The 72,089-nt window shown below is 39.4% G+C and overlaps 1 protein-coding gene and 2 long non-coding RNA genes across 3 annotated transcripts; 1 reads left to right on the forward strand and 2 right to left on the reverse strand.

Moving 5' to 3' along the window:
- Positions 1-18,586: 18,586 nt before the first annotated feature.
- Positions 18,587-20,055, reverse strand: LOC145112962 (uncharacterized). Its single transcript, XR_013710700.1, has 4 exons — positions 19,441-20,055; positions 19,285-19,360; positions 19,071-19,133; positions 18,587-18,869 (listed from the first exon to the last, which is right to left on the reverse strand). It is a non-coding gene; the product is annotated as an uncharacterized LOC145112962 (long non-coding RNA).
- A 4,595-nt stretch (positions 20,056-24,650) lies between these two features.
- LOC145110865 (uncharacterized) lies at positions 24,651-26,506 on the reverse strand. Its single transcript, XM_079047182.1, has 2 exons — positions 26,399-26,506; positions 24,651-26,314 (listed from the first exon to the last, which is right to left on the reverse strand). Exon 2 carries the CDS (start codon positions 26,275-26,277, stop codon positions 25,006-25,008), a length of 1,272 nt encoding a protein of 423 aa, XP_078903308.1. The 5' UTR covers positions 26,278-26,314; positions 26,399-26,506; the 3' UTR covers positions 24,651-25,005.
- A 2,680-nt stretch (positions 26,507-29,186) lies between these two features.
- Positions 29,187-30,382, forward strand: LOC145110866 (uncharacterized). Its single transcript, XR_013710077.1, has 3 exons — positions 29,187-29,239; positions 29,884-29,934; positions 30,328-30,382. It is a non-coding gene; the product is annotated as an uncharacterized LOC145110866 (long non-coding RNA).
- The last annotated feature ends 41,707 nt before the right edge of the window (positions 30,383-72,089 follow it).

Genomic DNA, 72,089 nt, shown 5'->3' on the forward strand with positions numbered 1-72,089 from the left:
TGGATTAGGTGTCTAAGCCCATAACTATAATTGGTATATACTTGAGTTGATAATAACACAGTCCTTTTGGGTTTCCTTCAAAGCTAGCAATTGGACAGGATGACCTTTTGAGAGATAGATTAATTTACTATGTGATTAATAAATTAATATAAGAATTTTATTAATGTATTATGAAAATAATATATTAATTAGAAATAGTATTATTCAATAACTAATCAGAAATTTATTGGAATTAATTTCAGGATTAAAAGACTTAATTAAAACTGTAGTGTCTAAAGTACAATTGTTCAATAGTTCAACAAAAGGCTCCAGAACCTTCCACATGGAGGGTGGACGGTTTCTTAAAGGATATTCTAGGGTTTCTAGAATATCCCATGTAGATAAATAAGAAGTTGGATAATTACTAATTTGAAATATTATTATTATATTCCAATTAGGGTTACCCAAGGCTTCCTTGCACCACTATATAAAGGACCATCGGGTCTCCAAATTCCGGCCACTCCATTCCTAGATATATATCCGAAATTTCAAGCCTCCCCTCTCCTCTCTCCTAAGTCATTCTCATACTAGTTTGGGTGTGATTGCATTAAAGGAACGACAATTATGGCACTTGCTTCCAAGAGATCTTCAAGAATGAATCATTGTTATTTACTACAATAAAAATTAAGGTATGCAATCCTAAACCGTAATTTATGATTTTCGAAAATTACCTAGGCTTCTTAGGGTTTCCTATTGGATGTTCATGGTTATAGGTTCAATAGTGAAAACATAGATCCTTTTAGGTTGCATGTGAACTTAAGGGTTTTAAGTTTATTTGTTTTACCTAAATGCCATCATAAGGATCTATGTCTTTAACACTTTAAAGGCAACATACTTTGAATAAAAAACAAATATGAACCCTAGCAAATTTGAAAACAAGGAATTAGAGTTACATAACTTACATTTGTTGTAGCAAACAAATCATTTCAATCCTTTGTAAAGCTTGAGAAGGTAGCACAAAAAGCTTTGTGCCTCCAATGGTTTGTACCAAATCCTAGGAACTAGAAGACATGAGGAGAGAGAATGAGAGTAGCAAAATTTCGGCTATTCCTTTGTGAGAGATGGTGGACGAAAATAAGCACCCAAGGGGCTTATTTATAGATGATAGGAAACCCTAGAAACCCTTTATAGCTGATAGGAAACCCTAGAAACCCTAATCTTGAATAAAATAATAATATTTCATATTCAAGTGGTTATCCAAAATTCTTATTTTCAAGAGTTTTCAAGAAACCTTAATTGGATTCCTCAAAACCATCCCCATCAAGGAAGGTTCTGGAATCCTTCCTTGTTCAACTCTTAAACAATTACAGCTTAAGTCCTTACACCTTTAATTAATTCTAATTAACTCATAATTAAATTTAAATTAATTATGATTAATTCTTAATTAATTATTACTATTTTCAGTTGATATATTAATCATATAATATATTAATAAATCATTTCCAATTAATTCATTATTCATATAATAAACTAACAATTTATTTTCTCTCTCCAAATGTAATTCTATTTGTGTAACACCCATAAAATTTGAGCAAATTTAAAACTTTTTAAATCATATAAAACCATTCAGTTACTACAGTTTGTTTTCAAAATAGTTTAAACATTAGAGTTCCCAGAAATCATAATCAGAAATCGAGGAAGTGTACGGTCACGACTTCGCCTTCCCGTGGTCGTCTGCTGAACCTGAAACAATAAACTGAAACTGTAAGCCCGAAAGCTTAGTGAGTTACCCCAAAAATACCAACCTCATACAACCATAACATATCATATAACAAACACAGAACAACCATGCATCTCGAGTCTACAGTGTGACTGGTCTGCCCGCACCGGGCCTTCAGTCCACCTGGTCCACTCTCTGAGTCTACAGTCTGACTGGACCGCCCGCACCGGGCCTTCAGTCTATCTGGTCCACTCTCCGAGCCTCGACACGTCTGGTCCGTCCTCTCGGGGACTTCAGCTTATCCGGACCGCTCACCGGGCATTCGGCCTGACTGTGTGCCCTCCTGGGCCTGCAGTCTATCCGGTCCGCCCTGGGTATGTTGGCCTACAGCACGAAGCAGGACCCGCCTCAACCCAATCCCCTTACCAATCAAACAATCATGTTCACATAATTATCATACGCTAGCATGTATATAACAGATAATCATACCGATCTAACAGATCACTAACACAGTAACCATCCTATATCCAGGATACCGACCTAACCGGTCACTAACATAACCTCATCCTAACTACCAGGATGCAGATCTAACAGATCAATAAACATATCAAGCAAATACCCGGATACAAATCCGATAAAGGGCTGGCCTTGGTGCCTTAGACCCTGTTGATATAGTGAGGATAACTCACCTCGCAACTGTCGATTCGAAAGATAAGCTCAACCTCTTGGATCACCGACATGAACTCCACCACCTATAGTTACCATAAAACCATTTTTCATAAATTTCCAAATTACCAAAATACCCCCAGAGGTTAACTGCTCAACCCTTGGTCAATGATAAAGCCAACAGTCAAGGTCAACAGTCCATGTTGACCCGACTCGTCGAGTGCAGTTTACCGACTCGTCGAGTCCTTCCTGAACTCGAGATGTCGTGAAATCCTTGGTTGACTCGTCGAGTTTCCTCGCAACTCGCCGAGTTCACACGTATCAAAGGTTTGGGGAAAAACCCTAGCCAACACGCCGAGTCATACGACTAACTCGCCGAGCCCAAGGCAATCTTCATCGGACTCGCCGAGTTGTTCATCCAACGCGTCGAGTACATGACTATCTTCATATGACTCGTCGAGTCAACCTTGTGACTCGCCGAGTCCCTTCAATCCTTCAACCATACAGATACTTTTTAAGTCATGCAAAGGCTCCATATTGCAGATCTAAGCTCCTAAGGCATGATTATCACGTGAAGTTGCGACCTTTACGTGCATGCAAGGCTCTATATGCTTAGAATGTCAATTCCAAGCTTACAATGGGGTTTATCTCAACACGGAGGGTTCATGCTTGTTACAGCTGGAGACTTTATGGCTCTAGAGTCCAAGATGAGCTCAGATCTGAAGTTGCGACTTCAGATCCTAGCCCATACCCGAAAATGGTTATCACCCATGTTATAAGATCCCTAATCTTCAACATGAAGAGATCTAGAAAGAACAAGGTCAAGGTAACAACTTGTTACCTTCAAATGATTCTAGATTGAGGTAGGCTTCAGATCCCCAAATGTTCTTTCCTCCAACTTCTTGATCTTCAAGCTTCTAGCAACAAAATAATCTTTCCAAGCTTGAAATTCACACTAATATGGAGCACACACACGGATTAGGGTTTCTGGACTCTCAAGAGGCAGTAAAGGGAGGCTAACGGGAAAATGATCCTTTAAATAGGGTGCAAAACCCCGGAAATTAGGATTTCATCCTCCAGCTCCTACTCGTCGAGTCCCTTCTTGGACTCGGCGAATAGGTCACTTAAGTGCGCGGCCTAACCAGCTGCTACTTGACGAGTCAGGCAACCAACTCGTCGAGTAGACCTTGAATCCATGAGAATTTATCATCATAAATTGATACTCGGAAATCGGGGCGTTTCAATTCTCCCCCACTTAAACTAGACTTCGTCCTCAAAGTCTACTGTGGTGAGCAACCTTGGATAGTGCTCCCGCATCCCTGCCTCCGTCTCCCACGTCCATTCAAATTCCCCTCCGATGCTCTCACTGTACCTTCACCATAGGTATCTCCTCGTTCCGTAGAATCTTCACCTTCCTATCCAGAATGGCCACGGCCTCTCAGAATAATTCAGGCGCTCATCGAACTGAATGTCATCCAACACAACCTTACTCTATCTAACTCGCAATCTGAAACCTGGATCCGGTCTGGCTCCCTGACAGACCACTCATACTAACCATCGCTAATTCTCTTCCCAGCACCACTAACGGACTATTCAACCTCGGAATTCTAAGATTCGTACTCGAAAGTAGAATCATGGATCACATTCTGCTGAACCCCTGTGCCTACGACCTACCGTCAACCCGTACCGGGTACCTTGGCCTACTACATAGAGCAAGACCACCTCAGCCCGATCGAGTGTAACATGCCTATAGCCCATCTGGATAAAATGTCCACACAGTACCGACGATCATCTAACATGTCGCTCCTTGTCGTCCACCCCGTCCATAGAATACAGCCCCGCAAGCAATTACCACCAACAACATACCTACCACTACCGACCCACCAGCAGGGAACTCATATCTATCCCATACCACGCTTCGGGTGGGAATACCAATATGCCAAGTCCAAATGATCATAGGGTCCGGTCATCCTCGGGATGGAATACCCTAGATTGAACTACCAACATGTCGAACCAATTCAACCCTCGAGTTGAAACTCCCAGGGTTTGTTAGCCTACCGCCTCAACCCTGCCGCTCCTCTTGAGCCTCCATGCTTACGAATTTCAGTCGGTCCGCACTGGGTATCTTGGCTTACTGCATAGAGCAGGACCGCCACAACCTTCCCCATATAATATGTCGCCATAGACGATCAGGAGAAAAATCTAGCCCGAATGCGCTCCTATAAAAGACATAATCAAGACAATCTCTATGCCCACATCCTATGACTGGAATACCATTACATGGTCCTTAGCATAGGTCTGTATTGCTTCTGAGCCCACAACATGAGTCTGGTATGCCCTCTCCGGCCCTCAGCTCATGACTGGAATGCTCCCGATAACCCATCGACATCGCCGTCGACACTTCAGATGTCCAGCACTCTGTCCTGGAGGTACTCATCTCCTCCATTACCCAAGAGAACGTAATCAATGTCCTTTACAACTCCAACAAGCGTCATAGTGCTGAAACCTCATCCTATACTATCCACTTGCAGAGCAAGTTGCTACCTCGTAAGACACATATAAACTCAAAACCTAATCATGAAACTAAAAAAACCCATGCAAAGTCTTCAGCATACTCCATCAGCATGTTCAATACTTGGGGACAGACCTACTGATTGCTATAACATAGCAGCATACTCAATACCTGCACATAGATCTACAAACACACACGTACAGAGTCTTCAGCATGACTGAACTGCCTCACCAGGCCTTCAGTCTACCTGGACCACTCTCAGAACCTTCAGCATGTCTGGACCGCCTCTCTGGGCCTTCAGCCTGTCTGGACCGTTCCCCGAGCCTTCGGCCTGACTGGTATGCCCCACCGGCCTTCAGTCTATTCGAACCGCTCTAATCTATTGAGCATCTCCCTAGACCACCCATCCTGGTGATCTCTCTCATGCTGACTGTTCTCACCCACTCGGGGTTCCGAACTCCTGCCCATTCTGTGGATTCTAACCCCGGCCTAACCCTAAGCCTCATGTTGATCGCCAACCTTCTCAGAAAACCGTGGTCTGTTCTCTAACCCGTGTATCTACCACATGCGCTAAATAGCCTGCACACTCGTGTTGAATGCACTATCGAACCCTGACCACTAACAGAATTCTCAACGGCTGATGCTACATTCGATAATTTCCAATTCTCCCCCACTTGAGACACTAGATACTACATACTGACAGCGAAATCAAAACACAACTCAACCGTCTCTACTAGGCATTATCACCCTTAACTACGGAACGATTAACCTTGGAGTGGACAGCCTCTGTAGTACAACCCTCCCGACATGGATCCATCGGACTTCAAAAGAAATTGAACCCTAGATGAACACTTTTGCATCTTCGATTCATAGCTACTGGTCCTGGAAGGGCGATTCTATACCCTAACTTCCATTCTCCAACATCCCTGGATACTAACCGACTACGACCCCTTGATACTAAACTCCCTTGACCCTTCTATATTCTAATGACTCATGCAGTAAGAGGTGGAAAAATTCACAATTTAATCATAAACAGCAAGATTAGAGATGGAATGTACCCGCTCCTGCATCTGGCGCTGTCCTGACCTCCTCTGCCGTAAGCTGGAAAGCATGTCCCTGAGCCCTCGTAGGCTCTGCTCTGCCCTGACCCGCGACAGTAGTCCTCAATGTAACAAGTTGTGGACAGTTGGCCTTCACGTGACCAACCTGATGGCAGTGATAACAAATCCTCAAGTCCTGAACCGGGGCCAACTGGCAACAATCCCTCGCACAATGCCCCTCCCTTCTGCACTTGCGACATGCACCACCAGACTTACAAACTCCGGTATGACCCTTCCCGCACTTCTCACAAGTGCGACCGCTCTGACCTCCAACCCTAGAATCAGCGGTCTTGGACCGCTTTGGCGCTGGCTGTGACTGCACCGGGGCCTGCCTTTGCTCTCGCAATTATAAGTCAATCTCCAGCTCACGCCGCCTAGCGGCCTCCTGTAAATCCAGCAACGTACCACATCGTTGTGTAGCAACGAACTGCCTAATGTCAGTCTTGAGCATGCTCAGATATCGTGTCATCTGAGCCTGCTCAGAAGCAAACTCCAGGCAAAACATCTCCCTCTCAGTAAACAAACGGGTGATTTTTGTCACCGACTCCGAATCCTGCTTCAACTCCAAGAACTCCAGAGCTAGCCACTCACGCTCGACCCGTGGTATGTAGCAGGAGCAGAACATCTCCCTAAACTGATCCCAAGAAACTGTACCTCTCTGCTCATCCGAATAAGACCCTGTCATCAACCTGTTGGTTTTTTAGCATTCTAACACTCCTATGGTGTACATGCAACCCTATAAACCTTGGATCTATGTTTTCTCTATTATACATGCAAATATTAACTATTCCAAGGTTTCATACTAACTAGCATATTATGAAGCACCTATACTACAAAGTTCTAGTTAGATGACATACCCTTTGATGTAGCTTGATATCTTCAAGCTTTAAGAGCTTAGCCCTAATAGTGTGGAAGCCTCAAATGGAATCACAAATCACCAAAACACCTTGGAAGAACTTGAGAGAATATGTATGCACACTAAAATCGGCCCACTCTTATTTTCACACACTTGTGCCAATTTTGTGAGCCAAGGACCCCTTTATATATTACGGAGGATTAGGGTTACATCCATGTAAACCCTAATACCCATGACCTTTCATTTACATAGGATCCATGGGTTAAAAGCTCCATGGACCATCCATGAAAGTTTAGCCCAACCTAAATGAACTTGGCTCATTCCATATATATAAGAGTCCATATTTAATTAGTTCTTTTTGATCACTTAATTAATTCTAAATTAATTCTTGATCAATACTAATTAAATAATATGATTCCATATTAATATATTAGAATTTATAATATATTAATATAAATCATAAATATACTATTCTCAAAAGACTATCCATATAAATTGTGCCGGTGAAGTGCAACCCAAATGGACCATGCCGGGTCGGGTCACGTACATACCAAATATAGTTATGGACTTAGACATTAATCCAACAGTCTCCCACTTGGATAAGTCTAAAACTATTATTGAGTATGACTTCAAAACCTAACTGGCAATCGTAGCTCTTAAAGCCGCTGTCAAACTCTGACCTTGTCAATGACTTGTCCATTAGATAAGGGATCATATATTCCTCCATTCTAGATATCATATGGACTGAGACATGGATTATCAATCATTCTCTCTGTCCATTTGTTGTTTCCCGATTTCCGATTTATGATGACTGACTGATTGAACAAATCAAATCAGTCCTGGCTTGGCCAAGCACTCACATGTGTCATCGCTAAATCATCGAGGGGCCCACAGATATCGCTTTTATCCCGAAGGTAAAAGGAATGGATAAACTTCGACTCATATGGCTTGTTCTACTACTTGTTGAATCATACACAAAGGCACGTTTTATAACATCGAGTTACCAAATGCGTTTTCGTGCAATCAATGTATAACCAACTCATAGTAACAACTCATATCTCTAGGTTTGAAGAATATAAGATATTATCGTCTCATGATCACTCGTGATAAATCCATGAAGTGATTCAAATGAGCGCGGGTTGAATCCAATACTCAGAACTTATGAGCACTCATGAGTGTTGTAGCACCACTTTGTCCACCAACTTGGACCTCTACAAACCAACCCATGACAGTCTTGATTCATATCTACTTCCAACATATGACCGACTGTGGATGGTTTGAATAACTTAATCATTCAGGAAGAGCGACTTAGTTATTCTGGAAGTCAAAACATGCAAAGTGAAACACAAGAATAAATGAATCAAATATGGTATCAAACCCTATGAATATAAATAAACACTTTTATTTATCACCATACTGATTACTCATTATTCATTGTTTCAGTTTTATCAACTTTATACTTGAATTAAAAACACTAGTTGTCCCATGCTCCAAGCATGTACACTATGTTTTTCTTAAACAATAGCTTTGCCATACACCAAGTATGTACTCTATGTTTGTCTATGATCCTTACTTTGTGAAATAAACCAATTGAACATAATTTCAATGATTCTAATTTCACACTCCCAAATCCTTATCGAATGTGAGAATTTCAAATTCCTATCATTTATCGAAATTTGTTTAGATTTTAAACTTATATGCACTGACCCTCTTATAATGAATATGTACAAAGTCACAAAGACTTGTCAACAGTCATTATAAGGTATTCCAATGGAGATCAACTCCATGGAAACTAAGTCTCATATTCAAAGTACATTGCTTTGGACATGCTTCTTGCATTAAGTTTTCTAATCTTACACAGATAACTTCCACCTATGGAGACAACTCCATATTCTCATTTTGACTATCACTTCTGAATAAGAGATGCCTCTTTTCAGAATATGTCAATATGGTCCTTCCAAAATTAGCACTATACTTCCAACTGTACCTGAGCAACCAATCTTCGGTAAACCTCAGATTGTCCTCGACAATTGCTTAATCATTTTAGTCATATCCAATTCTAGACCTTTTCCCTTCTTAATGCCTCTGGGCATTTGGAAAAATTTAGAAATGACAAATATTATAGCACATGCAATCGATCCTGTACCCAAAGCAAATGGTACACGATTCATGATGTCTCACATAAAGACATGATTCTAGACCAGTCTTTTGCTACAATATTTTTATTTGCCATGTTTTCAAAATTTGACTATGAAGAGGGATGACGTAATCATAATCGAATTTTGAGAACGCAATATATAGAATTTCCTTAAGTTGAACCAATCCAACATGAAATTCATATATATATTCTTGACTAAAGATGATTAAGGTCTCAATCTAAGCCTTTAGAACTGAAATGAAGTATATCCTCTCCCTTAATTATAGCAAAACAACTTTTTCAATCCCTGCAGCCTCACGAATTGAAACTTTTGTTTTCTATAATTAACATTGCTAACTTGCAACACTAACAATAATTATCATGCTCCCACTAACATGATGATTATTAGCATAACACTTATGCTCCCACTAGCTTTGACATGTACTCAGAAATCAGCTGGACTTCTAGAAATCAATACTTTATTGACTTTCTTATCAAAGTTCAGATTTCTGATACGAGATGCTTTGATAAAACTTTATCAAAATCATACACCTTTCCTTAGATAGCATGCATGTGTGTCTAAACAATTTCAGAACTATGAAAAGGGATGTCGTAATCATAGTCTCAATTGTTTAGACCTTTTGCCATCTGCTTCAAATCTACTTGGTGGAAGTGTTTCCTCACCATCATTTTCATGAATCGGAGAGAAACCTTATGACCCTTAGATTTTATGGTGTATGTGTTCTTATCCATGTGAATCGTCAAAACCATAGTCACAAGACAAGGATAATGACAAATCCAAACTCATATGGACTGAACTTATGCAATCTTAACTTCTTGCCACCTGGCAGTACAGGGCCTGCCATTGCTTCCAAATTGTTATGCAACCAATTGAGAACTTTCAGAACTCCTATGCAAAGCCAACTTTAAATGGAATGGGCACAAAATATGTCAACACGATAGGTTATAAACCTCAAGTCGTGTGCTAGTGAAGAACCTCAGGTTTTATTCTTGATTAGTTCTTGAAATTCTTTTTAGGATCTTTAAGACTCCCACTATCCTCTTGACATATAAGACTATCTTGCCAAATATTCAAGAGATAGTGCGGATTCTTTATCAAGACAAACACTTCACACAATTGGCCTTAGTTGGTCTTTGTTTTATCCAAACATCACAACTTACCAATTTCAAATGTACAAGAGTAGGACACTTTTACTCTTACATTTGACAAGTGTTTTAAACCTTTATTTAAGATATGTCACTCAAGTTACAATCTTGGAGTATGACTCTAAGAATTATTTTGGAACGAAGTATGACTCATCTTCCTGATCTAACCATTTCAACAATTCATGACTCCTCTTCTTAGTCATAAGAATGCACTAAGATGACCTTTAGAGGACTAATTGTGATATGATTTCTAAATCATTAAGATGATCACAAACATGATACTAAAGTACTCTCCCATCTTTTCAGATTTGAGAAACTTTTATCTTTCTGCCTAATTTGATTCTTCCCATTCGTTCTGCCATACATTGGGACTTTTCCAATGTTTCAGAATTATACTTAAACTTGTAAGTATAACCATATTTACTAAACTTTAGTAAATCAAATAGTCTTAACGAGCTTTGTGGTGGACATGACCAGTGCACAAGAATGTGTACTCGATCCCTTTAGTCCTTCACTTGACTCACACATCCATGTGAACAAGGAATTAGTCTTGATTTTCCAATGCTTGAAAGTTCTCATTCATCATACTATTCAACTTGCATGATTCCAAGTTTCGGTCCAAATGAAACTTGGGCGATGAGGAACTTTCCTGATTTGGTAAATTTAGACACTACCACAAATGAAAGAATCAAATCCATTTTCCAATATTGATGTTAGTGGAATCATATAAGCAACAATTTTCCACAAATGCCATTGTAAGGATACTTCAAATAAATAAAATTAAACAATTTTCTTTTATTTTAAAACTTTGCGGAAAAACTTATCCTTAGAATCCACATGGAAAATGGTTGTTATCTATTCCTTAGCAATATATCATAACTTTGTTAAGCAACTGCTCAAAATTCTGATGCGATCAAAATCCACCTTCGCGATCAGAATCAGCATATACTTCCTTTAAGATTTCTCTCTATTCTTTGATTCTTAAAACATCAACATGTGACCCAGTCACATCATGTAATGAGGATCTCAGAATAGAACTTAACAGAGTTAGATAATGGGCTCTACCTGATGTAGAGTCAAACTTATTGACTTTAACATCCTTAGGTAAATTTGGCAGCTTTGCAATCAACGCCCCTTCCTTTGGCAAAATAAACATATGGACCCTTTGGTAATGGGACTATCTCAGACTTAGCCTTTCTCTTTACCATTTGGTCAACCGGGTTGACTATGGCCAATCCCTTTCCATTGGGAAGAGAATGCTTTTTCTGGATTTCCAGTGTCACCATTGTCACTGTCCATAAAGTTTTTGGGAAGTTGATCTTCTAATCAAATTTGCTTTACTATCGTTCCAAATCATTGCTGATTCAGCAGCACCAAGCAAATAGATATGATCATTAAGGTTCATGTCATAGTCTGTTTCATAGTAGTCCCAAAGGAACTCACTATGTGACTTAGAAAGTGATGGAACATCCAACTTTCTCAAGACTTTGACACCCAACTCTCCCGGCTTGTCAATATGTGACTTCATCTCTAAGATGTGATCACACATAGACCTTGCTTGCCATTAGGGCTTGAGTGACCTTGAACTTGTGGGTTAGGGAGAATAATTGGAGGAGGTGGAGGAAGAGAAGTATGACTTCCATGAGCCAAACTCGGGAAGTCATATTCATTAGGAAAGCTTGGTTTGGGAAGATCATTGTTGTCTAAACCAGACATCAACAATGGGAGAAATTCACGTAAAGTTGATTTAAATCCTTAATATAACACCCAATATGATATATTAAGGCTAGGACCCAACAAAATATTTTATAACTTGGAAGAGGGATGTCGTAATCCAAGCTATAAAATATTTGAAGGTAGGTGAATGACGATTCACCAATTTCCACCAAGATAAACGAAATGTATTATTAGGTTCATTGAACTTTTCAATGGCATGTTTCAATCTCGAGTGTGCCCTTCAGGTTTTGTGACTGGGATGCCGAGGATCACAAAACAAGGTGTGAAGTCACCATGCAAATATACTTGGTACCCTTAATATTTACCCCTCAATCGATGTGCCGGTTAACCACACACGCTCCAACGATACTATGATAAACATTAAGTTACCCTTTGCCTACCTTGTTAAGTCCAGGTTAGTGTGCCGGTTAACCACACACGCTCCACTAACAGCTTAAACAAAGTGCAAAGTGTAATTTCATGGATTAGCACCTTATTCACATTTTCCTAAGTAACTAAGATTGGGAATTTATAAGTGTTTAGTTACTTAGTATTTATCATTATACTTATAATGAAGGGAGAATTATAGTCCTTGTCCTACCTGCTCGGCTAACGACCCTCCACCTGTCAAGGAAGCGGTGAGTGAGAGTGGACACCCATTAAACTGCCATTTTATAGGCAGTAACCTTATACCCCCCTTATAGACCGGCTTCGTGAATGAGTCCTACTAATGGTAACACGACTTTATCTTATACATATCTATATAATTAAAATTATAATAATAGTATAATGGTTGAATTTTAAACTTTTAAAATTCCAAGGTCTAGTTTGGAATTAAAGTATACATGGGGGGTAACTTTACAAATTCCAAAACTTGACGACAAGTTTTGAAACCTTTCAAAACTCTTGGATTTTTCATAACTTATGAGTTTAATTAAGGTTTAATGAAAAAAAAAATTCAAGTTCCATAACTTGAGGACAAGTTATGGAGTTCATAAAAACCATTAAGATCAAATATTCCAATTAACACAATAATCAAATAATTTTTCTATGATCTAGATTAAACTCATAAGTAAAGATAATTCACATCAACAATTTTCAAGAAATTAGATAATCATATAAACTAATACAAATCTTGAAACTTTGACAATTATCCTTTGAAGACTCTTGGAATTCATAACCTAAAGAGTTAATAAATGAGACATTTCACATCCATAACTTATGGAAGTTTCAAAACTCTTAAGATCATAACTTTAAAAAAAACTTTTGAGTTCCAGAATTTTATGACAAAATTTGTAACTCCTTAAAACCATTTAGATCAAACTTTTAAAACAAATAAAATAATCATATCATTCTATCTTTTAATAAATTGACCTAATTCAACTCTTGTAGTAAAGTGACTCAAATTTTATAAATAATTAGTTTTTCATAAAATCAAGTAATTATCATAAAATTTGACAAACTTCATGTTTTTTTTTCCTTCAACTTGAAAAAAAAAATACATTTGCATCAAATATAATAGAAAACAACCCATGGCTCTGATACCACTGTTGGGTTTTAGTATACTACAACATCCTATGGTGTACATGCAACCCTATAAACCTTGGATCTATGTTTTCTCTATTATACATGCAAATATTAACAATTCCAAGGTTTCATCCTAACTAGCATATTATGAAGCATCTATACTACAAAGTTCTAGTTAGATGACATACCTTTTGATGTAGCTTGATGTCTTCAAGCTTTAAGAGCTTAGCCCTAATAGTGTGGAAGCCTCAAATGGAATCACAAATCACCAAAACACCTTGGAAGAACTTGAGAGAATATGTATGCACACTAAAATCGGCCCACTCTTATTTTCACACACTTGTGCCAATTTTGTGAGCCAAGGACCCCTTTATATATTATGGAGGATTAGGGTTACATCCATGTAAACCCTAATACCCATGACCTTTCATTTACATAGGATCCATGGGTTAAAAGCTCCATGGACCATCCATGAAAGCTTAGCCCAACCTAAATGAACTTGGCTCATTCCATATATATAAGAGTCCATATTTAATTAGTTTTTTTTGATCACTTAATTAATTCTAAATTAATTCTTGATCAATACTAATTAAATAATATAATTCCATATTAATATATCAGAACTTATAATATATTAATATAAATCATAAATATACTATTCTCAAAAGACTATCCATATAAATTATGCCGGTGAAGTGCAACCCAAATGGACCATGCCGGGTCGGGTCAAGTACATACCAAATATAGTTATGGACTTAGACATTAATCCAACACAACCTCAACCAGTCCTTCACCCTGGCCCTCAACATGTTCAGAGCACACCTGACCTTCTGGTCAGTCGGGATGGAACATGTGAAAAAGCATCCCTCGATGTACGATAGCCACCTCATGGCTATGATAGGGTCCTGAGTCCCATCAAAAGTCGGGGGCTTCGTGTTATCGAAGTCCCGATACTGAAAAGGCCGACTGGCCCCTACCCCTGCCGCTGTTACAACTGCAGTAGCTGTCGCGGCAGCCGCCTCTGCAAGGGCTACATAGCGCTCGTCAAAGTACTCAACCATGGCGGTCTTGATAGACCCAAACATCTCTGGTAACTGTGCCCGAAACATAGCGGCAACCTCATCATGCAGGATCTCTCGAATCCTGGCATCTAGCTCCTCCGTCCCCGTCTGTACCACAGTCTTGGGTGCTGCTGGCCCCTCCTGGCCGATAACCTCAGGCGCTGTCGGGGCCTCCTGATCGCCCTACCCTGATCCCGATCCGGATCCAGTCATAAAACGCTTCGTAACCACCATACTGAAAATATAACAGGAAGATATCAGACAATCCGCACAACCGACGGGGAACCTAATCCCAACCACACCCTAGGGGTTGTGACTTCCTTGCTACGCGTATGGGTCCTGTGCTTTCAGTAGTACGGGCCCATACTACCTTCCACACCTACCCATATTTGTCTCAAGTATCACCACAACACCCTAACAATATACATAAACATAGCAAACGGTCAATCCTCACTCCTAGAGGAATGCTAAATACCTTGTAACTGGCCTCCCGACCTCTCACGACCCACCCATCCATGAAACTTCCACCAACCCTGCAGCACTAGTGTATGCTAGCCATACATAACGTTGGACCCTATAGACTTTCGAATATCCAATCCAACCCCAAGCTCTAATCAATAAGAACATAACATACAGCTAAATCAAACATTTTCAGGCTATAAGATCTTAATTATGTACGACCATGATGCATACACTAAACAACTACAATAATGATGTCAATTTCATATAAGGAAAACCCTAGGCTATCAGGCATCATACAATCAGGCAATTCTATCATGCAATTCCTAAAGATCCCTAGCCTTGTACTAGCATGATGTTCTAACACATTGCAATATCAAATAACTATATGGTATTTTGGGGTCTATTTACTGGCTCCGGCTGATCGTACACTTCGCATCCTCCTTTCTTATTTTGAAAACCTTTTAAGAAATCATTTTGAAAATCTTTTCCTTGGGTTGAGACTGGGTTCACACGAATGTTCCTCCAATTCACCCAAGGCTCTGATACCAACTTGTAACACCCATAAAATTTTAGCAAATTTAAAACTTTTTAAATCGTATAAAACCATTCAGTTATTACAGTTTGTTTTCAAAATAGTTTAAACATCAGAATTCCCAAAAATCATAATCATAAATCGAGGAGGTGTACGGTCACGCCTTCGCCTTCCCGCGGTCGTCTACTGAACCTGAAACAATAAACTGAAACTATAATCCCGAAAGCTTAGTGAGTTACCCCCAAAATACCAACCTCATACAACCATAACATATCATATAACAAACACAGAACAGCCATGCATCTCGAGTCTACAGTGTGACTGGTCCGCCCGCACAGGGCCTTCAGTCCACCTCGTCCACTCTCTGAGTCTACACTCTGACTGAACCGCCCGCACCGAGCCTTCAGTCTATCTGGTCCACTCTCCGAGCCTCGGCACGTCTGGTCCGCCCTCTCGGGGCCTTCAGCCTATCCGGACCGCTCGTCGGGCCTTTGGCCTGACTATGTGCCCTCCTGGGCCTGCAGTCTATCCGGTCCGCCTTGGGTATGTTGGCCTACAGCACGAGGCAGCACCCGCCTCAACCCAACCCCCTTACCAATCAAACAATCATGTGTACATAATTATCATACGCTAGCATGTATATAACAGATAATCATACCGATCTAACATATCACTAACACAGCAACCATCCTATATCCAGGATACCGACCTAACTGGTCATTAACATAACCTCATCCTAACTACCAGGATGTAGATCTAACATATCAATAAACATATCAAGCAAATACCCGGATACAAATCCGATAAAGGGCCGGCCTTGGTGCCTTAGACCCTGTTGATATAGTGAGGATAACTCACCTCGCAACTGTCGATTTGAAAGATAAGCTCAACCTCTCGGATCACCGACACGAACTCCACCACCTATAGTTACTATAAAACCCCTTTTCATAAATTTCCAAATTACCAAAATACCCCCAGAGGTCAACTGGTCAACCCTTGGTCAATGCTAAAGCCAACAGTCAAGGTCAACAGTCCATGTTGACCCGACCCGTCGAGTGCAGGTTACCGACTTGTCGAGTCCTTCCTGAACTCGAGATGTCGTGAAATCCTTGGTTGACTCGTCGAGTTTCCTCGCAACTCGTCGAGTTCACGCGTATCATAGGGTTGGGGAAAAACCCTAGCCGACTCGCCGAGTCATACGACTGACTCGCCGAGCCCAAGGCAATCTTCATCGAACTCGCCGAGTTGTTCATCCAACTCGTCGAGTACATGACTATCTTCATATGACTCGCTGAGTCGACCTTGCGACTCGCCGAGTCCCTTCAATCCTTCAACCATACATATGCTTTTTAAGTCATGCAAAGGCTCCATATTGCAGATCTAAGCTCCTAAGGCATGTTTATCACGTTAAGTTGCGACCTTTACGTGCATGCAAGGCTTTATAGGCTTAGAATGTCAATCCCAAGCTTACAATGGGGTTTATCTCAACATAGAGGGTTCATGCTTGCTACAGCTGGAGACTTTATGGCTCTAGAGTCCAAGATGAGCTCAGATCTGAAATTGCGACTTCAGATCCTAGCCCATACTCGAAAATGGTTATTACCCATGCTATAAGAGCCCTAATCTTCAACATGAAGAGATCTAGAAATAACAAGGTCAAGGTAACAACTTGTTACCTTCAAATGATGCTAGACTGAGGTAGGCTTCAAATCCCCAAATGTTCTTGCCTCCAACTTCTTGATCTTCAAGCTTCTAGCAACAAAATCTTCTTTCCAAGCTTGAAATTCACACTAATGTGGAGCACACACACGAATTAGGGTTTCTGGACTCTCAAGAGGCAGCAAAGGGAGACTAAGGGGAAAATGGTCATTTAAATATGGTGCAAAACCCCGGAAATTAGGGTTTCATCCTCTAGCTCCTACTCGTCGAGTCCCTTCTTGGACTAGGCGAGTAGATCACTTAAGTGCGCGGCCTAACCCGCTGCTACTTGACGAGTCAGGAAACCAACTCGTCGAGTAAACCTTGAATCCATGAGAATTTATCATCATAAATTGATACTCGGAAATCGGGGCGTTACAATTTGGTTACTGGTTATGAGGGCAACCTATATATATATATATATATATATATATATATATATATATATATATAGTTATGAGCTTAGACAACTTAATCCAACAATTACCACCATCTTAGTATCTAAATTGTAAAGCTTATAAGCTTTCTTTCCAAATGGGTATCCAATAAAAACGCAAGGAGAAGCTCGAGGGATAAATTTGTCTCGATGTTCTATAAGCGTGCACATGAAACATAAACACCTAAATGCTTTAAGGTGAGAATATGAAGATTTTGTCCCAGTTAACTTCAACAAAGGAGTATCACCATTTAACAATTTTGTTAGAAATCTGTTTATGAGATACGTTGTTGTGAGAACACATTCCCCCAAAAAGTAATAAGAAAATTGGATTGAAAGAAAAGTGCTCGAGAAGTTTCCAACAAATGTTTATGTTTCCTCTCAACAACTCGGTTTTTGTTGAGGAGTACTTATGTAGCTAGTTTGATGTAAAATGCCCTTTTCTTGAAGAAATAGAGTTGCTTCTCTACTTGAACCGAGTTCAAAACCATTGTCTAATCGGATGGTTTTAATTCTTGTCCCAAATTGATTTTCAACTAGTGCAATAAATCCTTGTAAGACTTGATAAGCATTCACTACTAGAAAATCTGAAAATACCTACAACAGAATCCGTAGGTATAGAGCGTTACCTACGGAATTGTGACGGAAAACATGTCGTTAGCATAAACGCCCGTGGGTAAATAATACCGACGAATTTGTGACGGATTACCTACGGAATACCGACAACTTTTTTCCATCGGTAATTTACCTACGGAATAACTACGGACTGAAAGAGCGACGGATCTCCTACGGATTACCGACAGGCACCACATTGACTGTCATTTGACTTTATTGCTGACGGATTTCCGACGGAAACTTTTATCTATGGAAATTCCGTCACTAATCCGTCACTAAAATGAGTAGAAAAAATAAAAATAAAAATCCATATTTTTCGGCATAAAATAAGAAAAAATACAGAAATTAAACATATAATGAATTACTTAATCAACCACAAAACTAATAAACATTACTATAAACTTTGCCAATTATAACATTATACTTTGCATTTACTTAATGTATTACATAGAAGTAGCTTAAATACAAACCAATACAATTCATATTCATACAAACACAATGCATTTCAATTGTCCTACCCTACTTTGTATGAAGATATTCTTTGTAACTATTTCTAACATTGCCTTTGCTTCTTGCTTTGGCTCTTTTTCTTGCAACCATACAAATATTGCAAGTATTATCCACTGAAACAGTGAAATAGAGCAACAATCCTGTATCAAACTAACAATGTGCAAGCTAAGCTTGCCTGAAAAAATGTAAAAACAAGTATCAATTCCTAACCGAAAGAAAAAATGTAAAAACAAGTATCAATTACTAATTGAAAGAATGTGTAACTGTTACATATAAAAGTAGTTAGTTATAGTTTTCTTTTAGCATATAAAAGAAATCATATCGTATAAAAAAGTTATAAATAAACTCATCTGTACCAAAGGCTACAAGTTATTACCTCATTAAATTAGTAGTTAGTTCCAAAACCACTATCTGCACAAGTTAGTTCCAAAATCACTATCTGCACATATATCCAACAGTCAATCTTCAACAAACAACTCAAATTAGAATCGTCAATAGAAAGACATTAAAAAACTAAGTAGATGAATCTATTTATTAGAGATGGAATGACTATAAACTTAAATAAGAAGAAAGGGAGAAAGAGAGCCAACCAAGTGCTACAAGATGTCACAGTGACAAGAACTCGAACTCCAGACAGTGACAAGAACTCGAACTCCAGGTAGATAACTATATATTAGCCAAACAAGTATGGTAACAAGCAATGATCGATAATAACTAAAGCAAAATGGAAGGGAATCGAATGGTACATTAGTCGACAAAAAGAGTTACCACCGGAAATTGCAGCGGTGTTGGTCCTCGATGGAGCGGTGAAGTAAATCAGTAAAATTGATAAGAAGTGGAAAATAATTTAACCGGAAATCAACATATAAGTAAATCAATTTAAGCATACCAGAAAATCGATTAAAATCGATTTCATATTCAACAACTCATATTCAATTCAGAAAATTGATTTCACTGATTTTAAACAAATTGAAAACAAGAACCGAGGAACATACCTGTTGGTGGTCAACGATCTGAAGGGTTCGGTTGGGCGCCGACGAGAAGAGAGTTTCGCTGACGAAGGGCTGAGGGCGGCGACAGGTTGAGGCCGATCATCAGAAGTAGTGGAAAAAAGAAGGGTTTCCAACGAGGAAGAGTTTGGTGTAGCGGTGATAGCGATGTGCAACGATGTTGGAAGGTGATTCGATGACGGCGATAGCAAAGAGCGGGGAGCTACATCTGAGATGGGGAAGAGGAGGCGGAAGGTGAATCGATAGTATTTGATTGAATCCGAGGGAAATATTAAACCTAGGTAAGCGAATTTGGGGGTGGCGGGGTTATTTGGGTTTTAGAATTTTTTGCCCAAAAAAACCCCGCTAAAATGGGTTTTGTGTTTTTCCCCGGGATTGCTACGGATCTCCGACGGAAAAGCGACCAAATTAAAAAAAAAAAAAAAAAGTGCTTGGGGTGAGATTCGAACTCGGGTATCTTACAAAGAAAGGGAGGGGATTACCAACCGGCCGGGAATGACACATCCATAAACTTGTGATCCTTAATATAACTTATACAATACTCATTTCCTTTGTTTTATTACTATTGTTATCATTGTCATAATAATAATAATAATAATAATAATAATAATAATAATTATTATTATTATTATTATTATTGTCATATTTATTATTATTATTATCTCCATCATCATCATGATCATCTCCATCATCATCATCATCACCGCCACCGTCGTCGTCGTCATCATCATCGTTATTATCATTGTCATCATCGTCATCATCATCGTCGTCGTCATCATCGTCGGCATCATCATCGTCATCAACGCCATCATCATCATCATTGCCTTCCTTCAATGAGCTTCAAACACACCCACAATAAGCTCGCATCACTCAAGGAGGCTCTACGGTTTCGAGATTAGGGTTTGAGGCTATGGAGGCTAGAAATGATGACAAAACTTGGGACTTAAGGTGTTTAAATAAGGTGTAAAACCCCAAAATTAGGGGTATATGTGAATCTATGTGTAAATGTATATTTGTGTATGTGTATATGTTTAGCCGTCTGCACCTTTCAATCTGTTACCCCTTTCATATACATTCACACATTTATTCTTATCCATTTAACAATTAATTTGTTAATTAATTAAAAAAATTAGAAGGTGTACATTAAAACCCAAAAATTAAAATAAATAAACTACAAATTTTATAAACAACATATGATCGATAGGTATGTGTATGTTTATGTATGTATGCGATGATGATATATGTTTATGTATGTATGTATGTATATATGTATGTATGTATATGTATGTGTATGTGTTGGAGGCTTTTGGGACGCACGTTTTTATGAACCAACTTGGCGAGTTAGTGAAGGGAACTCGACGAGTTGGACGCTGTTATAGAAACCCTAATTTTTAGGGTGTTACACCCTATTTAAAGGCCTTAAGTCCCTTGGTTGGCCTCTTTACCAGCCTCCTCTGTCCAGAAAACCTAAATCGAGCATTAACTTCCATTGTTTAGTGTGTGAGCTCGGGGAGAGCCTTGAGTGTTCATTTTTGGTGCATGTTGAAGGAGCTAAGGAATTAGGAGTTTCTTGGCTTGAAGAAGAAGTCTTGAGGTGATCTGAACTGTAATTACGGAAATTATGGGCTTAGGTTAAGGCCCATATGGAATTGGGCCCAATTTAGAAAATTAGGCCATCAGTGGGCTTTTATGGATCTAGTAGTTTATGGAATTTGGGCTTGAGTTATTAATGGGCCATCGAGATACAAAGTGTTGGAATAGAAAGAATGGTTGGCCCTTAAGGCAAGGCCATGTATGGGGTTTGGGCCCAATTTGGAAAATTAGGCCATTGGTTGATTAGTGGGCCTTTAGGCCTTTCAGATTGTAGTTTGGGTCATGGATTTGGACAAGGCTAGGTTAGGGGTAGAATGGTCCTATACTGTGACATCCCCATTTTCACGGCCAGAAAAGACCGATTTTGTTTATGCTTTATAAAAATCAAAGTACTTTTTTTTAATAAAAATGTTGCGGAATTTGTTCCCAGAAAAACATGATAAATGCGTTATCAAAGCATTTGCGAAGAAATGTATTTTATTCATTTTCAAAACGTTGGGATGTCATCGTTAATACAAAAACATAAGCATAAACAGAACTTACGTTCATTTACACTAGTGATCTACGTCTCTTTTAAATCTCTCAGTGTATAGTAGCTTCGTATCGACACCTGTGATACAAATAAGCTTGAGTGGGTCAGGTTGGGAAACCTGGTGAGTACATAGGGTTTTCAACCCACAATAATATAATTATTATGTTTAAACATCAAACAATCAACCCAATTACCCATCCCTATTATCTTCCTTACTCTTAAGGGTCTACCCTAAGAGTCATCTATCCTGCATTCGTTCATTCCAAAGTCCCTTGCTTCCAGGGTTTATAAGACAGGCACTAAGTCCATAGCTGCTAATGCTTGTTCGTAAAGCACTAATTCCATAGCTGCTAAGGTTCATTCATCGGGTACTAAATCCATAACTACCAGTGTTTGTCTAACAGGTACTAAGTTCATAGCTACCAAAGTTTATCTAACAGGTACTAAGTCCATAGCTACCAACGTTTATCTATCAGAAACTAAGTCCATAGCTACCAACGTTTATCTATAAGGTACTAAGTCCATAGCTACCGACAATTGGCACTAAGTCCATAGCTGCCGATGTTATTTATTAGGCACTAAGTCTATAGCTGCATATGTTCACTCATATCATCTTTCATCTCTCATCATTCATCTACCCATGTTTACCCAACATATTTGTAGATATAAAATACATATACAGTTTAAATCATTTAAAACATGTATAAAAACGTTCATCCAGCATAGACAGCAAGTATTCAGACAGTATGCACCCAATACGGTATTTTAAGATAGTGATTTGAATGCCTATCCCCTGCCTATGCTAAGCCTTTACAACCTACCCTTACCTGTCCGCCTTGAAGTCTTGAACTGTTGTGCCTGCACATACCTTTTCTTGCTCCATCCAGAAGGTAGCTTGAACTGGCATTGTACAGATAGATAGCCAGTAGAAAGAACTATTTCCAAGATGGAGAGGTGGGAGAGGAGAGAAATTGAAGTGTTTTTATTTATATTTTCTAATTTTGTTAATTATTTACTAATTTAAAAGAAAAAAGTTAATCATTTAGGCTTTCCTTTTTCCTTTCCCCTTTTCGTTTCACATCATCAACTCCCACCCATGACAATCATTCCTTCCAACACTAACAATCGCCTATCTCAAACCACCATTGCAATCCTTCAACACCACTAACCAACCTGTTTATGTATCTCTATGTATGTGTGTATATGAAATCGAGCAAAGAGGGTTCCACCAAACGGAGAGATGCGCCGGGAAATACACCGGAAGATGCTTCGGGAGACACGCCAGAAGATGCGTCGGGAGACACGCCGGAAGATGCGCCACTGAACGGAGGGAAAAAATCGGGAAATGGGGAAAGAGGAGTAAGAATGTATGTGTGAATGTATGTTTCTATGGGTATATATGAATGTATGGTTCTATGTGCATATATGAATGTATGTGTCAATGTGTATATGTATGTATGTATATGTACATATGTTAATGTGATTGTAATTTTAAAGTGTGAAAGGAGTAACCGATCGAAATGAGTACGCCACTATAAACATCTAGGTATTAGGTATAAGTTGGGAAAACTATAGATAATCATTTACAATAGAGATGCGAAAAAAAACGAAGCGAAAAAAACAACGTCCGGTGCCCGAAATGTCGAAAATAAAAAAAATCCGTAGGTAATCCGTAGGAAATTACCGTCGGAATAGCGACGGACAGCCCCTTCCGTAGGTAATCCGTACGAAATTTCCTACGGATTACCTACGGAAGGGGCTGTCCGTCGCTATTCCGTCGGTAATTTCCTACGGATTTTTTTTATTTTCGACATTTCGGGCACCGGACGTTGTTTTTTTCGCTTCGTTTTTTTCACACCTCTATTATACATGATTATATATACTATCACCAAGTTATACCTAATATATATGTGTGTGTAACCACGTGCACCTTTAGATCCGTTACTCCTTTCGCACAGTTACTCCTTTCACATACATTCACACATACACACATATGTACATATACATACATACACATACACAATTACACAAACATTCACATATAACCATAGACACATACATTCATAGAGGTTGGTCAATGTGTTTATGTATGAATATATGTGTATGTATGTATATGTGTGTATATGAATCTATGTGTATGTGTGAATGTGTGTCTAAGAATGTATGTGTGAATGTATGTTTCTATGGGTATATATGAATTTATGTTTCTATGGGCATATATGAATGGATATGTTAATGTGTATGTGTGTGTATGTATATGTACATATGTTAATGTGATTGTAATTTTAAAGTGTGAAATGTGTAACCAATCAAAATGAGTACGCCACTATAAACATCTAGGTATCAGGTATAAGTTGGGAAAACTATAGATAATCATTTATAACATGCGAAAAAAACGACGTCCGGTGCCCGAAATGTCGAAAATAAAAAAAAATTGTAGGTAATCTGTAGGACATAATAATAAAAATAACTGAAATAATAATAATAATAATAATAATAATAATAGTAAAAAATTAATAAATTACTATTTAGCGACGGATTTGTGACGGAAATTAAACAAATTAGTCTTTTTGTCAGTTCCGTAGCTATTCCGTCGGTATTTACCGACGGATTTCCGACGGATTTGTCTTCCGTCGGTATTCTGTAGGTATTCCGTCACAATATTGTCAGTAATTTAGGGCATCGTTTTCCGTCGGAATTCCGTAGGTATTCCGTCGGTATTTTCCGACGGAATATTTCCGTAGGAAAATTTCGTAGGTATTTTTAATTTTTCTAGTAGTGATTACTAGAACGAGTAAAATCATCAACAATTGTTAAAATATAAGAGTAACCATCATAAGTTTTTGTATTATATGGACCCCATGTATCGATGTGAATAAGCTCAAATAGAACCTTAAAACGAATACAACTGTATCACATGGGAGTTTATGCCGTCGAGCTTTGGAAAAAATTGTATTCTTCCTAGGAAGGGTTGAACTGTTGAAGGATCAAATTATTATCATGTTGTTGTAATAGACATTACTGCATGTTCCTTTGGCCCAGTAAGCCCTTTATATGGAACGATATCATGGACATTCGTCTGGATACAAATCAATTTAGGGATGAGAACGAAAAAGCATAATCTACACTAAAAAAGATTTAGAACAAATTACTCAGCCAACATTTAAAAGGGAGGCTCAGCTCATTTTGCCTTCTTCACTGCCATCCATGACGTAAGCCTTCTTCCTTCTATCCGCCCTATCTAACAGACAAATCACAATGTTACACGTAGCATATATAGCATGAAACTTCCAGCTAGTCTTTGGTGGTTGATGCAGCACTGCTCTATGGAACACCGTCATGTAATAATGAAACCCGACAGCAAACCCTACAAACATCTGCCCGAACGCCAGTAACTTCGTCCCAATTCCTGTCTCCGTCGAAAAAACCAGCACAAAGTACATCAAAAGCACCAAAAGGTACAGCACATAAGACAGAGTCTGCAACAGCTGGATGCAGATGTATGTCGACTGTGAAGTAGCATAGAAGAACTTCAATGGCTCCAAGCCTGTTATCAGCCAAGTGAGGCACAGTATGGAGAAGTAGATTGAGAGGTAAATTTGGATGAAAATCACGAGTTTTTGAAGAGAAAAGTAGGCTTTGATTTGACTGAAGATGACAGAAACAAGAACAAAGGGTATCATAATGAATGCGAAAGAGACCATAGAAGCAACAGTTGGTGCGTACTTCGTGCCCACGATAGGTTTCATGCCATTTGTTATTTCTTTATTGGCTTCCTTCAGATAAACTTTTGAAGTCATTGAAAGAACTTCCAAATCTGGTAGCAATGTCTCTTGAAATCTGGAAGGTAGATCTCTGAATCCATCAACAAAATCCACTTCCTCATCGTCTTGATAACTCCATTCCTGTGATTTTGTTGGTTTATTTGATTGTTTGGTAGTGGATTTGGTTTTCTTTGATGGGTCTATCGACTTTTGGCTCAAAACTGAATTTGGTTTTGTTAAATTTGATGTTTTTGATGTGGGTTTTGTATAATTTGTTTTCTTTGATGAGGGTTTTGCTTGAAATGACGAATCTGTATTGGTTTTCGTTGAGTTCTTGACGGAGATGACAAGCTTGAAAGGCTTTGTCAGGTTTTTGGCTGAATTTGCAGTTATAAGTTCAGTTTTGTTTTTGTTATTGGTAGTTAAGAGGGTTGTACCTAGACCATTGTGAGAAGTACTTGACTTCTGCTTGACATGTTGAGCAACTTCACGTGACTCTTCAAGAACATGTTTTTCTTCTAACATTCTCCTCCCTAAGAGCTCAAAAGTGGTACTAGAACTCGTCGGAAGATTAGCAGTAGTGTAGGCAGAAGAATGTACAAGCATTAAAGCATAGAGGACAAGCACACATAGGTGTACCTTTCTAGTACTTGCGAAGAAGGCTTGGACTTGAACTGAAGCCATGTTCTATGCACCGAAGTCCCTGTTATGACTTGCTGACCTACAAGATGCAGAATATGTATAAATATATAAAGCAGACGGTGAAGAAAGAAAGAGCTGTGATGTCGGTGCATAATTGACAAACCAGAAGTTGATGGAAGGTTCAATGAGAAAAGAAGACTTTTGTGACACTAAAAAGCAAAAGAGGGTAGGCATAGGTATTTGTTCTTCCATTGTTCACCTTCAACTTTGACTATGGGTTGGGTTCCATATTTCAAGTGCAAGTTGCCATATGGTGTATTATTTAGCCTCGAAGGTTGGTGTGTTTCTTGTTTGTTTTGACTTGCCATATGGTGAAAACCGAGTAGATGTTAATTTAAATACTGATCCTATTTATCAACGTCAAGCTGCAATTTAACTATTGCTTTGGAAATTATTTTTATACTAAGATAACGTTACAACGATGGTAAGAAAGATATTGAAATAAGCAAATAGAAAACCATTTGAAGTTGTGATCAAATCAATGTCTTTAAAATATATTAATCTTACTTCTAAATGATGTTGGGTTTTCGGCTAAGTTGATAAATATGGAAGGTTGAGAAGCATGTTGGTTATTTTCGAGGAAAGCCCACCATATATCGGAGAAATCTTGAAATTTTATTTATATAATTTAAAGGAAATGGAGAAATCTTGCAATTTCAAGATAATTAAGAAAATATAAATTGTTAAGAGATTACATTGGTTGAAAGGCATTTATATAATTTAAAGGAAATGGAAGGTTGTTGCTGGTAGACGTGGCAATTCGTGTATTTGTATCATGAAAACGTGTCAACCAAGAATTTGACACGCAACGATTACATGATGAGAGATAAGCTTTATCTCAATTTTTAAGATGTATTCGTGTTGTGTATTCGTGTCGTGTCGTGTCTCTCACAGATTCGTGTATTCGTGTCTCAGATTGCCAGGTCTAGTTGCTGGATAATGATGAAAACTTGCTATAATAAAAATATAAAATGAAGAAAAGGGCATTTTGACTAACATTAGTCAATATGTTTGTGCGTGTGGTGCAAAAGCACAAGAGAAACTCTTAGTCAACAAGCCTCATATATGTCAAAAATAACTAAAATTTTGGAGCTAAATTGTGAACATTTAATTGGATGACCAAGTACTTGGCATGATTCCGAAATTAATAAATACTTATTTGACTATCGGGAACAAATACCAACTTATCATTGGAATGGTGTGAAATCTAGCATCATCATTGTCATATATGGATAGTGGCCGCGGCCCTGATGTGAGCGGGCAATTATATGGGTCCTCCGAATTTAATGTGTTGATTTTTAGGGGCCTTCAAAATAATAGAAGCTCTACAATGTGAATCAAAATTCAGTTAATTTGAAAAATATATTTCATATTTACAATGTTATGTTATGAATTTAGATATTTTTAGTTTTTTTCTTTCGATAAAGAATAAGCTTTAGAACTTGAAAAAAAAAATACAATTGTGGGCCAATCATTTTACTTATTTTTGGAAAGTGAATAATACATATTATTAAATTAAATATAATTAAAAAAATATCATCTAATTTCATTCTAAGGGTATTTTAGTCAATTAACAAAAATTTAAAAAAGGAAAATTGCATATTTTAAGGGAAAATAGATTCTATTAATTTTAAAAATCTGATTCTATGGATGATAATTCTCCTAATTCGAAAATTCTGACGGAATGTGTTTATCAATATATTGAAAAATAACAAATATGATTGAGCCATACAAGAATACACATTCTGACATAATATATATTTTGATTTAATGAACTTCTTGAAGAATAACAAAATTTTGGTTACAAGTTAAAAAAATTTTTATTATATTCTTAGAAAAGAAAAAAAAATTATATAGTATTCTATGAGAATGTTACACTTATTAATAACAAAAAAAAAAACACAATATATAAATCATTCTACCAGAATATACTATTACATATATTTTCTTCATTATATTGTATATTATTCTGGTAGAATAATCCATTCTTTTTGTAAGATTGGTGGTCATTGTTCATCTTGATCTCATACAATATTCATCTTCAAGATTATATTCTGACCGAATCAGAATTCAAGATTCCATTCAAGTAGAATGTTGTAAGTTTCATATGTACCATGTTTTGCTTTGATATCTCTCGTTTCGTTCCCAGCCAAGAAAACAAGAACATTCTTGTTCTTGATTTCTTGTATACCTGCAAATGAGAAATACAACCACTCATTATTATTGCTTAATCTTCTTTCCATGGCAATTTCAAGCAATAAACACTACATCGAATTCTGTCAAGTAAAAGAAACAATTTCCTATAAAACATTAACCCTAGAAATCCATTCCATTCATCCATTTCTATCAAGAACAATCAAACCCAAAACCCATCAACACTCCACTGAATTTTTGTCAAAACAATGGATCAGAACATTCTCCACTTGTTATATAATAAAACCGAGAAGCAAAAGATCATAACATTCTTACCTTTCTATGGTTATTCTACAAGAAGTTGTTAAAGTCAATAAAAATATTCTTGCACATATGTTTGTTGAAAGCAAATGTAACATCCGGAATTCCAGGTATTAAATTTTATCATTTATTTTTGAGAAAAGAAAGGGACTCAACGAGTCGAGTCGAAGACTCCTCGAGTAGGACCGCGAATGCTGACTGGATTTAATGAATGGACTCGGCGAGTCGATGCGTGGACTCGGCGAATCCGCGTTGTAAAATGAAACCCTAAATCTCAGGTCCTGAGCCCTATTTAAAGGCCTTTATGGCCTCCATTTGCGGCTACCAGTCCAGAGAGAGTACCCCTTGAGAGCTTGAGCGAGTTGAGAGGGAGATAAAGCCATATTGATCGATTTTGGTGTAACTTAGCAAATGAGAAGTTGTTTCCAGCAAGAGGAGGTCAAGGGAGCTGTGGATCCAGAGTTTTCAAGTTCAGATCTACGCTGTTGAGGTATCTAATCGAACTCCTTTTCTGTTTTGGGTTAAGATCTATGATCTAGGGCTTCCTTTGCACCATTTTGAGTTAGATTGTGAAGCATAGGGGGTCCCTTTAAGTATAGATGATACATCTGGACCTTGAGAGGTCCAAAAGGTCCCAAGCTTCCAACTTTGTGAGGTTTCATGTGAGCCTTGAGAGTAAAATCACATTTAAAAGGTTATTCCTCCATTTTTGGTCTTATAAGCATTGCATGAACGTAAAGTTTGAACCTTTACGTGACTTTCGAGTGTTAGAAGGATGGATCTACTGTTTGGTGAAGCAGATCTGACCTCAAGAGATCTTTTGAGAGTTTTCATTGGAGGAACTCGCCGAGCCCATAAGGGACTCGACGAGTCGAGTCGGGTTGCCTCAGCGAGTCAAGTGAGGACAGAGGCGAGGAGGACATGCATGTACTCGCCGAGTCACTCTAGTGCACTCGGCGAGTCCGGTCAATGTTGACCGTTGACTTTTGTTGACTTTTAGGGTTAGTTAGTGTTGGGACTTATGAGCCATTAGAGGGGCAGAATGGTCTTTTACCCTTCTTAGAGAACTTATAGAGAGGGGGTGGCCTAGCCTTTAGAAGTTGTATTAATTAGAGTAATTATTTATGTGATTAGGCGAAGGCTAGTGCAGTATTTCAGAGTTCGAGGTTTACCGAGTTACCCGAGGTGAATCTTCTCACTATACATTACCTAGAGTGGTATTTATGTGTAGACCAGAGGGTCTTGTATGCTATGTGTATATATGCGATTATGTGCATTGTGTTATATGTATGCTATGTGTTGAACAGACCGGGTCGGAGGGCTCAACGATATAGACCGGGTCGGAGGACCCAACGATATAGACCGGACCGAAGGGTCCAACGACACAGACTGGACCGAATGGTCCGACGAGCTATGACCGGACCAGAGGGTCCAACGAGCTACGGGACTGGAGGGTCCCGCTGAGACACATCGACCGGAGGGTCGTATTATAGCCTCGAGTGGCGTATGTGTTGTATGTGGTATTTTGGGGAACTCACTAAGCATTTATGCTTACAGCTGTTGTGTTATGTGTTTCAGGTACTAGCGAGGATCGCGGGAAGGCGCCGGCATGATCCGTACACACTGAGAGGATTTATGTGTTCGAGGATCTTGGGATTTGTTTATTGTGAAACATGTGATACTTTGGGTTACTATGATATTTTATGAATGAAAGTATGTTTTTAAAATGAAAAATTATTTTGAAAATTTACGTTGTTACAGCAAATCTCGAAGTCCTATGATGAACAGATGATGAACACATGAACTGAATTGTATCTCAATTTGGATTGTCAATCAATAAAAATTCAAAATCAGAATAGTGATTACAATCGGAACAAATGGTATTGAATTCGCAGTCGGTAGTGTGATAATCGGAGCGAATGAAATCGGGTTTTGAATTTAACTGGATTGATCTAAGGATATTCGGCATTGAATGGTCAAACAGAAAAGTCAAAATTGAGATATTGCAAACTTCTTACCTGCGAACGATCTAAGATTCGGAGTTGAAAATCTGGGCTTGCACTCATCCTCAATGATGCCTCTTCACAGCGCAATTGCATCTGCAAGCAGATCATCGTTAATGTCTGGTATGCGAACAATCGCATCTCAAACCACCATAATTTCAAGAACCCTAGCCCCAAAACATGTACCTCTTTCTCCATTTTCGTCATCTACAAGAACACTCCCTCGTGCAGCTTCAAGGTAGATGCTTTACCGATTACATATACAAAAAAACACACCGAAACACGCACTACAACCAACCCTATTTCTAAATTCTGCGAAATCGATTTAAACTTTGTGGTGTTCTTCTTCAGGATTGTTGGGGCATTGGGAATGGTTGAATCCATGATGCCTCTTCACAGCGCAATTGCATCTGCTCGTCTCAAATCGAGCCTTGCAGTTGATTCCGCCTGCTGGCCAACATTGGTGGATGAAGGCGACGAGTGGTGGAGGACCGTCGGTGATGGCGGTAATTATGGTTGTGTTGTTCCCTTCAACATCGGCAGTAATGGTTGGGATCGAATAGGTGGTGGTTTTAAAAAGCCGATGGAGAAAACCTAGACAGCTAAAGTCAATAGTTACCATAATTATAGGATATTATTTGTGGAAACTGATTATCAAATTACCTATTTATCCTTATTTATTTATTTAATTATTTATTTATATTTTAAATTTTGATTGGCCCACATTTATGCATACAATAACACAATAGATACATTAAACACCTGAACCTAGCTCTCTCTCTCTCTCTCTCTCTCTATATATATATATATATATATATATATATATATATATATATATATATATATATATATATATATATATATATATATATATATATATATATATATATATATATATATATATATATAAAGCTATTTGTTCAGGAGAGTATGAACTTGACCAATTTAACTTTATAACTGGTATGGTTATATGGTATCATATATTGGTTAAAGTAAAAAAAACATAAGCAAACAACTTCAATATGAGACTATATGTATTGATGAGGCAATGAGTAGTGTGGAACCACTTATTGAATTTTTTAAAGACTACCAAGATAATTGGTTTGTGATGGTTTTGAATTGTGCGAGAGATGTAGCTTCTGAATTGGGAATTAAACCTGCGTTTGTTGAGAAAAATAATAAATGAATATTTAAAAAAAAAATAATCATTTTGATGAGAGTGACGTTGGGTCATCAAAAATTAATACATGAACTTTCACCTCAATAATCATTCAAAATTTAATATTTTGTGTACATAACTAATCAAACTATTAGATTATTGAAGCGAATGTTTGAATAATACAAACAATATGAATATATTTTTGGTTTCTTATTTACAACAGAAAAGTTAAGTGACTGAATACTAGTGACTTGAAGCCAAGTTGCAAAAATCTTGAAAAGATGTTGCATAATACAACTAACTAGAATTGTACAAAAACATATACCACATGAACATAATACAACTAACAAGATACTAAATTTCATAAAAATGATAAAAACGTATCCAATATCCTGTCAAGCATACTAAATATTGTTGACTGTTCCCATTACAGTTATATCAACAGAAATAAGCTTTTAAAATCTTATTTGCGATCGACCATGTCTCAAGAAAGATTAAATGTTTTAGCTTTGATTTCGATTGAGAACGAGTTTCTTGAGAATATTGAATATGAAAGTGTAATAGATGAATTTTGCTTATAAGAATGCTAGAATGTCGATGTTTAGAAAATAGGAATGTGTTGTCTTCTTCTTCTTCTTCTTTTTTTCTGAAAAGTTGCTTGTAACAGTTTCAACTTATTAATAATGAGTGAATACATGATTTTGTGGTAGTGAATTTACAATATGTTTGTTAGCAATTTTTAGTTTTGAATTTAACTGTATCAAATTTAATTAATAATATTTTCCAACGATTTTTTTATGAGGCCTCACATAGATTTTTGCACAAGGCTTCCGAAATGTCAGGATCAGGCATGTATGTGGATAGAATAAGAAAGAAACCATGGAAAGGATGATTGATGGTGACAAGTGAGGTTATTACGAAGCAAAGTGAGTATATGATACTTTTTCCATGTTATGTGTGCATTATATCATTCGGGCATATAGCCTATATGTTAATTTTGTTGCATTCAAAATGTATTAACAATGTTAATAATGGTTTAATATACTTTAGAGATATCATGAATATATCATGTACATAAAAGCACAGATGAGCATTGGGTCATGTATCTCATGAATTTGGTGTGATTTGCACCTCTACAACACCTGATGTTCCCAATTGTATTTTAGGTAACCATCACTTTTAATGTTAATGCGTATCTTTCCATGTGGCGTGGGATACTCAGGCCAGTTTCATTTAAAGTAAAATGTTATAATTAGCTTGAACAATATATGTCTATATGAGAATGGTTATAGTTTGATGGAATTGTGAATTATATGTGCATGTTAAAAGATATGGAAAACAACCAAAACCACACATCAAACGAACGAACGAACGAGTACAAAGATATGTCCAACGTCCCCGTATTCACATCGTTTTAGGAAGCATCCTAGGACGTCTCTCTGGGATGCTTGCCCTTTTTTTGGGTGTTTTGAGTTTTAGGGACGTGTTATAATGCAATATTAATGATAGACGACTAGCATTTTAAGGACGTGCTATAGTGCAATATTAATGATGGCAAAGTGAAAGGAAAAACATCAGGGGGCATTTTAGTCAACGCCCCCAAATGCACTTGAGGACACCGCCCTCATAGTTTACCCTACTTGCCTTATTTGAGAAGCTCTATAAGAACAGATGTTTGCCTTATCGTTTTCATTAATCTTTATATGTGTTTCGCTAGTTTTTGCAACCTCCAAAGGTTCCAGAACATCGCTAAACATTTTTAATCCAGCCATCTTCATGAGGAAAGTCTCTATTCATTAAGATGGAATAATTCATTGAAGATCGTGTCACTATGGGAAACATGTTCATCATCAACATCATGTCATCATCTTCTTCAATCATAAGCATCTAAATTCACCCATGATCACAAGTGGGAATCGGTTTTAAATTATAGTTTATCATTACTTTGAGTTACAAACAATCTTATATTTATATGCATATTGTAATGTAGTTATTTTTATGCATTGTTTGACTCTTTACATTACATGTTCTATCACATTAATTATCTTTCTAAGTGTTAGTAGACTTACAAGTAATCTTCCTTACTATCCCAAATTATTCCAAGCGGTGTATAGGACGATGGGTGCAGAAAACTTAGTTCATACCCAGATTTAGAGAGAATCAATACCTATTATGTCTATGTAACTTGAGAAAACGATAGATTTAATAATTTACCAAATCAATACTTAACTGCATTTAGAATTGAAACCGTTGGCGATTACCTCCTCTTAGTATTGTCTTCACTCCTCTATCAATTTGCTAGTTTAACTATAGTTTGATTAAATTTTAGTGTTTTAATCACTATATAACTACTTTGTTAAGCGTGAGCTCCTTGTGCATTCTGTATTTACTTACCCTTGTTAGGTGTTGTGTTTAAGCTGATTTGTAACGTCCCAAAAATTCAGGCCAAAAGTTTTCATTTTTAAAAGAGAATAATATCATCCATTCCATTAAATCCAAATCATAAAAACCATAGTTTACAAGCCATGAGTCAATGTATCAAAAAATCATAGTCTTAAACATATTCATGCAAAAATCTAAAAACAACTGACAACAACAATGAGCATGCTATGTGGTCAAGCTGGAGCCTTTCCCCGTTCAAGGGAAGTACCTGAAAAACATTAATCAACAACTATAAGCATAAATTTTAGTGAGTTCCCAAAATATTACAAACATCACAGCAATAACTATACAAGAAAGTATTGGGCCTCTTTAGCTCACGGCCAGTTCCGATCGTATCATCCCGACCAGGTACTCTTTGACTCACGGCATGTCCCAGCCTTGTCATCAAACCACCGGACATTGTTTGACTCACATCCGACCATGATCTTGTCATCAACCGATCAAAACACATAACATACCAATCAATAAGCAAACAAGCAACAAGCCTCAAACCACAATCCATAATCAAGACCCTACTAGTCTGGCTAACATACTAACATGTCATAGTATTTCACAGGCATCCAACACAGGGGACCCAACAACCTTCTATTCGAGTCATTGATGTGAGTTAAAATCGAGTAACAAATACGTAATCAATCAAAGAAAATAGGAAGAACACATTGTGTAAATAAGATCTGATTAGCTCGTATTTAGTCTGTAAAGAGTACAAGAAGTTGAGAGCGTTTACAAACTTGAAGATCACAAAGTTACTCTCGACTCTAATACTTACCCTATTTATAGGGTATTATAGACTGAGCAAAAAATACAAGGACTATAAATTCTAGATTCGAATTCGAAATGTGCCTTGTAAATACATATAGAGTTGAAATCACTTGGATTTCGAACCCTTACAGACTCAATATATTTTGACTCCTCACTGTCTTCATTTCAACCCTACAATCTCCCCCTTAGTGAGAGTAGTCAAAATTACGCCACAAGCTTCAAATTCTGTAGAAGTACATTGCGAACCTCCATATACCACAAAATTGCCTTTCGTATCTCTGCCTTGTCTTCAACTTCATTTCTCTTGCAGTTGTTGATGAGAACAAGGAGATTGGTACATTGAGCATTCGTATACCTCTCTAAATCACTAACTTAAAACAAGAATTTTGTCAACATCCCATTCTTTTTCTTCCCACGAAATACAACCCCAAGTGGTTGATCTATAATTTCCTCATCTTCATACTTGTCAATATTGATCTTCCCCTTCAGAAAAGATTGAGGAACTTTCGAAGGCTTATTGACAGCTAAAGCAAGCTCAATATCAGTAATTTCTAGGAAATCATAATAATTGTCAATGAAAACCTTGATATGAGCAAAACCAATGATGAAGTCATCCTTTTTGGTTTCTGTTAGCTTCGAAACATCCACATTACTTAAAATCCTTGTCATAGTGACGAAGTCATTTATGTTCATCAGTGGGAAATCAGCAATTGGAAATTCACAAACTATAATGTTCTCTCTTACAAACACATTGTGAAAGTTTTGCAGAAGACCTTAAAAAAAGTTTTCTCGCACAATGTTCATTACATTCACAATCTTCACTAATGACCATACTTCTTCTTCGTTTTTACCCAAGACTGCATGAAACCGTATCTTCAGTCTTTTGAATTCTTCTTTATCATTGAAGTTTTCAACGATCTTGAACTGGGAAGATGTGAACAACATGTGGTTTATTGGGAAGTCAAGCTGATTGAAATCAGTGTTCTCAATATCATAGCTCTTCTTAGGTACCTTGTGAAAATATTCATTCAGGCCAATCGAAACAATCTCCTCTATTGTTTCGTAGCACCACTGCTTGTTGGTATCACCCTTATTCAAGCCAAGTGGGTCATTCTGTCTTTGCCTCATTATGTTGTTAATTTGCCTTTGCTTTTCGATTTCCAAAGCTTGTTTCTTCTTCTTCTCTTCTTCTGAAGGAATAACTGAGATAGCTTTCCCTGTATAACTTTGATCATCTTTCGAAGGTGGTGGCACAGATGTTGAACTTGAACCTCCAGCTCCTTCATTTATTGTAATCCCTTTTGTCATTGATCTTCTTGTTGTTGTTGAAGTTGTGGTCAGCGAAATAGGAAGTGAAGTCGGTATTTGAGTCGAAATCACTTTTCCAAAAACAGCTCCTTTTTAGAATCTTTCGAAGAACCAACACCTCCACATCCTTTATCTCCTCCTTATGACACTTGCCCAGCACGTGGAACATTCGTTGGTAATCGAAGTACCATCTCAAGGATGGGAGCAAGCTCTACTTTGATATTAGTATTAATGGTCGAAATCAACTGAGAAATTGACTCCTGAGAAACTGATGATTGATTTGAAAGATCAACTTTTGATATTGACTCCTTGATACTGAATAAAATTTCTTCCAGCTTTGCGAACACCTGAGAATCCTTCTCCGACTTGGCTTCCAGCTTGTTCGAATAATCAGTATTAAAATCAACCAACTTTTTGATAGCAGTTGCAACTACATCAACTTTTCTATGCAACAAAGTGTAATTCTTCTCCATATTTTCAACCTCTTTAGCCATCTCCGACTTAAGTTCAGCCACCTTAAGATCCACTTACTCTTTCATCTTTGTTACTTGTTCAATGAAAATATCAGGACGCTCCCTGGCAACATCACGAAGCTTCTGAATTTTGTAATCAAAGCTTTTGGAGTAAACAACCAACCTTTCGACCTGTTTCTGTTCAAGGCTTTCAACCAAGCTTCTAAAACGATTCTCCTGAGACTTCAACAAGTACTCCATCTCTACCATAGTAACGAAATTCCTTCACCCGGTATCTGCTTGTAATTCAAGAAGAGAATTGATTTTGTTGTTGAGGATTTTGAATTGTTTACCTGGCATGATCATGTTCTCAGGTACATTATCCTCCTCTAAATCAAATTGTAGATCAACAAAGGACACCATGATCTCATAATCATTTGGTTCGTCTTCTTTAATTACTCTCTCTGCTTCAGTGGATTGAGAAGAGAAGAGGGTAGTAATCGGTTCATACATGATCATGGAGTATGTTGGTGAAATGGAACAATTGTGACTATTCTTGCATCTTTGACTCAGACTCTCACACCATCATCGGAACAATTGTGTCACACCCCCGGCCGAGGCGGCGAAACTATTGGATTAGGTGTCTAAGCCAATAACTAAATTAGTATAATCTTGAATTATTAGCAAAGTCCTTTTGGGTTGCCCTAAAACCTAGTAATTGAAAATGATGACTTTTAGAGAAAGAGAGATTGATTTATTGATTTATTATACGATTAATAAATAGCAATAAATGAATTTATTAATATGTTATAAAAATAATATATTAATTAGAAATTGTATTATTTAATTAATAATTAATCAAAAATTAATTGGAAATAATTTTGGGATTAACTGGATTAATTAAAAGTGAAAGGTTCTAATTGTAATTGTTTAATAGTTAAGTAAGCTGTTCCAGAACCTTCCCTATGGAGGTGGACGGTTTCTTGGAGGGTAATCTAGGGTTTCTAGATTATCCCTTATAGATAATTAGGAAGTAGATAATTACCAAATTTGAGATATTAATATAATATTCAAATTAGGGTTATCTTGAGTTTCCTAATTCAACTATATAAGGAACCCAAGGGCTTCAATTTTCGGTCACTCCTTTCTTATAAGCCATGGCCGAAAATTTGCTAGGGTTGGGTATGAACCATTAGAGGCACGAGATTTCTGGTGCTAGCTTCCAAGCAATTTCAAGAAGGGTTTTTATTTGATTATCTATTAGTATAATCAAAAGGTATGTGTTCTAAACTCTTTTATGATTTTTGAAAATCCTAGGGTTCTTGTAAGGTTCTTGATATTCAATTGTTTATTGCATTCAATAGTAAAAACATAGATCCTTATGGTGTATGTGAATTTAGGGTTTATGTTTTTCCGTCAAAAATAGTTTTTTGTAACATATAAAACCCATCAATGGTATCAAAGTGTATGTTTTCAATTGATTTGCATAATAGTTGAGTAGATCAAGATTATGGTTTATAGAAATTAAACTCTAAGGGATTAAAATTTTTACTTGGGCTAGGGTTCTTGAAACCATAGTCTCCACCCTAATTTTCGAAATTTCTAAGGTTTCCTAGGGTTTCTTTATCTGGTAATTATTGTTTTTAAATTGTTTAAAATAGGATAATTAAATAAAATTGGATAACCCTTATCCCTTGATTTTCGAAAAACCTAGATGGGAAGGGATTAGGATTAAATTTAAATTATTTGATTAATAGTTAATAGTGAATAATTATTTAATCCTCATTAGATTTAAATTAATTTAATTAGATGTTAATTAAAAGATAAAGATTAAATCTAAATTGGTTTATTTTAAATTAAATTAAAAAATTTTAATTTTGAAAATTAAATTAAATTTTTAAATTTCGAAAATTTAATTTAAACATAGTATTTTGAAAAAAATACACTTTATACTATATATATAAATAAAAGTTTAATATATACTATATGTATAAGACAAAATCAGTCAAATCACTAGTACACCTCATTCACGAAGCTGAACTATAAAGGGGGTATAAGGAAACTGCCTCTAAAATGGTAGTTGAATGAGTGTCCACTCTCACCCACCGTTTTCTTGTTTCGTGGAGGGTCGTTAGCCGAAGGATTTGATAGGATATAATCTCATTAATAAGTATAATGCTATAAAAGTAACTAAACTCTTTTATAAAATCCCATTCTTAGTTACTTTAGGAAAAATGTGAAAAGTTTGCTAATCCATTAAGTTGCACATTATACGTTATTAGTAGTTAGTGACGAACATGTGGTTAACCGACACAATAATAGTGACTATAAAGAGTAATAATGGGCATCTCAAAAATTATCATTAAGTAATGGAGCGCGTGTGGTTAACCACCACATTAATATGAGATGATAAATGACATCGAGAGTGTCAAGAATATTTGTATGGTTATTCACATCTTGTTTGTGATCCTCGGTATCCCAGTCACAAATAGTATAGCATAATCTGACATTAAACATGTCATTGATAGATTTAATGAATCTCAAAAGATCTAGGAATTTCATAGTTCGAAATTGGTAAATTACTTTTACCTACCTTTATAAATTCGTGATAAGATTACGGTATCCCTCTTCTTAGTTGTGAATTATTACTTTGGATCCTAGCCTTCATTTTTTATTATGGGTTAAATTTTAAGGATTGTTGTCATCTAACTAAAACTATTATTTTTCTCTATAGATGTCTCCTCCTGGTGATGCTTCTGCTCCTTCATCATCTACCGACCACTTGGGTTTCTCCCTACTCTCTATCGTGTCCAAGGTGACCTTTGATGGCACCAACTACAATGATTGGATGCATAACATGAAGATGGATCTTCGATTCGAGAGAAAAGAATATGTCCTTGAAGGAAAACTCATTGAAATCGATGAAGCCAAAGCTAATCATGAACAACTAGCATCCTATAAGAAGCACTACGATGATGCAACAAATGCATCATGGTCGCTACAATGGCTCCTGAATTGCAAAGGTTCTATGAGGATTACTGGCCATATGAGATGAACAATGACCTTGTGGAAAAGTACCACAAGAGAGGTCGTCAAGAGAAATATGAAGTGGTCAAGTCCATCATAGCTTGCAAGATAAAAGAGGGAGAGTCTGTGTGTAACCACGTGCAGAGAATGCAAAGATACATGGAGTGCCTTGTTAGGCTCAATGTGAATTTTGACGAGGAGTTGGCCATTGACATGGTATTGATCTCCTTGCCAAGTTGTTATGATCGGTTCATATTGGGCTACCATTTGAACAACATAGAAACCACATCAGCCCGACTCCACAACCTGCTACAGACTGCTGAGTCGTGCATGAGGGGAAAAAATTCGACCCCTTCTACTAATGATCCCGTTCTCGCCATTGGGCAAGGTAAAGGGAAGAAGAGGAATGTTGCTCCAAAAGCTAACTGGAAGAACAATTTCCATGATGGGTCATCTAGCAATGGCCCAAAGGCAAGGCCCAACTCAGACATTCCAGCTCTCTTAGTGACCCCAAAGAGGTCACTTGTTACTATTGTAATAGCAAGGGCCATTGGTAGAGGAGTTGCCCCAAGTATTTGCAAGACATAAAAGATGGCAATGTGAAGCCATCGTCAGCAGGTATATACACTATTCAAACTAATAACTCACAATCTACTCGTTATTGGGTCCTTGATACCATATGTGGTTTTCATATTTGTTCTGAATTGCAGGGACTAAAAGAAAGTGAAGAGGTGGAGTATGGGATGATGAGTCTAATCATGGGAAATAGGCGATCATGTTACCAAGATTGGGACTTATCATCTTGTGCTTAGTAGTGAAGTTAGTTTAGATTTGATAGATTGTTTCTATTCATCAGAAATGACGCAAAACATTATTTCATTTCATGCGTTGTTCAAACAAGGTTTTCTTTACTCGTTTAACGATTTGAATGGTTCAATTTTCGTTTATAAAAATGGTGTTTTTATATTTGAAGCTTTACCTTGTAATGGTATGTATGAAACTATGACTTGTGTTGATAGCTTAGGCAATAGTTTTATTCATATTGATTCATCTAATGGTTTAGACAAGGCATGCTTGTGGCATTCTCATCTTGCGCACATGAACAAGAAATGCGTCGCCCAACTCCAAAAGGATGGAGTTTTGGAATCATTTTACCTAAGGCAAATGATGATTGTGAATCTTGTCTTTTGGGCAAGATGAAAACATCACCTTTCACTAAATCTTGTGAAAGAGGTGAAGGGTTTTTTGACCTTATACACACAGACATTTGTGGGCCATTTAGATCCACCATAAGAGATGTCAATCGATTTTATGTAACATTTACGGATGATTATAGTAGATATGGTTATATTTATCTAATCAAACATAACTCAAAAACCTTTGAAAAGTTCAAAGAGTTTAAACATGAAGTCGAGAATCAATTAGGCAGGAAGATAAAGATGCTCTGATCGGATAGAGGAGGAGAGTATCTTAGTATCGAGTTCCACGACTACCTCAAGGAATGTGGAATAGTTTCACAATTGATTCCTCCTAGGACACCACAAATTAATGGTGTGGCTGAGACGCGCAATAGGACCTTTTTGGGCGTGGTTAGTTCCATGATGAGTCGAGCTACTCTTCCCCTTTCCTTCTGGGGGTATGCCTTAGATATAGCCGCCCATATCCTCAATCTTATCCCTACTGAAAAGGTTCCCAAAACACCTCATGAGATGTAGACAGGGAAAGTTCCCTCATTAGAACATATCAAAGTCTAGGGTTGTGAAGCTTTCGTTAGACGAGAGACTCATGACAAGCTAGAAGCCAGAAGTGAGAGATGTATTTTCATTGGCTACCCACAAAATTCCTTTTGGATACTTGTTCTACAGACCTAGTGAAAACATGGTCTTTCTAGCACAAAGAGGAGTCTTTCACGCGAGAGAGCTCATATGCAAAGAGGACAGAGGGAGCAAAATTGTCCTTGAAGAGATTCAAGAGTCAACCAATGAAGGAACCTTAGAAGACACTAACACTAAACCCGAGGAAAAAATTCCAGTTGATCTAGTTGACAATTCATTACATCTTCGTCGTTCCATAGAGTTAGCATGCACCCAACGTTCTATGGTTTCCATATAACGTCTGATGGTGATACGTTTATCAGTGATGAAACACTGTTAAATTTGGATGAGCCAGCTAATTACAAGGAAGCAATGGCAGGCCCTGAGGCATCCAAATGGAAAGAGGCAATAGACAGCAAGATCAAGTCCATGTATGATAACCAAGTTTGGAATTTGGTTGATCAAGAACCTGTTCGAAAGACAGTTGGTTGCAAATGGATCTTCAAGAAAAAGACCGAAATGGATGGAAATTTGCACACTTTCACGGCATGACTAGTTGCGAAGGGATTTACTCAACCCCAAGGTGTTAAATATGATGATACCTTCTCACCAGTGGCTAAGATAAAATCTATTAGGATAATGCTCGCCATAGATGCTTTTCATTATTATGAAATTTGGGAAATGAATGTCAAAACCGATTTCCTTAATGGGAAGTTGGCTAAAGATGTTTACATGAGTCAGCCAGAGGGTTTTGTTGATGCAAAGTTTTTCAATAGAGTGTGTAAGCTAGAGAAATCCATTTGTGGATTGAAATAAGCATCTCGCAGCTGGAATCTTTGTTTCCATGAGAAAGTCAAAGAGTTTGTTTTTTCTAGAAGTGAGGATGAGTCATGTGTGTATGTCAAAGCCAGTGGGAGTATAGTAACTTTTCTAGTAATGTATGTTGATGACATACTACTCATGGGAAACGACATTCCAACCATGCAATAAGTAAAATCTTGGATTGGAAAGTGTTTCTCTATGAAGGATCTAAGAGACGCAACTTATATTCTCGGGATAAGAATTTTGAGAGATAGAAAGAACAGACTAATTAGAATTAGTCAAAGTACATACCTGGACAAGGTACTAAAACGGTTTAGTATGCAAAATTCCAAGAAAATGAGAGCTACCTATTTATAGCAATGTCAAATTGAATAAGACTCAAAGCCCACATATGGATGAAGAGATAGCTAATATGATTCGAGTTCCCTATGCTTTGGCTGTGGGATCGATCATGTATGCTATGACATGTACTCGCCACGATGTGTCCTTTTCTTTAAGCATGGTCAGTTGCTATAAGGGAAATCATGGCAGAGTTCATTGGACAGCAGTTAAGAACATTTTCAAGTATTTACGAAGGACAAAGGACATGTTTCTAGTTCTTGGAGGCAGTGATATGTAACATTCGAGAATTTGGTATGTTTCCTTTAACCCCCCTTAATGAAAAATTCATCTCATTATAGTCCCTAGCTAGTACACGGGGCATACTCTATGAGTACGCTTAGCGTATTAGCCCGTTTCTGGATCGTTCATGTAGCCATGTACGATGGGCATACGTGGGAGTACGCACGACGTATGCAAGGCAGGTACAAACCCTAATTTTTAGGGTTTGTCCCCTATTTAAGTAACTTATATTACCTTTGGACCTTATATTCATCAGCCTCCATCCCTCTATGCCCTAATATCAAAACCCTAAGTGTCATTTGTGAGTTTTGAGCTTGAAATTGAGTTTTGGTGGTGTTTTTGGTAAAGTAGAAGAAGAATAACACTTGGAGGTTGCTTGGGAGTGGCTTGAGCTTGTAGATCTAGGGTCATCTTCATCTTAGCAGTCTATTTGAGGTAAAAAGCTCTCATCTTGATGGTTCTTTGTGTTAGATCGAACTTACGATGCTATTTATGCATTCTTGGGTCTTTTAGGCCATGTTTGAGATTATGGTCTACTCCAGAAGCCATGGAGGTTAGATCTTAGCACATTTGAGGTCCCTTGTCCATAAAAATGAAACCTTTATGAGTTATTTTGGTCCATACATGTGTTAGGTTCCTTGTCATAGTTCTCTTTGGGTTTTGGATCTTATTAAGACATGCATTGAAGTAAAGTTGCCAAATTTACGTGTGAAGTCACCTTCTACAATCAAATCTGAGAGTTTGGCATGCTGGCTTAACCGAATAAGTGCTTAATGAGTTGTTTTGGTTGTTTGCGGAGTACACAGGGCGTACTCAGCTAGTACGTTGAGCGTACTGACCCCTAAAGGAGTACGCCAAGCGTAAGTCTGAGTACGCCCAACGTACTTAGCTGATTGACTTTTGGGTTGCCTTCCATGGGTTCGGGCCATATTTTGGGATTTTAGGGTTTGGGCCTTGTTGGGCCATTAGACTTCTGAATTCGGGCCATGGATAGACTATGGACTTTCTTGGGATTAGGTCTATGATGATTTTGGGCCCAATTTGGAAGTTAGGGCATATTGGGCCTTGGGACGCCATTTAGGAATTTGGGACTTTTGAGCAAATGGGTTGGGCCTTGGTTATGGGCCAAGTAAGAAAAAGGGTAAAATGGTTTTTTACACTGGATATTGGACAAGTAACTTAGATTCTTGATTATGGGTCGAGATCGAATTATTAATTGGATATTATTTGATGATGTTAGCGTGGGCATTTTCCGGACCAGCAGACTGAGATTTATTTGAGAGATTCTACAGCTTGAGGTGAGTTTCCTCACTGTGTTGGTGGGTCTAAGGCAACAATGTTGGCCCATAGTTTATTATGATTAGGATGCTAGTTGTCTGTTTGGCTCTAGCATGTATGATATTTGATATGTATGTCGGGCGGGGCCTGATGATTATATTGTATGCTATATGCCTTTGTGAATCTTGCATGTGTTATGTGTTTATATGTTTACTGGTCGGGGCCTTATGATTATATTGTATGCTATTTGATGTGACATAGATCTGAACCACCTTCACACTATCTCCTCTTCTCTTGATGGCAGCTAGGGCGGAGAGATCTGCCAGTCACAATTAGAGAGATGTGTTAGAACCGCCCCAGGGACTGTGCCCCAGGAGCAGGCTCTGACGATCAAGTTAGATCAGTTTGATAGATGAGATGGTCCTCCTTAGCTGGAGAGAACCATCTTCGTGTTGGTGGTGGTATATGGTAGATGACGACGAAGGGTGGCGGCTGAGCCACCCGGCCGGAATCTAGGGTGGCGGTTGAGCCAAGGGAAAAATATGGGTGGCGGCTGAGCCATTGGGTGAATTCCCCCTCCATGGAGGAGGCACCATTCTATTTATAGTAGACAATTAGGTCAAGGGGAATTAGTTCAGGCATTGAGCCAACCCAATTAAGGCCCAGCTAGCAAGGAGCTGGGCAAGGCCACCTGGAGGTGTCGGGTGAGGCTGGCGGGTACACACATGGAAAGGCTGAAAGGGGAGCGCCAGACAAGGGAGCACCAGGCCGGGCCGTCAGGAGAGTCCCAGGCAAGGCTGGTAAGGGAGTCCCTAACAAGGCTAGCAAGGGAGCGCCAGGCAACGCTGGCGCGCTAGAGCTGTCTAGGCCATGCTAATGGACCATATATCATCAAGTTCCCCCAGTCTGATGTTATTTGTACGTGGTCAATGACATCGGACTAGACTCAGTCATATAAACCGTGTGTCAAAAAGTACCCCTAGTCCGATGTGATTGAATTGCTAGCAATCGAATGGGACTAGAAAAATCACCAATGCATCAAAGAATAAAAGGAAACAACTGAACCTCGACCAAGGGATTTGTGGTGTTGCACGATGAGCCAAGCATCGATTTACGCAGCATGAGCTGATTTGATGCTCCTTTCTTGAGAAGAGTATGATATAGTTGGTGTGACACATCATACATGTTGCTGTGATCATGCAGAGCAAGGCTGCTGCTATGTCACAAGAGTGTCGATAAGATATGGGGCTAAGGTAGCTAAGAAGCGTAACCTTGCCATACAGTCTCTGAGACTATTATTCGATGCAGTTTTTGTGTCGATCTCGGAAGTCTGTAAACAGATGCAACATATTGGGTCCATGATTCCCACGTTCCAATCATAACTGAAAGTTGTTAATAGAAATAGACGCTCTGAGCGTCGTGTGCGCACCCTGGTGAAAGGGACGAGACCCACATCCAACACCGGGTGGGGGGTTATATTTCTATGCCTGCTGAATGGGAACTTTGAGCGACTGGTCAGCGGTGCACACTTTGCAAGTCCCATGTAAATACTTTACAGACCGAGCTTTGCTCCGCGAGTTTGCTGTTGGTGCAATCTAAGTGTCGCGGCGCTGGAGCGATTATCTAAAACGACAATAGGATCAAATTTGTGAGTTAGAATATTTTCTTTAAATCTTAAACTAATTGATTTTCTGTCAGGGTTCTTTTGAAATGCTTCACGAGTAGTAGTAGTGCACTACTCTTCTCATTCCCCTTTTTTTTTGAAAACTTTGACTGGGTTGGACCACAACGCCTCTTCGAAAGTCGGATCGCAACACTTGAGCGTTGAGCGGCTAAGCTTATCTTGTAGAATTAGCCCATATATGTTGTTGAGGTTGTGCATAAAAAATCCTACGACAAGCCCAAGTTGAGAAAGGACAACCCATATGATCAGCCTAGGAGAATCCCAATAAATGGCATCCCATATGATCGGCCCAGCTAGCAAGGAGCTGGGCAAGGCCACCCGGAGGCGCCGGGCGAGGCTGGCGGGCGCGCCCTAGGCAAGGCTGGCGGGTGCACACCAGGAAAGGCTGGAAAGGGAGCGCTAGGCCGAGCCGGTAGGAGAGTCCTAGGCAAGGCTGGCAAGGGAGTCCCTAGCAAGGCTGGCAAGGGAGCGCAAGGCAAGGATGGCGCGCCAAAGTTGTCTAGGCCATGCTAATGGACCATATATCATCAAGCGCCCCCCCAGTCCGATGTTATTGGTACGCGACTGTCACACCCCCAAACCGAAACGGTGGAAACGTTCGGGGGCGGAGGACGTCATTTACAGTATCATAACAATTGAATAATAGTAACCAAAGCAACAACAACCATTGTATTAATAGTATAGTGTTTACATTACATTTGAATCATACACGATTGACTCCAAAAGTAAATAACAAGTAAAGACTCAAAGCTAGTATGCTCCATCTTCTTGAACCCAGTGCGTGTACCTGTCTACTAATGTCCTGAGAATACAAGTAGGTTTTGAAAGAGTAACAGCATAAAGCTGGTGAGTTCATAAGCATTTTGTTTTGGAAAAACTATTCTATGTTCCTTTGAAAAGTGCGTCATCTTTCTCTAGAAAAGCTTATATTTTCTGATGTAATGAATGTATAAACCTTAAGTAATAATGATTATTACCAGTTCCTCCTGCGAGTACTTAGTGTATACAAATCATATACAATCCAGATCGAACAAACAATTGACTGTGTCGTTCTTCCCCAAGCCCACAACCAAACAAGGAACAGGAAGTGAGGCGGAGGCCACACATTCCACTGGTTGTCGGATCCTTATGTACATAATCCTGAAGTATTCACTAGATACTTACAAAGTTAACTGTATTGATCCTTTGATATCTGTTGAAAGTGTTCCTCAAGAAAATCCATTATTTTCTTATTGAATGCATGATTAACCAATTCTTTTTATAACTACTTAGCTCATACTAGCTATGTATAAACCAATATCGAACAGACGATTGATTATGTGGATCTACCCTAAGTCCACAACCAAACAAGGAACAGGAAATGAGGCGGAAACCACACATTCCATGGTTTGTCGGATATTCTTCAAACATAGCCTGGATGCATAAACTAAGGAATTACAGAATTATTAGTAAATGTTCATTAGTGAAATGAATAACCGATTGTTTGAAAAGTACTAATGTTTACCCTGGAAAATCCTATATTTTCCCTAAGTGTAAGTTATTGAATTATCTATTCCAAACCAAATAGTATAAGCATCTACCATACTTATGTTGTTAAGCATTGTTCTGTTTGAAAACCAATATGAATACCTTTGTATGAATATCCTTGTATGAAAACCTTTGTATGAAAAACTTTTTATGAAAACCTTTGTATGAATACCGTAGTGTGAATACCGTAGTGTGAATACCCTCCTGCGATCACTTAGTACATACGATTTATAGAAATCTGGATCGAACAGACAGTCGATTGGGTGATTCCGCCCTAAGCCCACAACGAAACAAGGAACAGGAAATGAGGCGGAGATCACACATCCCACTGCAAGTTGGATGTTAATTTCATATTACCCTAGTGTATATACTAAGTTACCATATAGTTACTAACCCTAATGACTGTTTGTTAGGTGTATTATTATGTGAACGAGTCATTGTTTCACATGTGGATTCTTATAACCATACTATGGACGATAAACATTACGACGTACTCGGACGTACGTCGATAAAAATGACGTTTGTCACCCTAAGTTGACTGTAGCTAATAGTTAGGGTGCGGGACTGTCACTCCCGTATAGATCTATACACAAACTCACGCTCTCCCTCCAGGAGACTCTGGTTACAAGGCGTCTCACACTGCTGGCTCTCTCAACGAATTCACGAATAATACTATGAAAACCCTTTTTGTTATGAATCCTTATAAAATAATATCTTTTATTTCTTAATTTATAAGTTTGTTTCCTCTGTTCTAAGAACTGTGATTGTAATGTTTGTATTTTAACATGTTTTGTAAAACTGATTTCAAGTCTAGCAGTGACGATGTTTACCATGTATGCAAGTTCTATGTTCAATGTATACTAGTGATTGGAAGATATAATAAACCAAATTATATTTTTAAACACAAGATTACTTGTGCTTTTACTTGTATCCTCCCCTTGAAAACATTGAAAACTTTGGAAAATATATAGGGGTATGAACTCACCGTTAATTGTGTGCAAGCGTCAAATCAATGAACTGGAAACGAAGACCCTCGAGTTGTTGTACGTGGCACTTAACGGAATCCTAATAACAATTATATATATATATATATATATATATATATATATATATATATATATATATATATATGTATCTAAATTAGCGACTTCGTTAGGTAAAGTGTTGGAAAAACACTTGCTTTCGGTTAAGGAATGTTACCGGGACTTGATTGAATCGAGAAAAGCGGGTTTTCAGCCTAATGTACCACTCAGGGAGTGTGTACGGTCATGAAAGGGAGTGTACGGCCGTGAACCGTGTACGACCGTAGACTGCCTTGAAGGGTGTACGGTCTTTGAAGGTGTACGGCCGTGAACCGTGTATGGTCAACGAACTTGAAGGAATACGGCCGTACACTCAAGAGCAAGAGTGCTGAAATTGATGAATATGTGACCTAGATGCTTCGAAATGAATCCCCAATGGTGTTTTTCGATGTTTTACGGAAGAATAAAGGTGTTTTAGGGGTGTACGGTCGATAGTCTAGAGAGAGAAGTAGAGGATGTTCGGCCAGAAAAGTGTAAATGAGGGGGTAGGGTCTTGTATTTATAGGGGTTTTCGTGGTCGGTGGTGGGGTCCACCCGACATGGGCCGTAAATGTGTGTACGGCCGTACACGGGTGTACGGCCGTGAACCCAAGTCCGACCGCGAATGTTGTTTTGATCGAAGGAAAAACTCGAAATTTCGCGTAGCTTTGGTCCCGAATCATATATGAAGCTCAATTTTATAACAAAATGACTTTCTAAGCCAAAGGAATTTTGACGAGACTCAATAAAAATCCAAATTTTATTAACGGAATTTGGATAACGGAAATGGAAAAAGGTTCGGGTTGTCACATCATCCCCCCGTTAGAGGGAATTTCGTCCCGAAATTCGGATTCCAAGTGGATGGTTAAGGATAAGGAAAAGAGACGGTTACTTTGGCTCCATTGAATCCTTGCGTTCTTTCAATGAATTCAGATCCTTGCTGGTTGCTTCAGCGGATCATCATTGATGGGTGCGTTGTTCTGATCTGTGATGGGCGTGTAGGTTTAGTTTGCTCAACTATGTTCATCCAACTGGTAGAATGTCCTTTCGTAGTTCTAAGCAGCGTTTGTCCTGAAGTTCATGGTAGGACTCATACCTGGTCCATCTACCATTGTCTCATGTACACAATTCATATATAATTAAGATTGATAAGACGGTCGGATGGGTGACTCTGTCCCAGGTCCACAACCAGACAAGGAACAGGAGATAGGGCGGAAACATACATCCTAAATCCGTAGAATCTTAATTATATACCACCCTCGTGTGTACATTTAACATCGATAGGTTAACCGTATTTGTCCCTAGCCTCTGTGCTTGAACTTGACTTGCTGCGCGAGTGGTGTTTCCAAAATGGTCTGCTGAGGGTGCTTAAGGAAGGTTACGGGTGGATACCATACTCTTCGCATGAGTATTTTGGAGGTTTGAAGTGAGATGAAGTTTCGAAGTTCGCATCTAGTTTGTCGTTATGAGTGACGAGAGTTTTGCTATTCGGTCGGTTTAAGGCAAAGGGTCTCCTCGGTGACACGTGGGTTTGGTATAACGCAAACTCAATCAGACTAAGTGGGATAACATCGTAGGATCGCGTGTTAAGTTAGTTCGGAAGGAGTGTTTTGTTATGGCGTCAGTGTATCTGTGTGTGTACGTTTCTAGTGCTTTCTGTATTGACCTTGTTATTACTTCTGTGAATGTTTTGTACTGTATTAAGTGTACTAACTGAGAAATTGTTCTAGTGAATGATACTTGATATTATGATCCCTATCCGGTTCTTCTATAATCGATTGGTGTCTACAAGTCATATATAATTAAGATGATTAAGACTGTCGACTGAGTGACTCTGCCCTAAATCCACAACCAGACAAGGAACAGGAAATAAGGCGGAATCACACACTCTAAGTCTATTGGTCCTTAATTGTATATGGCCCTACTGTTTACACCAAGTCATTATAGCCTACCGGAAAAGAGTATTTAGTTTCTACATAAACTATGTGCTTCGTTTAACGAGGAAAAAATATTATAGTTAGAACTTAATTGTGAGACGGTTTCCTTGAAAATGCAGGTTTGGGAAAAGATTCGAGTTGGAAGACGTACCGCTGTTCTCGGGGTTTTCCAGGGTAGACTCTCCTGCAGTGAGCATTAGCATTCCTCCCTCTTCACCAGGGTTCCTGGCCAATGGACAATCTCTCCTGAAGTGTCCTGCTTCGCTACATTCGTAGCAGGTCTGACTCACTTCCTCAAATGGGACTTGAGAGACTGGTCGTGTCGGTGCCCTACAGAAGCGGATGGTGTGTCCCATTCTGAGGCAGTTCTTGCAATACAACTTCCGACACCTTCCGATATTGTGGAAGTTGCACTTGTTACATTTGGGGAGGGTTCCAACGTAGCGATTGTCGGGTGCTGAGGTGGTTGGTGTCGTGGCAGCATAGGCTGCACCCATCTGTTTTCCCACGGAGGGTTCTTGTTTTGATTGTCTCTTCTTTCTGTTCTCGGGCCTTTGATTATCATCACCTCCTTTGGTTGATCCATGAACGGGGTCCATTATGCCTTGGCGGATCCCATAATCCACCAATGTTCGAGCTAGACGTTTGGCACTGTCAAACGTAAGAGGTTTCGCTGCCAATATGTTTCCTTGGATTGGAGAAGGTAGTCCCCAAATGTATCTCTCTACCTTCTTGCTCTCTGGGGTAACCATCCCCGGGCATAGTGCAACTAAGTCGCTGAACCTATCGGTGTATGATACAATGTCTGAGCCTACCATGGTAAGATTCCACAGTTCATGCTCTAGTTTCTGTACTTCGCCCCTCGGGCAGTATTCTTCCAGCATCATTTCCTTTAGATTTTTCCAGCCCATTACGTTTTCTATAGGAAGAGTCAATGATTTGACATGGCTGTTCCACCATGTAAGGGCTCTGTCAGAGAAGGTGCAGGAAGCAAATTTCACTTTGCTCCCTTCTGGTTAGGGATGGCAAAAAGCCCCATACCCGATGGGGAACCCGAACCCTGCACCCGTTTTGACTGGGGAATCCCCAAGTTGACCGGGGATGGGGACGGGGATGGGGAATCCCCGAACAAAAAAGTGGGGAAGGAGATGGGGATGGGGATACCCCTAATCCCCGACCCTGGACCCGCCCCCGATATATATTAATATATAAAAGTAATACAAAACATATATTTATAGTACACTTTACAATACATAGAATTTTATCCAAGTAACCTAACTCATTAGTAATTACTTGGTTGAAATTATACTTTATTTTTCTTTTATCTTGTTTAAACTCATGTATAATTTTTTTGTATTTTGTTCATCAATTTTTCCTCAAATATCACTCTGATAATTTTTTCTACTTGATTTCTCATGTATGTATTTAAATATGGTAGAAAATTTATTTATATTTTTATGCAATCTATATATATTTTTATATATTTTGTAAAATCTTTCAACTTATGCTGGTAAATTTGAAATTTAGATGTTTTCTTTATATAACGTTTTTCATATTAAAAGAGAAAAAGAAATCCCCGATTCCCCGTTGGGGATCCCCAATCCCCATTGGGGGTGGGGATGGGGGTTTATCTATATTCCCCGGTGGGGATAGGGATGGGGATGGGGATGGGAATGAGGATTCGGGGATGGGGATGGGGATTGGGGTCCCATGTAATACCCGCCCCGGTTGCCATCTCTACTTCTGGGCACGCGCATAACTCGAAAATCGATTCTGTCTTCTCGAACCATCGCATTAGGGCGATGACTCTCCCATTTACATCGAAGGATTTGGGTCCACAAATCATGAAGTCCTTGTATGAGCACTCCTTTGTGTGTCTGCGGTTAAAGCTGTTGGTACCACTACACGATCCACCAGTATCACTTGCGTGGATTTGAGTCATGACAGCTGTCATTGCGCCTGTTACTGCCGCCTGAAAGACAACCGGGTCATACTGAGGAGGTGGTGACGGTGGTGTGTTGTTTTTGTTTTTGTTCGACTTCTTCGGTGGCATATTGCCGCCAAAAGATTTAAAAGGCGAAACGAGGGTAAGTCCTTAGATGTTACGAATCGAGTGTTATCTGAATCGAAGTTGTTCTAGTTCCGAGTGTTTTCATGTTATGACGTTTGAAGTAATTCATAACAGAGGTCTATGCAACATAGACTTATGAATTTGATAGTGATTACCCTCTTAATGAAGTTATGAAATCTGGTTTACTGTTACTTAGCTGATATTATAAAGGCATTAAGCCTGACACATAGTGTGAGCAGTGTAATCACTAACTCACTGGATCATATTAGTTAGTTAATTATTAGCATGACATATATCGTGCTCTACCACCTTGTGCGCCTCGGGAGGGGTTTCTGTTCTCGTTATGATGGTCCTGAATTTAGCTGGGAGGGTTTGTTATTTCTGGGCTTTCTTATGGTTCTCCTATTCACTGTAGATCATGCTTCGGGTTTTACCACAGATCTCCATCACCTCCTGATGGGAGATGTGCCTCCTCGTATGATTCCTTCTAGGAACCCTCTTTATGATATATCTCTGGTTCCTGCTTGATTCCTCTGTTGGTGATTGTAGTGGAGTGGCTATCTCTATCTAGGTTGTTCGCGCGAGAATGGGGAAGTCTAAAGAATCTTATGAGATTAATTAAATCATTTCTTCTTATAGTTATTGATGATCTAAACTGGGTCCTCCTATAGTCAAGCAGTGCATGTAAGCTGTATATAACCAAGATCAAATAGACCTTTGAATAGGTGATCCTACTCCAAAACCACAACCAAACAAGGAACAGGTAGTAGAGTGAATGTAACACCCATAAAATTCAAGCCGATTTAAAACATTTTAACCCATTCAAAAACCATTAAGTTATTACAACTTGTTTTCAAAATAGTTTAAACATCAGAGTATCCCCAGAACCAAATCACAAAATCATGAAATATGAGGAGCGGTACGATCACGCCTTTGCCTTGCCACGATCACCTGATGTACCTGAAACAATAAACTGAAACCGTAAGCTCGAAAGCTTAGTGAGTTCCCCCAAACTACCCGTACACACATAAACATACACATATAGCAATGAACAACATGCTATGGGTCCAATCAACCTTCCGGTTGGAATACCCCTGGCCCTCAACCTTCGGGTTGGAATGCCAACATACTACGAGCTCAATCATCCTACTGGGATGTAATACTCTCGGCCCACAACCATCTGGTTGGAATGCCCATACACCTATACATATTACTACAGCTACTATGAGTCCAATCATCTCGCAAGATGGAATACCCCAGGCCCCTCAACCATCGGGTTGGAATGCCAACATATTATGAGTCCAATCATCCTACCGGGATGGAATACTCCTGGCCCACAACCATCGGGTTGGAATGCCCCACTTCCTATACATACAATAGCTACTACTATGGGTCCAATCATCCCTCAGGATGGAATACCCCAGGCCCCTCAACCATCGGGTTGGAATGCCAACCTACTACGAGTCCAATCATCCCACCTGGATGGAATACTCCTGGCCCTCAACCATCGGGTTGGAATGCCCCTACACTAGCAAACATGCACACATAACAGGCAACCACATAACACTCTACAGAACCAACATACTAGGGCCCTATCATCCTACCGGGATGGAATACCCTCTATTACTGCTCAATACGTGCACATATAACAGGTAATCTCCTACCAGCATACAGACAGTCAGACCAACTACAGGTCACTAAGCATAGCCACATCCAATCTACCAGAATACAGATCTAACAGAGCATACCATCACATAGCCATCCTATCTACCGGGATACAGATCTAACAAAGCATACCATCATATAACCATCCTGTCTACCAGGATACTGATCTAACATAGCATACAATCATATAACCATCCTATCTACCAGGATGCCAACTAACATATCACAGCAGTAACTATCTCAAATAACAAATCAAAGGGCCGGCCTTGGTGCCTTAGACCCTTGGGTATAGTGAGGATAACTCACCTGAAGAACCGTACCACGAAAGCACACTCCCGAAGCACTGCTCCAAACCCCAACACCTATTGCCATCAATGGATCATTGACATAAATAACCAATTACCATAACACCCATGAAGGTCAAAGTCAAAGTCCAGGCCAAAGTCAAACTTCATGACTGACTCTACTCGCCGAGTCAACCCGTTGACTCGTCGAGTCCTTATACTCTGAAAACTCTTAGAACACGACTCAACTCGCCGAGTCACCCCAAGACTCGTCGAGTCCAACGATCTCCGAGTCCCATCCTGCTCAACTCACCGAGTCACCTCCCGACTCACTGCTTCGAGGTTTAACTAGAAGAGATTGGGGTTCTGCGACCAGACTCGCCGAGTCCAAGAACAGACTCGCCGAGTCCAAGGCAATCTTCAACAGACTCGCCGAGTTGTTCTTCCAACTCGCCGAGTCCATGCACATGTTCATACAACTCGTCGAGTACACCCATGTGACTCGCCGAGTCTCTCCAGTTCTCAATCCATACAGTGGCTTTTCGAACCATGTAGGGGCTCCAATCCATAGATCCACTCTTCTACCGTCTAACCCTCACATAAAGTGGCAAACTTTACGTGAAACCAAGGAGATATAGGCCCAAAACACTCTAGGGCTAGGGTTAAGGACTAGGGGGCTTCACCAACAACTCTTAGACAGGAGCTTTATGACATTTTGGACCATCACAATCCTAGATCTGAGGTAGCAACCTCAGATCTAAGTCTCTAACTCGAAATAGCTCTCAATCATACCAAAAATGCCCCACATCTCAAATGATAAACGATCTAGATGCAAAACAGCCCAAGCAACAAATTATTACCTCCAATATAAGCTCCAACTGAAGTAGATCCCGGATCTACACCACTCCTTTGCAGCAAGCCGCTTGATCTTCAAGCCCCTTTCCAAGATTTCCTCCTCCAAAGCTCTATTCTCTCTATTAATGGAGGCTCACTCGATTTTAGGGTTTCTGGATCTCAAAAGGGTAGTAAAGAGGCTAAGGGTGGGTTATAATGTTCTTTATATAGGGCACAACCCCCGGGATTAGGGTTTTCTCTCTACATCACCAACTCGTCGAGTCCAAGCCGCCGACTCGGCGAGTTGGCCACTTAAAACGCGACAGAATCTAGCTCCGACTCGGCGAGTAAGCAGACCTACTCGTCGAGTCCCTTCTTTTATTTACACTTTTGGCCCTTCATTGAGCTTCTAAAATTTTGGGATGTTACAACTCTCCCCCACTTATATTAGGCTTCGTCCTCGAAGCCTAATGCAGTATACGATTCTGAATATACCTCCTGCACTGCAGATTCCGATTTCCCAATCAACTCAGGTCCTTCCAGACCCTACCATTGTACCCCTTTTAAATTAACTTCTTCTCGTGTGGTATCCTTGCCAATACTCCCGGCCGACCACCGACCTTTTCTACTTAAAGTCAGAACACATCAATCCAATATCACCCGCTGATACTGCCACCTTCCTGACATGAACACACCTTCGAGACTTGCGAAAGTTAGACACCACAATAATCCACTGAGCTCTGCTATAACACTAGTCCACCTTTCTTCCACCCAAAATTGGCGATAACCCGAATAACCTGCAATAGGGAACGAATCCTGTTCCCATCCCGAATCTATTCCCCTTTTTACAATGACAGGATACTACATCCTTCAGCTTCTAGCAACTCCCATGAATCAACTAGCTATATCACATAACCATTCGTACCTAGCTCAATCAGCCTCGGGCTGGAATACCAGGTACGCCTATAATGGGTCCATTCATCCCAAGGGTGGTATACCCTCGCATTCTCATGCACGTTTGGCCCAATCAACCCTCGGGTTAGAATACCAAACACACCAGGTCCAAACAATCATAGGGTCCGATCATCCTCATGATGGAATACCCTAGATTGGAATACCACTACTCACATAACCCATGCCTACAACCATACTTGAAGCCCAAGGATCCAACCTTGCAGCTCCCTTAATCTACTCTGATTCGGAACAACCGAGTGTAACTCACCCGAATCTCGACATCACGTCTACTCCAAACGTACCATGACATGGAACATTACTATCGCGATCTCTAGGTCCACGACCTACGACTGGAATATCTTCACACGGTGCTCAGCGCCGGTCTAGACTGCTCCCGAGTCTATCAACGACGCTATCTCTAGCTCCTCTATCCAAATCTCCAATCTGGAGCTACTCACCTTCTCCTCTTCCAAGGAGACCTGAACCATGACATCGCATCATCAGTTGGTGCCGAAATGTCGGAACCTTACTCTACATCGTACACTTGTGGAGCACGTCGCTATCCCATAACATATATATATATATATATATATATATATATATATATATATATATATATATACTCAGACTGATTGCATAACCTACAATCCATACAGAGTCTTTCACATGCACCTTAACATTTTCGACACTTAGGAACAACCCCATTGATTGTCATAGCATAGCAGCCTACTCAATACCCGAACATAGAACTACGAACATATACAGAGTCTTCAGCCTGACTGGACCGCCCTACCAGGCCTTCAGTCTATCTGGACCACTCTCAGAACCTTCAGCATGTCCGGACCGCCTCTCTGGGCCTTCAGCCTGTCTGGACCGTTCTCCGAGCCTTCGGTCTGACTGGTACGCCCCACTGACCTTCAGTCTATCTGGACCGCTCTAAACTGTTGAGCATCTCCCTGGACTACCCCTCTTGATGCTCTCTCCCATGCATCCTGTTCTCACCCACTTGGGGCTTCGAACTCCTGATCTACTATGTGGACTATATCCCCAGCCTAACCCTAGGCCTCATGTCGATTGTCCACCCTATCGAAAATCCGTGGCCCGTTCCCTGACCCGCGTGTCTACTACATATGCTAAATAACCCGCAATCCCGTGCTGAATGTATTGCCGAGCCCTGGCAGCTAACAAAACCCGCAATCTATCATTCCAAAAACCCTCAGAGTCGAGCACACCCTCGACCGAATACTCGTACTGAACTCAAACCATGATCAGAACTCCAACCTGATTCCCCGAATTCTGTTATCAACCACCGAGAAGATGTGATACACATGATGGAGAGTTTTACCAAACTCCCAACTCACACAATCCTCCAACCCAACAGCCACTTGGTTTGTCTTCCTTCTTGCCAATGATGCGAGACTTATCCCATTTTCAACACCGCTCCTGCTTCTGTATCCTGGGACGATTCTCCCCCACTTAGATTCGACCAAGTCTTCACAATACATGGACATTGGGGAAGTTCCCAACCCTTCTCACTTTCCCACAATCGATCTGATGACAACCAACTCTTTCCCAATTGATCACACACTTCTAATAATCAGATGAACACTTTCTGTATCCCAGTGCAACCGACAATCAGTAATGCTTGAATGGTCCCACCCTCATGTCTTGGAGACCAAAATATAAATGCTGCAAATAATACCTCAACAACGAACCACTTCCCTTGGCGCTTTCATTCGTAAATCACTAACGGTTGCTGAAACCACTGAATCCTGACGATGATGGATAACCCTTCTGTGGAACCCTATCCGCCGACTTCACACCTAATACCCCTTTTCCTAAAGGTGTTCCAAACAAGCTTCCCGCTCTCGGGCTCTAGAAATCATTCTCTTCAGGGTTCGCACCCTGACTCACTTACCAGCTCAACCGCCCACCGCTGAACTGCAGTAGCTGAAACAACCTCTGCCCTAAACCGGGCTACAACTACTCCCAAGACATAGTCTACAATCCCAAAAGTGCAATAGGTCACACAATCAATCCTTTCCGTCCGATACAAGAGAACCAAGGCAAACTGGACCTCACAAATACTTATGCCACGTCGACCGTCCTGAGCTCACCGGCGCTGAAATAATATCGCCAACCACTTCAACCAACTGACCCCGAGCAAGAATACAACCTGATCCTGGGGTCACAAGCCTGCTCACTCCTTCGAGCTCGGAAAACTGAAAGGGCACAATCCTTGCCCTATAAAACGACAGTCTAATCCATCAATTAACCATTCCACTTCCAACTACAAAACCCCAGCTGAACATAATCATCACTCCCTTCCGGAGTTCCCGCGACTCACATTCCGGCCTCGAGCAAACCCCCGAGCCTCAAATCTAGAAACCCACGTGCTAACCTCTCCCGCTCAACCCGCGGAAATATAACGAGTACAGATCATCTTCCCGATCCAAATAACTGCAGCCCTCTGCTCATTAGAATATGTCCCAGAAGTAGGAAGCTCGACCAGCTCCTCCCTTTGCTGTCGTTACAGCTGTTAAAGCTGCCACGACAACCGTCTCGGCAATGGCTGCATAGCGCTCGTCGAAATACTCAACCATGACGGTCTTAAAAGACCCAATCATCTCCGGAATCTGTCCCCGAACGATCTCGATCACCTACTCCCGGATGATCCCCTCCTGACACGATCTTCTGACAACACTGGCCTATCCTGGCTGCCAGTTCTCGATCCTGATCCGGACCCGGTCTCAAAACGTCTCGAATAATCCATACCATAATCATGGGAACCGACTCCAACCCAACCATGGGGGTTGTGACTTCCTTGATACGCGTATGCTCAAAACGTCTCGAATAATCCATACCATAATCATGGGAACCGACTCCAACCCAACCATGGGGGTTGTGACTTCCTTGATACGCGTATGGGTCCTGTGCTTTCAGTAGTACGGGCCCATACTACCTTCCACACCTACCCATATTTGTCACAAGTATCACCACTGCACCCTACAATATACCTATACATAGAGAGCGATAAATCCTCACTCTAGATGAATGCTAAATATCTCATCACTGGCCTCCCGGCCTCTCACTACCCACCCATCCATGAAACTTCCATCAACCCCTGCAGCACTAGTGTATGCTAGCCATACATAACGCTGGACCCTATAGACTTTCGAATATCCAATCCTACCCTAAGCCCTAATCAATAAGAACAGAACATAAGGCCAGATCAACATTCTCAGGCTGTAAGATCTTAATTATATACAACTGTGATGCATACACAAGTAACTACAGTAATGATGTCAATCTCATATAAGGAATACCCTAGGCTAACAGGCATCATGAAATCAGGCAATTCTATCATGCAATTCCTGAAGATCCCTAGCCTAGTACTAGCATGTTGTTCTAACATATCACAATAGTCAAATAACTGTATGGTATTTTGGGGTCTACTTACTGGCTCCGGCTGATCGTACCCTCTGCATCCTCCTTTACTTATTTTGAAAACCATTTGAAAACCACTTAAAAATCTTTCCTTGATTTGAGACTGGATTCACACGAATGTTCCTCCAATTCACTCAAACCAAGGCTCTGATACCAACTTGTAACACCCATAAAATTCAAGCCGATTTAAAACATTTTAACCCATTCAAAAACCATTAAGTTATTACAACTTGTTTTCAAAATAGTTTAAACATCAGAGTATCCCCAGAACCAAATCACAAAATCATGAAATATGAGGAGCGGTACGATCACGCCTTTGCCTTGCCACGATCACCTGATGTACCTGAAACAATAAACTGAAACTGTAAGCTCGAAAGCTTAGTGAGTTCCCCCAAAATACCCGTACACACATGAACATACACATACAACAATGAACAACATGCTATGGGTCCAATCAACCTTCCGGTTGGAATACCCCTGGCCCTCAACCTGCGGGTTGGAATGCCAACATACTACGAGCCCAAGCATCCTACTGGGATGGAATACTCTCGGCCCACAACCATCGGGTTGGAATGCCCATACACCTATACATACTACTACAGCTACTATGAGTCCAATCATCTCGCAAGATGGAATACCCCATGCCCCTCAACCATCGGGATGGAATGCCAACATACTATGAGTCCAATCATCCTACCGGGATGGAATACTCCTGGCCCACAACCATCGGGTTGGAATGCCCCACTTCCTATACATACAATAACTACTACTATGGGTCCAATCATCCCTCAGGATGGAATACCCCAGGCCCCTCAACCATCGGGTTGGAATGCCAACCTACTACGAGTCCAATCATCCCACCTGGATGGAATACTCCTGGCCCTCAACCATCGGGTTGGAATGCCCCTACACTAGCAAACATGCACACATAACAGGCAACCACATAACACTCTACAGAACCAACATACTAGGGCCCTATCATCATACCGGGATGGAATACCCTCTACTACTGCTCAATACGTGCACATATAACAGGTAATCTCCTACCAGCATACAGACAGTCAGACCAACTACAGGTCACTAAGCATAGCCACATCCAATCTACCAGAATACAGATCTAACAGAGCATACCATCACATAGCCATCCTATCTACCAGGATATAGATCTAACAAAGCATACCATCATATAACCATCCTGTCTACCAGGATACTGATCTAACATAGCATACCATCATATAACCATCCTATCTACCAGGATGCCAACTAACATATCACAACAGTAACTATCTCAAATAACAAATCAAAGGGCCGGCCTTGGTGCCTTAGACCCTTGGGTATAGTGAGGATAACTCACCTGAAGAACCGAACCACGAAAGCACACTCCCGAAGCACTGCTCCAAACCCCAACACCTATTGCCATCAATGGATCATTGACATAAATAACCAATTACCATAACACCCATGAAGGTCAAAGTCAAAGTCCAGGCCAAAGTCAAACTTCATGACTGACTCTACTCGTCGAGTCAACCCGTTGACTCGTCGAATCCTTATACTCTGAAAACTCTTAGAACACGACTCAACTCGTCGAGTCACCCCAAGACTCGTCGAGTCCAACGATCTCCGAGTCCCATCCTGCTCAACTCACCGAGTCACCTCCCGACTCACTGCTTCGAGGTTTAACCAGAAGAGATTGGTGTTCTGCGACCAGACACGCCGAGTCCAAGAACAGACTCGTCGAGTCCAAGGCAATCTTCAACAGACTCGCCGAGTTGTTCTTCCAACTCGCCGAGTCCATGCACATGTTCATACAACTCGTCGAGTACACCCAAGTGACTCGCCGAGTCTCTCCAGTTCTCAATCCATACAGTGGCTTTTCGAACCATGCAGAGGCTCCAATCCATAGATCCACTCTTCTACCGTCTAACCCTCACATAAAGTGGCAAACTTTACGTGAAACCAAGGAGATATAGGCCCAAAACACTCTAGGGCTAGGGTTAAGGACTAGGGGGCTTCACCAACAACTCTTAGACAGGAGCTGTATGACATTTTGGACCATCACAAGCCTAGATCTGAGGTAGCAACCTCAGATCTAAGCCTCTAACTCGAAATAGCTCTCAATCATACCAAAAATGCCCCAAATCTCAAATGATAAAAATCTAGATGCAAAAGAGCCCAAGCAACAGATTATTACCTCCAATATAAGCTCCAACTGAAGTAGATCCCGAATCTACACCACTCTTTTGCAGCAAGCCTTTTGATCTTCAAGCCCCTTTCCAAGATTTCCTCCTCCAAAGCTCTATTCTCTTTATTAATGGAGCCTCACTCGATTTTAGGGTATCTGGATCTCAAAAGGGCAGTAAAGAGGCTAAGGGTGGGTTATAATGTTCTTTATATAGGGCACAACCCCCGGGATTAGGGTTTTCTCTCTACAGCACCAACTCGTCGAGTCCAAGCCGCCGACTCAACGAGTTGGCCACTTAAAACGCGACAGAATCCCGCTCCGACTCGGCGAGTAAGCAGACCTACGCGTCGAGTCCCTTCTTTTATTTACACTTTTGGCCCTTCATTGTGTTGGATATAGTGTCTAAGTCCATAACTATATTTGGTATGTACTTGACCCGACCCGGCATGGTCCATTTGGGTTGCACTTCACCCGAACAATTTATGGATAATCGTTTGAGAATAGTATAATTTATGATTTATTAATATATTATAAGTCCTAATATATTCATATAAAATCATATTATTTAATTAGTATTGATCTATAATTAATTTAGAATTAATTTAGAGATCAAAAGTATGACTAATTAAATATGGGCTCTTGTATTTATATAGTGTGGGCTAATGCTTATTTGGAATGGGCTAGGCTTGCATGGAAAGTCCATGGATACTCCATGGAGCTTTAACCCATGGATCTCATGGAAATGAAAAGACATGGGTATTAGGGTTTACATGGATGTAACCCTAATCCACCACACTATATAAAGGAGGTTTTGGTTCTTGAAATTGCACTAGTTGATGTGTGTAAACTAAGAGGGCCGATTTCAAGAAGTTTGTGACTATTCTCTCAAGTTTCCAAGTTTGTGGTGATTTGTGACTTCCATTTGAGGCATCCACATTATTGGTGCTAGGCTCTCAAACTCCAAGCAATCAACCACTACTACAAGGTAAGTAATTCTACTAGTTTTATTTGATTCAAGTATCCCATGCCATGCTAGTTAGGATAAGAACCTTGGAAAAATAATTATTTGCATGTATCTTAGTCAAACATAGATCCAAGGTTTCTAGGGTTGCATGTACACCATAGGAGTGTTAGAATGCTCACAAAACCCATCAATGGTATCAGAGCCTGGTTTGTTTATTTGATAATTGATGGAAAAAAAAAACTTGAAAAATCGAAGTTTTGTTCAAAAGCTCGTATCAAAATTTCAAGTTTTGTATATGTACTTACGATTCTTGAAATTTTTGATATGAACACTCATAAAAATATGAGTTTAGAAGATCATAGAAATTATGTGCTAATAATTGATTAGATTAATTCTTGATCTTTATGTGTTTTAATGGAGTCCATAACTAGTTCTTAAGTTATGGATAACCAAAAGTCACATTTATAAATAACCATTAAAAGAACACATAGGTTACAAAAAATGAAGAGTCTTCATTTTTAATAACCATTAACTCATAAGTTATGAGAAATGAAAAGTTTTGAAAGTTTACAAAACTTGCCCTCAAGTTTTGGAACATGTAAAGTCATATTAAAAACTTTAGTTCCAACCCCTAGAATTTTAAAAGTTAAAATTCAACCCTTATACTTTATAATATTATAAGTTTAATAATATTTATATATATGTATAAGATCAAATCGTCTTACCGCTAGTACGCCTAATTCACGAAGCCGGTCTATAAGGGGGGTATAAGGTTGTTGCCTATAAAATGGGTAGGACAAGGACTTATAAATTCTCATTAAAAGTATAATGATGATACTAAAGTAACTAAACTTTATTGAATTCCCAATCTTAGTTATTTTAGGAAAATGTGAATAAGGTGCTAATCCATGAAATTACACTTTACACTTTGTTTAAGTCGTTAGTGGAGCGTGTGTGGTTAACTGGCACACTAACTTGAACTTAACAAGGTAGGTAAAGGGTGACTTAATGTTTATCATAGTATCGATGGAGCGTGTGTGGTTGACCGGCACATCGATTGAGGGGTAATACATTAAGGGTACCAAATAATTTGCATGGTTACTTCACACCTTGTTTTGTGATCCTCGGCATCCCAGTCACAAAACTTGAAGGGCACACTCGAGATTGAAACATGCCATTGAAGAAAGTTCAATGAATCTCAAAGAATCTAGGAGTTTCTAAATCAATTAAAACCTAATTAAATATTTCGTTTTTCATGGTGGAAATTGGTGAATCGTCATTCACCTACCTTCAAATATCTTATAGCTTAGATTACGGCATCCCTCTTCTAAGTTATAAAATATTGTGTTGGGTCCTAGCCTTAATATTACATTTGGGTGTTTTGTTAAGGACTATCTCTATATCTAATCTAATCTATTCCCTCTTCTTTTCATATGTCTTCCAATAACAATGCTTCTGGCTCAAACCCTACTAGCTCCTTCTCTCTCATGAATCTTTGTGGGAGAGTCATCTTTGATGGGTCCAACTTTACAGATTGGATCAGAAACATCAGGATGGTCACTCGGTATGAGAACAAAGAATATGTTCTCGACAAGGAGCTGAAGGTACCCGAGCCAACTGCTACTCCTGAAGAGCTTGCTGAATATGAGGTACATGAAAGAGATGCTACAAAAGTGGTATGCATCATGATGGCCACCATGACAGCCGAGCTCTAAAAGTCCTATGAGGACTATTATCCTTTTGAGATGCACCAGGACTTGATGGACCGCTACCATCAAAGTGCTCGTCAAGAGCGATATGAAATAATCTCCTCCATGATAACAACCCGAATGAAGGATGGTGAACCCATCACGGGCCACATGCAGAAATGCAAATGTATGTGGACCGTTTACTGAAGCTGAATGTGAACTTCCCTGAGGAGTTAGCAATAGACATCATTTTGCACTCCTTGCCATCGTGTTATGATCAATTCCGCATGACATATCACATGAACAAGGAAGAAGTCACCCTCAGCAAACTTCAAGGACTCTTGAAGACTCCCGAAAGTGGTCTAAAGGGTAAGTCGGTTGTTACTACTCCTACTCCTACTCCAACTGCGGCCAATGTCTTGGCAATCGGGCATGGAAAAGGGAAGAAGAGAAAGAACCCTTCTAAGGGTACCAAGGGTAAGACCCTTGAAGGCTCCTCTTCAAGCAAAACCAAGAAAGGTTTTGTTACTCCTTCTGCTAACCCTAATGAGGCTGAATGCTTCTATTGCCATGAAAAGTCGCACTAGAAGCGAAACTGCCCAAAGTACCAGCAAGATTTGAAGGATGGGAAAGTAAAACCCAACCATGCAGGTATATACACTATATTGTCTAATAACTCACCTCATTCTAAGTCTTGGGTCCTTGATACAGGTTGGGTATTCACATATGTTGTGATTTGCAGGGACTAAAAAGAAGTGAGAATGTGGAGCAGGGAAAGATAAACTTGATCATGGGAAACAGGAAAGCTTCACCTGTCACCAAGATAGGAGTTTATTCCTTAGTGCTAAATAGTGGGTTTACATTAGATTTGAATAAATGTTATTATTCGCCAGAAATGGCAAGAAATGTTATTTCCTTTCATGCATTGTATAAACAAGGTTTTACCTTTTATTTTGATAATAATAATGGTAGTATTGATGCTTTCTTTAATAATGTTCTTTATTTTAAAGCATTACCTTGTGATGGCATGTATGAAACTGTATCTGTTGTAGATAATCTAGGAAATAATGTATTGTGTATTAACTCTTCCACTAGCTTAGATAAAGCATCCTTATGGCATTGTCGTCTTGGACATGTAAGCAAGAAACGCATAGGCCAACTCCAAAAGGATGGAGTCTTGGAGTCATTTGACCTAAAGTCAGATGATAGTTGTGAATCTTGTTTGGTTGGTAAAATGACAAAGTCACCTTTTACTGGCACTTGTGCTAGGGGTGAAGGTTTGTTGGACCTCATACACACGGATGTGTGTGGACCCTTCAGAACCGCCACAAGAGAAGCTAATCGGTTCTATGTGACTTTTACTGATGATTTTAGTAGATATGGATATGTCTACCTAATCAAGCATAAGTCAGAAACCTTTGAGAAATTCAAAGAGTTTAAGCAAGAAGTGGAGAATCAGTTGGGCAGGAACATTAAGATGCTTCGATCCGATCATGGTGGTGAGTATCTTAGTACTGAGTTCCTTGACTATCTTAAGGAATGTGGGATTGTCTCACAATTGACACCTCCTAGGACACCACAGTTGAATGGTGTAGCTGAGAGGCGCAATCGGACCTTGTTGGACATGGTTCGTTCCATGATGAGTCGAGCTTCGCTACCAATCTCATTTTGGGGGTATACCTTAGAGACTGCCGCCCATATCCTTAATCTAGTTCCTACAAAGAAGGTTGCCAAAACACCTCACGAGGTGTGGACTGGAAAAGTTTCCAATCTAGACCACATCAAGATTTGGGGTTGCGAGGCTTTCGTGAGACGCGAGACTCACGATAAGCTCGAACCCCGAAGCGAAAGGTGTATTTTCATTGTCTACCCACAGAAATCCTTTGGTTACATCTTCTACAGACCCAGTGATAATGTGGTCTTTGTAGCAAGAAGAGGATTCTTTCGAGAGAGAGAATTCATGAGCCAAGGAGACAGTGGGAGGCAAATTGACCGTGAGGAAATTCAAGAGTCAAGTGGTGAAGGAACCTCAAACCCTAGCCCTCAACCTGAGGAGAAAACTCCTGTTGAGCCGACTGAAGAATCTATACCTCTGAGGCGTTCCACCAGAGTTAGGAATGCACCTGAGCATTATTATGGTTTTCATATTACTGCAGAAGGTGAGACACTTATCAGTGATAACACACTGGTAAATCTGGATGAGCCTAACAGCTACACAGAAGCCATGGCAGGCCCTGAGGCTGCTAAATGGAAAGAGGCTATGGATAGCGAGATACAGTCCATGTATGAGAATCAAGTTTGGAACTTGGTTGACAATGTACCTGATCGTAAGATAGTTGGGTGCAAATGGATCTTCAAGAAGAAGACCGACATGGATGGTAATGTACACACTTATAAGGCACGACTGGTTGCAAAGGGTTATTCTCAAACTCTAGGAGTTGATTATGATGAGACCTTTTCACCAGTGGCCAAGATTAAGTCTATTAGGGTTCTGTTAGCCATTGCTGCATTTCATGATTATGAAATATGGCAAATGAATGTCAAAACCGCTTTCCTTAATGGAAAGTTGGCTGAAGATGTTTACATGGTTCAGCCAGAGGGTTTTGTCAGTACAGAGTACCCCAGTAGAGTGTGTAAGCTCGAGAAATCCATTTATGGATTAAAACAGGCACCTCGCAGATGGAATCTTTGCTTTGATGAGAAAGTCAAAGAATTTGGCTTTTCAAGGAGTGAAGATGAATCTTGTGTCTATATCAAGGCTAGTGGGAGTATAGTCAGCTTTTTGGTACTGTATGTGGATGACATACTACTCATAGGAAATGACATCCCAACCCTGCAGGAAGTAAAGTCCTGGCTTGGGAAGTGTTTCGCTATGAAGGACCTTGGAGAAGCCGCCTATATCCTAGGGATAAGGATTTTGAGAAACAAGAGTAAAAGACTAATTGTACTTAGTCAAAGCACCTATGTGGACAAAGTGTTGAAAAGGTTCAACATGCATAACTCCAAGAAAGGAGAGTTACCCATCCAGAGTAACGCCAAATTGAGTAAGACACAAAGCCCTAGTACTGAGGCTGAGATAACAGAAATGAGTCAAATACCTTATGCTTCAGCTGTAGGATCGATCATGTATGTTATGACGTGTACTAGACCTGATGTAGCCTTTGCTTTGAGCATGGTTAGCAGGTATCAGGGGAACCCTGGCAAGGCACACTGGACTGCGGTAAGGAATATACTCAAGTACCTACGGAGGACTAAGGACTGGGTCCTTACCCTCGGTGACAGTGAGGGCTTGAGAGTTGTAGGGTACAGTGATACTAGCTTTCAGACTGACAGGGATAATTTCCGCTCTCAGTCGGGCTGGGTCTTTACTCTAAACGGAGGGGCAATTACTTGGAAAAGTTCCAAGCAGGAGACAGTGGCTGATTCCACTTTTGAATCAGAGTATATAGCAGAAAGCGAGGCAGCAAAGGAGGCTATATGGCTAAAGAACTTCATCGGAGACCTTAGAGTTGTACCAGCTATAAAGGAGCCAATGGAGATTTTCTGTGACAGCAATAGTGCGATTGCCTTAGTCAAGGAACCAAGAGATCATGGGAGATCCAGACACATTGACAGAAAATATCACTTCATCAGACATCGAATAGAAGAAGGAATCCTCGTGGCAAAGAGGGTATCATCGGATGAGAACCCAGCAGATCCCCTCACGAAGGGACTGACTCGGGCTAAGCATCTCCAGCATGCTCGGAGCATAGGGCTGAAGGATGATATTAGTTTTAGTAGTTAGATAATCTTGAAATTTGTAAAATGTAATTGACATTTGATGATAAATAAAAGCTGTTATTTATGAGTAAAGTGTTGCTATCTCTTGTCAATCGTTTACTATTATTTCTTTTTGCATGTTTTGACTTCCAGAATAATTATGTTATGGTTTATATCATATTATTCACACTCTCAACAGTCGGTCATATGTTGGAAGTAGATATGAATCAAGATTGTCATGGGTTGGCTTGTAGAGGTCTAAGATGTTAGACAAAGCGGGGCTACAGCACTCATGAGTTCTCATAAGTTCTGAGTATTGGATTCAACCCACGCTCACTTGTATCACTTCATGGAATTTATCTCGAGTGATCGTGAGACGATAATATCATATAAGCTTTCAAACCTAGATATATGATTTGTTGCCTATGAGTTGGTTATGCATTGATTGCACGAAAACGCATTGGTAACTCGATGTTATAAACCGTGCTTTTGTGTGTAATTCAACAAGTAGTAGAGCAAACATATGAGTCGAAGTTTATATGTTCCTTCTAGGATTAGAAGCGATATCTGGGCCCCTCGATGATTTTGTTTTGACCTATGTACCGGGCCCGGTCAGAACTAAATTGATGTGTTCAGTTAAGTTCTATGTCAAACAAATCGAAAATCGGGAAACAAATGCTGGACAATAAGCAAGACCATGTTCCATGTATTTGTCCGGCTGATATCTAGAACAGAGGATTATATGATCACTTATCTAAAATGGCTCTTCATAGTTCAACAGAGTTTAAAGAGCTACGATTGCTGATCGGTTCCTGAAGTCATACTTGCAACTATAGTTATTAGACTTATCCAAGTGGGAGACTGTTGGATATAGTGTCTAAGTCCATAACTATATTTGGTATGTACTTGACCCGACCCGGCATGGTCCATTTGGGTTGCACTTCACCTAAACAATTTATGGATAATCGTTTGAGAATAGTATAAGTTATGATTTATTAAAATATTATAAGTCCTAATATATTAATATAAAATCATATTATTTAATTAGTATTGATCTATAATTAATTTAGAATTAATTTAGAGATCAAAAGTATGACTAATTAAATATGGGCTCTTGTATTTATATAGTGTGGGCTAATGCTTATTTGGAATGGGCTAGGCTTGCATGGAAAGTCCATGGATACTCCATGGAGCTTTAACCCATAGATCTCATGGAAATGAAAAGACATGGGTATTAGGGTTTACATGGATGTAACCCTAATCCACCACACTATATAAAGGAGGCTTTGGTTCTTGAAATTGCACTAGTTGATGTGTGTAAACTAAGAGGGCCGATTTCAAGAAGTTTGTGACTATTCTCTCAAGTTTCCAAGTTTGTGGTGATTTGTGACTTCCATTTGAGGCATCCACATTATTGGTGCTAGGCTCTCAAACTCCAAGCAATCAACTACTACTACAAGGTAAGTAATTCTACTAGTTTTATTTGATTCAAGTATCCCATGCCATGCTAGTTAGGATAAGAACCTTGGAAAAATAATTATTTGCATGTATCTTAGTCAAACATAGATCCAAGGTTTCTAGGGTTTCATGTACACCATAGGAGTGTTAGAATGCTCACAAAACCCATCACATTGAACTTCTGAAATTTCGGGATGTTACAGTGAAGATCACCAATTCTAAGTCTATAAGATCCCAATTATATATATAACCCTGGAAGCATGCACTTCGTAACTATAGACCTGCCAGTAAAGGTCTTTTAGTTCTCATTCAAGTTTGTTATAGTGCCTAAAATACTCCTATAGTATTTTATCTTTATGTTTTGTTCTAAGGATACTTTTGTATATGGAGTTAGGTAAGTTTTAGACTCGTTGCAACACCACTATCATTCCCAAACACATGTTGGTCATATCTCAAATAAATATAGTTGATCAGGTTATATTTATTCCAGATATGATTACATAACTGCTTAGGTTTGACTGTAGTTCCCAACATCTAAATACTTTTGTTTGTTTTGTTCTTACTTGTTCTTATTGTGATACTTGTTCTTAGTATGTATGCTTATTAGTATACTTATCGTAAAATACTTATATTTTAAAGTATACTTTTAGTCAGAGCACTCCGGCCCCATTGTATTTATAGTTGTATATCTTTTACTGATACCAATCTGTCACACCCCCAAACCGAAACGGCGGAAACGTTCGGGGGTGGAGGACGTCATGTACAGTATCACAACAATTGAATAATAGTAACCAAAGCAACAACCATTGTATTAATAGTATAGTGTTTACATTACATTTCAATCATACACGATTGACTCCAAAAGTAAATAACAAGTAAAGACTCAAAGCTACTATGCTCCATCTTCTTGAACCCGGTGCGTGTACCTGTCTACTAATGTCCTGAGAATATAAGTAGGTTTTCAAAGAGTATCAACATAAAGCTGGCGAGTTCATAAGCATTTTGTTTTGGAAAAACTGTTCTATGTTCCTTTGAAAAGTGTGTTATCTTTCTCCAGAAAACCTTATATTTTCTGATGTAATGAATGTATAAACCTTGAGTAAAAATGATTATTACCAGTTCCTCCTGCGAGTACTTAGTGTATACAAATCATATACAATCCAGATCGAACAAACAATCGACTGTGTGGTTCTGCCCAAGCCCACAGCTAAACAAGGAACAGGAAGTGAGGCGGAGGCCACACATTCCCTGGTTGTCGGATCCTTATGTACATAATCCTGAAGTATTCACTAGATACTTACAAAGTTAACTTTATTGATCCTTTGATATCTGTTGAAAGTGTTCCTCAAGAAAATCCATTATTTTCTTATTGAATGCATGATTAACCAATTCTTTTTATAACTACTTAGCTCATACTAGCTATGTATAAACCAATATCGAACAAACGATTGATTGTGTGGATCTGCCCTAAGTCCACAACCAAACAAGGAACAGGAAATGAGGCGGAAACCACACATTCTATGATTTGTCGGATATTCTTCACACATAGCCTGGATGTATAAACTAAGGAATTACAGAATTGTTGAGTTCATGTGTTGCGCCATTGGGCCTTATTAGTTCGGTCCATATTTAATCACGGTTTGGGCATGTCCACCCGTGTGTTTTCTTTTAGGGTTTAGTATATATGGTGCATGAATGCATCTCATTAGTTACGATTCTGAATATTGTTTTTGACAAGTACTGTAACCCTAGCACCCTCTAAAGTAGAAGTTCTTCATCGAGCTCTTCTGAGGGTTGCTGTTTTAATCATTCGATATTCGTTTGATTCACGTTGATGTTCATTGTTTCATATTGATTGTTATTATCTTATTAATATCTGTTTGAATCTATTGATCTAAGAGAACATTATTCTCATCAATTGGTATCAGAGCAGGATGCTGTGTAAATCATACACATCTCTTCTGTTTGAAGAATTTTCTTAGGGTTTCCGCTTTTATTGGATCTGTTAAGCCGTCATTCCTTCATTGACGTTGTTCATAGATCTTGATATTACCCTATTCAATCTTTACAATTCTGATTCTAAGCAGATATCTGAAGAAGGTCATCATGTCTAACGAAGATTTACAAACCAATCCAA

This window comes from Lactuca virosa, chromosome 5, assembly GCF_052849685.1.
Source record: "Lactuca virosa cultivar CGN04683 chromosome 5, Lactuca_virosa_CGN04683_v6, whole genome shotgun sequence".
NCBI lineage: Eukaryota > Viridiplantae > Streptophyta > Magnoliopsida > Asterales > Asteraceae > Lactuca > Lactuca virosa.

What these genes read in the sequence shown, in the direction of transcription:
- LOC145110865 (XM_079047182.1), bottom strand. Translation starts at nt 26,277, where the DNA reads ATGGCTTCAGTTCAAGTCCAAGCCTTCTTCGCAAGTACTAGAAAGGTA.